General features: G+C 46.2%; 1 protein-coding gene across 1 annotated transcript; it reads left to right on the top strand.

Annotated features, from left to right (window-relative positions):
• Window positions 1-5,371: 5,371 nt before the first annotated feature.
• Window positions 5,372-55,029, top strand: RYBP (RING1 and YY1 binding protein). The gene is made up of 5 exons (XM_068154369.1): window positions 5,372-5,591; window positions 6,554-6,679; window positions 45,939-46,115; window positions 46,229-46,327; window positions 50,833-55,029. Exons 1-5 carry the CDS (start codon window positions 5,560-5,562, stop codon window positions 51,083-51,085), a joined length of 687 nt encoding a protein of 228 aa, XP_068010470.1. The 5' UTR covers window positions 5,372-5,559; the 3' UTR covers window positions 51,086-55,029.
• The last annotated feature ends 9,222 nt before the right edge of the window (window positions 55,030-64,251 follow it).

Raw genomic sequence — 64,251 nt, 5'->3', positions numbered from 1 at the left:
CCCAGTGTACTTTAAAGAGTCATCATATCCCCTCCCAGCTTTTGTTTCCCCAGGCTGAACAAGTTGAGTTTGTAGAAACCCCTCTCATAAAGTAGGTTTTTCATTCTTCTGACCATCTCAGAAACTATTCTCCATGCTCCAGCCTGACTGCATGTCTTTCTTCAGCTGGAGAATGGTAAATCCAACAAGATTCACCTGTGCACTGTACAGTGCCATTATATGCCTCCTTGTTTCTGGTCACTGGTACTTCTTCTGACAGCCCTGATTGACATTGGCCTTTTCAGGAACTAGGTCACATCAGCAGCACACAAACACCTGAGACAGGTCGTCTCCTTCCTGTGTGCCATACCAATAAGCTTCTGCTTTAAGTCAGGAAGTTTTATGAGCATCTAGCTGCCTAAGTCTGTATTGCATCCTATTTCCATTTTGCTCTCTCTCAAAGTTGTTCTCACGACATCTTGCTTCTCATCTTCAGGTTATAAGCACAATCCCTCCTTTTCCTAATGAGATCACTAAGGAAAATATCAAATAATGTTCACCACAAGGCAGCTTTTTGAGGAGCTGTACAAACAATCTTCCTCCAGCCTCACAGTTCTGCTTGCTTCATCCCTTGCCTACTTTGCCATGCCTGTGCTCCCAGCGCAACTGAAAATGTCCCACCTGACCATACATCCAAGTGTTTAGTGAGGTCTGGAAAACAGAACACGGTGTGCTAACTCTTCCTTATCACTTGTTTCTCTCCCACAATTGTCAGTAAAGTCTCTTAGCATCCCAGTATTAATCTTGTTAATTCAGTACCTTTTGCTGGAGCCTGCATAAATCTCTGTGGTGCACCAGGGCCATCCATCAGCCAGGCCTGTGTTTACACAATCCCTAGCCCAACACTTTCCCCCAAAAGCTTATGAATTCAGTCCCGGACACGCTTTCAAAGGTGCTGTCAAGTGTTAAGTGAGACTTCCTGACTCTTGCTGGCATCAGCACCTGAAGCCGATGGCAGTTAATGCTGTGCTTTGAAAGCAAGAGAGGATGCGGTCAGTTGGCCACTAGTGCCTCTGGCCAACACATGCTTTCTGGTTTGGTATTCTGTTTTATGGTGAATACTTCCAGGCTTCTGAGCAAAGGCTCCTGCTTCCTTTGCCAAGGATGCTCTGACGGTATGGCAAACATTGTTACTTTGTGTGAAATCCATCAGCTTTCACACAGCCCCTTTTTCTTCCACTCCTTGATATCTTCTCCTCATCCTGGATACCTGGAGAGGCCAAGCACTTTTAATCTTCTTTGGCAGGACACAGCAAAACGAATGCTGGCTCTTGAAGTGATCTAGTGTAGCTGGTTCACCATTTCTACCCTCAATTGCTCATTTCCTTTTCTGCCCACTTCTACTAAAAGGTGCTAATTGTGTGGTGATACGCAACTTCCCTGCCCCAGAGAGCCACACCATCACTTCTGCTCCTTTTAACTCTGTCTAAGCTAATAGAGAGACCTGTGTCCTGAGCCTGGTTCTAACTCCTGTGTAACAAGTTCCTTATTAAATCCACAGAAAAACTCATTCACTAGTGGTTAGACTTCAGGCTGCTCAGGGCAGCAATCACTTCTGAGAAGTTACGCACATGTGATGCAAAATGACAAAAATGTGCTGTTCCCGCAGTGACCAAGGGGGCTGAGAAGCTCAGGTTAATGTTTCTACTTGGCATTGAACCCCAGGCACGAATACTGACTTTGGTTGCATGTGTAGCATCCTAGTTTACTTCTAAAGCCATTTATATGACGGTCTGGGTGCAGGGAATTACCCCTGAGCTCATGACACCCCAGATTTTGGAGGTCTCACTGTGCTGAACAGGCTGCTAACAGGATTCTTAGATGCTTCTGCCTGTTAGCATCCCTGACCAGCTGCTTTGTGAAGGATACAGACTGTTGGTTTGGGATGTCAGCTCTTTTCAGGGCTGAAGCAAGGAAGCAGGAGCAGCTGTGATGCTGCTGGGGTGGGAGACCGTTTATGCAATGGGAATAAAGGGTGATAGGTATGGTACTGAGGGACATGGTTTAGTGGTGACTTGGCAGTGCTGGGTTAACAATTGGATTTGATGATCTAAAAGGTCTCTTCCAACCAAAACGGGCTGGGATGCAGAGAGGTAATAATGCTCCATCTGTCTTATCCCAACATTTCCGTACCTGACATGAAGGACATACTGACTCCCAGCCAAAGCTTTGCTATGAAAAGCCATTTGTGCTTGAGGTACCAGCATGGGATGTGACAGACAAGTTTGTCCTGAGAGGTTTGTGCCCTGCTGTCATGGCTGCTGCGTGTGTCCCAGTGCTGTGTCTGTTGTGCCCTGGAAGCACCTTCAACCAGTGTCTCTTCAGGAGGTTTTTGTTGTTAAAATTACACATGGTGCAGGAAGGGAAGCAGTGGAAAGAAGTGGGTTAATAGAATCTTCTTGCAGTTGGGAGTGCTCTCAAGCAAGCCGTTGCACACAGTTGGCACTGATGAGAAAGTGGCATCTTCTGGAGTCAAGGGTGGGAATGTCTTCTTCAGGTGAATTTACCACCAGCTGAATGGCACTGTGGGGTCTAAAATGGTTAGCTGGAATGAGATTGGTTTGAAAACCTGTGCCACAGATCCATGTGTGCACCTATAAATTCTCTCCAGACTGCGGGAGTTAATGAGGAGGAGTGCTCAACGGCTTGCCCAAGGCTGCCTGGTGAGCATGTGATAGCCTCGACTCCACTAAAAATCCCTAAATGCTCAGTGGGGTGCCTTGCTCATGCCACACTGGTGAATTTCAAGGCCAGCAGGATAACTTGCTGTGCTAATATCATGGTGTTGAAGAAACACCCCATCAAGGCCACTGTCATTTAGTTTGACTGTACTTTCAGCCCTGATCTCTGGCAATGGCTCCTGTCTGGAAGGGTCAGCAGGGAAGTGCTGCCTGCAGGATGCAGCATCCTAAAGGCTCGATTTGGATCCAGCTGTGAGCCCACCACCAGCCACAGCACTCCTCCAGGAACTGTCCATGAATGTAGAGACACCCAGCTGTGGCTTGAAGTGTGTTTAACAAATTGGGAATAATCAACCTCCTGTTGCTGATACAGGATTGAGTGATGTCACACTATATAGGGTTGCCAAGCTTTCAGCATGTGACTTTGGGAGCACTATTTGCTGCGGAAGGAAGGCTTCCAGGGGAATTGATAATAAAGGATGTAGTAGGTATTTGGAAAGAAAACAACTTTTGCTATGAAAATATCACATCAACCCTGAAACTTTTTGAGGAGAGAAACTGCATTCTAAAAATGAGCTGCAGCTTCTTCACAAGAATTCTGTGCCTGTGCTGGCTGTCGCTCTGCTTGACGCAGCGATGGGGAGCTAAGAGAACTAGCTGTGGCAGAAAACAGGAGTCAGACTGCTTAGATCTCCTCTAGAGCCAAAATGTCAGCACTTTCTGCCTTTCTGTGCTTCTTCTCAGGTTCTCTGCTGACCTCATCTCCAGACGCTGTGTTCTTGTTGTCCCAATAAGCATCATTTCCATGAAGTTCTGGTAGCGATTGCACACCAGGACTCTGCACTTACCAGACCCCGTGAGCACTGCTGAGTTACTGTTCCCACACAGATTCCCAAAGCAAACGTTACTGCTGTAATCTAAAAGAGCAAAAATGTTTGGAAAACAGCAGATGCAACGGGAAAATGACACTTCCTACATGTGATAATTCTGCAACCTTAACTCTGCCCTTGGAGTATGTCTGCTTCTCGCTGTATTGTTCAGGAACTTGCGCGGTGTAGAAAAAAAAGTCGTTGGAAGTCTTCCTGTGTGCAAATCACAGCTAGAGCAGCTGTCAAAGGTGCCACCAAGGGTTAAATCACCTGTGGCGGGCCGAGGGGGCTGGGTAGGGTAAGTGGATTACCTTAAATACAAGGAGGTGACTGACAGCATGATTTGGCTGTTAAGATGGGCTTTGGTGAAGGGGGAAAAAAACATCTCTGTGGCTTGTGTGCACAGATCATTAAAGTTTTAAAGTGCAGGACATGGTTATGTTTCCCTTCTGCCATAAGCCACTGACACTGGTTTGTTTCGTAGGTAACGTTTTTCTTTATTTTTAACTTGTGTTCAGCTATAGGTTAACTGTGTTCAGACTGTCCCTATCCTCAGCTTGTAGCCCTTGTCGTCATGCAAGGCACAGCCCTGTGCAGCCCACAGGCATCCCTCCTGCCTGTGCTGTTTGCTTGCCTGGGCATGAAGTTTTCTCTTCAGTTGGCTTGGCTTAGTCGCCAGAGAGAAATTGGGAAAGCTCAGTGAAAAAATGTGTGCCCTGCCAGGCTTGCACTTGCGCAGCTAGGAGAGGTAGAACCAACTCTTGTCTTTACTCATGGCTCATTATCCCTGGCCTTCCCCACCTGTTCACTGCCCCATCTCCTGCTGCTGCTGAGGAATCAGCCCTGCACAAGAAGCAGCTCAGCAAAGAGGGCAAGGGCTTCCCCTCCGAACGCTGCCCTCCAGCTCACCAGTGTGTCCACAGGCCGAAGGGGGAGGGAGGAAACGCGAGGCAGGACTGCACCTTTTGGGGAAATGTCACTTCTTGCCACCTTGAGAGTTTTGCAGAACCGCTGCTTATGCTTTTTGGTGGAGTGGATAGATCACTGAGGGGTTGACCAGGGACGTTTCCGGAAGGCTAGGGCAGTGCTGTCAAAATGCCTTTGGCACTGTACGGCCTGACCCGAAGTGGAACGGAAAATCATAAAAGAGGCAGCCGCGGGATTCGTGAGGGCACAAAGAGCCTGTCCCGAGGAAAGGGCACGGAACAGCAGTTTGCTCCCGGTTGCTGCCCAGCCCTACGGGGTAACTTCCACCGCAGCCGCCCGCGGGGCGAGGCACGCTTCGAGCGCCCTACCCCTCACGGAACGGGCCTACGAAGCCCCGTCCCCCGCCGCTGGTACCTGCTGCCCCTCCCGCCGCCCGGACATCGCTCCCGTCCCGCGGGCAGGATGGGGCCGCCTGGCCGCCCTCTCCTCTCACGGGCTCCCGCCCGCAGCAGGCCACGGCCTTAGCCCCCCACTGCCCCGGGGGGACAAACAGGCGACGAGACCTCCGAGGGGGAAGGGACGGGAAAGGAAGGGGCCGAGAGCAGCCAGCCCTCCCACCGCGGCAGGGTGCCGATGCGAGGGACAGCGCCCGCAGCGCTGAGCGGAGGGAAGGAGAGAGAGTGTGAGGCGACCCCGCAGGGGCTCCCGGCCGGGGGCGGGGGTGGGACCCGACGGGGAGGCGGTGCGGCGCGGGGGGCGCTCCCCGCCAGGGCTGGCGGCGGGGCCGCCCCCATTGGCCGCGGCGCGGCAGCGAGCTCCGCCCGCCGGAGCGGCGCGGCGCGGGGAGGGAGAGGAGGGAGGAGGAGGGAGAGGGAGGGCGCCGGGCTGCGCTGCGCTGCTAGTCTGGAGCGGAGCCTGGCAGCGGCAGGAGCGGCGGCGCGGGGGTGAGGAGCAGCCGGAGCCCGCTGGACGGAGGCAGCCCCGTCCCCCTCCCCTCCCCCTCGCCTCTTTCTTTGTGCGCAGGGCAGGGGCGGCCCCGATCCATGGTCATGGGCGACAAGAAGAGCCCGACCAGGTGAGCGAGGGGCGCGGGGGGCGCCGGGGGCGGGCGGGGAGAGGCACCTAAGATGGAGGGAGCGCGGCGGGGGCCACCCCTGCCCCGCCAGCGGTGGCTGGCCCGGCTCGGCGCTGGCGCGGCGGGAGGGAGGGGATGGCGGTGGGTAGGCCCCTGGCTGGTAGTTGCGTGCGTGTGCTCCGCCGCGGGGGAAGGAGGGGGGGGACGCGGCGGCGAGGGGCTCCTAAGATGGAGGGAGCGGGCGGGGAGGGGGGCGGTGTGCCCGCGCCGCCCCGCCAGGTAACGCGGGGGGCCGGGGCGGAGGGGGGGACGGACGACTGCGGGCGGGGAAGGGCGGGAGGGAGGCTCCTAAGATGGAGGGAGCGTGGAAGGGCAGCAGCAGCGGCAGGAGGAGGAGTGCCGGTGTCTCCGTGCCTGCCGCCGGTGCCAGGGCTGGTATGGTGTGAGCGCAGCCATGGCGGCTCCGCTCGCTCGCACTCCCGCTCCGCGCACTCGCTGCTCCCAGACAAAGGGAGGTTTAACAAGGTGGAGGAGGGAACGCGCCTCCCAGCCTTCAAACTCTCCCACCCACCCTCCCACCCTCCTTCTGCGGGGGGGGGAAGAGCGGCCCCCGACGCGGTGCGGGGGGCACCGGGGGAGGTGCCCGGCTCGGCTCGGCTGGGTTCGGCCCGGCCCGGCCCGGCTGGGCCCTCCCGCGGCTCGGGGACTGGGCCGGGGGCGGAGCGCGGCTCCGCTCCGCACCTCTGCGAGCGCCGGCCCCGGTAGGTGTTTGTCGGCTGTTCCTGGGCGCGGGGCGGGGGGAGGAGAGCAGGCTCTGGGTTTCGGGGCTCTGTAACATGGTTTCTCATGTGTGTGTTTTCTTTCTCTCCTCCTTCTCTCCCTCCTCCTCCCGCCGCCTCTCTCCTCCTCCCCAAACACACACGTACACACACGCGCTTCCCCTCTCCCTCCCCCTCCCCAAGGCCGAAAAGGCAAGCCAAACCTGCAGCCGACGAAGGCTTTTGGGATTGTAGTGTGTGCACCTTCAGGAACAGCGCCGAAGCCTTCAAATGCAGCATCTGCGATGTCAGGAAAGGCACCTCCACAAGGTAGGTCCGCACCTTTCTGCACGGGTTTTGCTCCGCGCTGGGCTGTTCCGACTTGTTGATTTATTTCCTTTTTTTTTTTCCCTGCTGTTGCTTGGATATCGGCTGGTTGCATGCCCCCTTCCCTCCGGTGCAGTCCCTTCTGTCCCCGTTCAAAAGCTTGTGGATTTTAAAAATTCTCTTTCAAGCGTTTAATTGGAGCTGGAAGACATGTTTCATGGATGTGGCAGCGACCTGGATCTTTTTGTTGTTCTGTGCTTTTTTTGTTGCTGATGTACAGAAGACCTCTTGGAGGTCCACAGCAAGCCAGAAACGTTCTGTCTGTGGTTTGGGGCAGATGTCTTTTCTGTGGTTTGGGTGGAGGTTTACCTGTGTTTTCTATGGGAGTGTAGAAATGATTTAGGATTAGGGAACCAGGAAGGAAACGTCTGAAACTAAAGACGCTATGAGAACAACAACTGCCTTCCTGTGATGTTGATCTCTTGGTGTCTGTTGTCATCCAAAAGGAATCGGCTTTGTGCTCAGTGTGGGAATGGTGCAGATTTCTGAAAGCTTTAGATGTCAGGTCTCTCTGACTGCCTTGCTCTGAATAACTGGGAGTCTTTGTGAGGTGATGAAACTGACAGAGTAGTTAATTTAATCTCAAAAAAGCCCCCCAAAACTTGCACTGTTTCGGTTAATGGGTTCAGAAAATTTTGCCTAGAAATACCACTCGGTGCTAAATGAAGCATGTGGTGCTCTTTTTCTGATGTGCTCTACCGTGCTGACTTCTGGTTTTGTTTATATTGTACCTTCCAAATTTGAGTTCCCATTGCTCTGTTCTGCCAAGGAAGTAGTTCGTAAGGTTCCCGTTGTGGAAGGCATTTTCATTTGAGTGAAGCTGTGTATTGAGATGCTCTCATCAGCAGGCTGTTTGCATGACTTGGCTGTCTTGACTTGATTGACAAAGGAGGTGAGAGAGCATTTGGTTGGTTATTGTTCACAGTGTGCTGTAGACAATGTGAAGTGCCTACATCTTTAATGGGAAGCATGCTTTTGGGCTGTTTAAACTCTCTATGAATTACAGCATCAGAGTGTTGTAGTGCTTCACTGTGTGAGTTTTGCCATGCATGTCAGTTCCAAGTATCTCCAGGCTTCTCATAAAATATGCAGAGGTGTTGAACTTCAACCAATTTTAAGCAGCATAGTTACAGCAGTGAATAAGGTTGAGCTTTCAGGACAGTAGCTGATTCTTCACTTATCCTGTTCAGTCTCGTTTTGTCATGCAACTAAACCTTCACAGCCCTCTCGATTTCTGTGTGTTTCTGTTTTCCTTGGCTTCCTTGTTGGCTCAGGTGAAAGATGCTGATCCTGCAGGCGCCTGGTCTCTAACTGTGCTGCTAGAGTGTGTAGCCTTGCAGTCACCACAAGTTCTCGCAGCATCACGTCGAGCCATGTGCATGGGTGTTTGTAGGAGGAGAGCCTTAATGAGATGTGGGAACCCATATGGGTTGTATCTTGTGTCAGACTCGATCATTCTCATTTGGCCACCATGCTGATGTTCATTTTGAGAGCAGCAGCTTTCCCTCACATGCTCTTACTTGGGTGTCTTTTTGTTGTGTGGGCTTTGTTTTTTTTAAATGACAATTTTCAAACTGTTGGTTGAGGTAGTAGGATGTTTTGCCTTTTAGAAGGGCTGTTAAGGAGGACAGCAGTGGATGATTTTGGGTTAAGAGCTGTAGCCTTACTTGCAGATGTGATGCTCAGGTCTAGAACATTTTAATTCCCTTTAGCTTTTAATGAATCCTTATGAATGGCTTCTAATTTTAATTCACTTAATTCATCAGCTTTCTATTCAGTTTTGCTGCTTTTTTAAATTGCTTTTGTTTGTGGAATTTGAGAAAGTATTTAAAACATTCAATGGACCATCATGTCGTCTTGCATATTTATATCATGCACGAATAAATAGCACTGAAAGCTGGAGCGCTTGAATGTTGTGAGGGAGCCTCCTGTGTTGAGAAGACCTGGGAGGTCAGAGTTCTTTGTTGTGGTATTGCTTTGAGTGTTACAGTATGTGACGTACCGGTTGATGCTGGGGAAATTCTTGTGAACTTGTTTAGAAGAAATGACTGATGTGAGGATGCTTAGTGAGCTAGGACTGATGATTTATCACTTGAAATGGAAGGTATCTGATGAGCTTGACTTTTAAGCTGCTATTTGATGAGTTGATGACACTTCTCCACGTTTAGAACTGCCCTACTTCATTAAGGCTTGCTTCAGTCCCACTTACCAGAAATTTTATCAGACTCACTTTTTACAGACCTAAACAAAGTTCTGCAAGAGACATCACAGATAGATATGGTGAGGCAACTGCTTTTCATCAAATTACTGTGTGCAATTACAGCATGCCCAGGGTTTTTTTTTTTGGGTAAGATCTGGTATGACCTACTTTCTCCCCCCCCTCCAGCGTGAAGCTGGTTATTTGCTGTAGAATTTGTTTGGCTGATAAATATTCTCTGATTTGAGAACGAGTTAGGACATTGGCTAATTCTCACTGTTTTTTCAGACTCGATATAATCAGTTGGTGTGTGGGAGGGGTGGCTGGCAGCAGTTGGAAGTTTTACTTTCTCAGATCCAACTATCACCCTTTCCCTAAGATCTCATAAAAGGAGCTTCAAACACAGTGAGTTTTAGAACTGACCTGCCAAGACAAAATCGCTGTAGATGCTAAACAGTTAACTTGCCCCTGAATCCTTTTTCGAGGGGCTGTTTATAAATATTTCAGTTGCACTTTTAAATAAAAATGAGGTCAAATCCATCTCCAGAGAATCAGGAGTTGTCGTGCCAAGATTACATTAAACCTGTAGTATTGTCTTGAATACTGGATGTGTTACACTATGTTACTAACTCCCTTTCCTCAACCTTTCTTGCTATTTTATGGTTAAACCTCATTACACTCTATTTAGCCAAGTACCTTGAGTCTTTCCTACCATTTTCCTTCTGTGAGGATCATGGCAAAGATAAAAGCTGTGCTCAACACACCGTTCAGGTGGGCAGCATGGTGATTTAGCTGGTTAGCTTGGGAGTGAGCAGTGGTGATGTGTTTGCTGGAGTGTACAACACCTTTTGTCTTTCCTAGAGGTTTTTGTGCCTATTTTATGGTGCAGGGAACTCAGTCGCCACTTCCCCTTGCTTCCTGTGGCTCTCCTGGTGATTTGCTTTCCTCACCAGCTCCTGCACACAGGAGAAGGGTTTGAATTAAAACTTCTGCTGGGAAGTTTTCTCCACAGACACATTCCCTTCCAATAACTATTACTTCTTCAAATGTGGAAGGAAAGTTTACTTTGGATTTCCTAGGAATTTGAGGGCAGATTTTGGCCTTCTATTTCCCATTATGGGGAGCTGTGTGTTCCTGTTGGAAGGTAAGCAGTGGCTCCCTGGCTCCGTTTGTTTTTCTTAATTGTTTTCTTGCTTCTCTGATAGTTTACATGTGTTGTGTTACTGTACACCTCTTGTAGCTGCCTCTCTCAGGCATGGCCATGCAGAGTGTTTCTGCACAGGACTTCTTTCAGATATCATTGTGGAGGAGAATATTTCCCTCTCTGATTTCACAGAGGTGGTTAATATTTTCCTGTAGCTTTCCTTCTGGATAAATGGGCAAGTGGTGTAATGTGCTGGAGCTTCTCAGATGTTAATTTTTCTCTAACTTTAGGATAAGTGCTTTCCTTGCCTGAACTTCACATCCTCTAGCATGAATGTGCCTTGATTACAGAGAAGTGCACTAAAAAAAAGTTAGGGGAAGATGCAAGAGCAACAGCTGGATGTCTGGCATGTAAATTAACAGAACAGTGGGACTTCTGAGTACAGAATGAACAACTTGTAGTGTCTATGTCCTCTGCAAGGCATGCACTTGAGAAGCATTGCTGTCGTATCTGTTGCTTATAGCTGTGTGGCTTGGAGTTTGCATCAAGTGGTTTGAGCAGAGGTTTCATTGTGGAGCTCCAGTTGAGCTTGTCGGTAGTGCTTCGCTCTTCTGCTATCCTTATTTCTGAGGGGAGGCAGAGCTGAAACTATTCATCAGAATTTTAAACTTATTTTTTTCTTGTGTGGAACAAGTGTCTCAGGTATTTACCTTCGGTCCCCTTCAGTTCTCCAGAAAATTCCTTTGCACATTTGCAGGATCTGTGTTGGCACCTTGAAGGACGTGAGCTACTGTCTGTGTCACTACTGAAAAGTATTTTCTTGTTCTGCATCCAAGCTGGGCTGACCAGAATAGACACCAGATAGTCCTGCTATTTCTGGAATGAGGAATCAGGCTCATGATCCTGACCTCCATACAACTAATATATGCCCTGCTTATTTGCCTTCTATTTGCCTGACTGTTCTTCTTAAAATGCTTTCTTCGGTGTGTAGCTGTGCTGTAGGTTGGAAGCAAAGTGGTTAATTTAGTTCTTTTCAGTTACATAACTTACACTTGGATTGAGGTGGGCTTTATTTAGCATCACACCTGCCCTTTAAGTGGGTTATTTTCTGTAAAAATGGAGTACATGACTCCATTGTCTTGAAAAAACTGTTGTGGAAGAGATGTGGGTGCCTTTACTTTGGACTATACTAATTGTCCATTTGGATCTATGGTTAAACCATCCCTGTATTTCCTGCTGATCACTGAAGTTAAATGGCAGTTGCATCAGGTGGAGGGAGGCATGGTCTGTACCAGCCTGGAGTTGTGGCAGTGCTCCAGGAGGCCATTGAGGTCCTGGAGATGTGCCTCCTCAGGGACTGTTTTGCTGCTAAGGGATGGGAACAGTGTAATTCTGCCTAGCTGGGTTTGAGTGTGGGAATGCACAGTACCCATTTGCAAAATGTTTGCCCATGTGCAAGGAGTTCTTGAGATCTCTCTGGTCTCCTACCTCATTTACCAGCATTGGTCAAAAGTTACTTTCAGAATTGGTGGATGAGTACTTTTGCTGCCTCTGGCAAACCCACCAGGGCGGGTGAGCTAAGGACAGGAGGAGCCTTTTGCAAACCCAGTACTTTACAAGCAGACAGTGCTGATGGTTCGCAGCAAGCCTGAAATTCCAGGGCTCTGGTTTGAAGATACACTAAGTTTGACTTCATGACTTGTGTTGCTGTACCCCAGGTGCCTCAGCCATGTGGCCTGGGGTATTGATCCATTCTAAACTGATTACAGATTTGTGCTACACTTCTTAAAACTAGCGTAGAGATAGTGTGTGAGACTTCATCTGAGCAGATGAAGCTGTTCAGCTTCAGATTAGCTATTATCTGTCATCCTGGTGCAGGCATGACCCTGGCATAAGATCTGTGTCTTGTACTTGGGCTGTTTGAAAGAAAGAAGAGTGGTGTCCTGATTTGCTCTTTGCTGGTGTTTGGCTCTGGCACTAATGATCTCATTACCATCACCGCAGGATTTCTCTTGAGTCTCAGCACCTCTGGGAAATCATTCGCAGCAGGGAGGATCCTCAGTATCGATGTGCAGCACCAAGGCAATACCCCTTTGCTAGGATTACAAATTTGGGTACCTGAAGTGCTGGAGGTGACATAGCAGGTAGTGTGGTGGCTGCTGTGACTCACTTTGTGCCACCTTTTGTTTCTGAAGGTCCTGTTAAGGAATAGTATCTGTACCTGTCGTGGTGCTTTTTCTTTAGGGGGATAAAAAGACCTCTTTGCAAAAACAAATGCAAAAGTTTTAACGTGGATGAGGTGTGTTACAGTTTTTGCAAGGAGATTACCCATTTGAGTTTAATAATCGTGGGTGGCAGGGTTTAATACCAATCTCTGATTTCTGTTGGAGATTGTATGAAGATCTAATAGATAGCTGAACACGCTCAGTGCTGCAGTTTATCACTGATAACATGCAGTGTGGATATTACTCATTTTCCCCTTCCTCCATAGGCTGCTTTTTTGGGAGATGGAAATCTAAATCAAAGTGTGTATGTGCGTGTAGGAGGAGAGGGCATGCAATGTTCTTCTAGTGCTGTAAACAGACGTTGAGTCCACTGGGATGCTGGCCCCTTGCTCTCGGCAGGTCCTCTCCGGGAACTGGTAGGCAGAGGAATGCAGAGCAACTTTCTCTGCGTGCCTTTCTTGATTGCCCTGATTGTTCCATGTTCCCATCCGCTGGCTGCGGAGGGGCTGCTGCTTTTGCACGACTGCAGGACTGACTGATGTGTGTGTTTGCACCCTGCTTGTCTAGTGGGTGGAATCTTGCATGAACTGAAAATCAGAAAATGTGCACTGTTGCTTGGGGTACTGGTTGAGAGGAGGGAAGTGATGGATGCGAAGCGTGGTTCTCTGGGGCTAACTCTGGCTCCTGTGAGATCTTGGCTGACTGTCCTGTGTTGCATGTGAGTGTTCCCTAGCAGCTTGTAGTGCTGCAGGGCTCGCTCTGTTTTGGCTGAACTCTTAGGTCCCTGAAAGCAATGCCTGAGACTCAAGATCCATGAGGGGTGAAAGGAGTCAAGAAATGTGCTGGGGGCTGGGTGAATTGTTTTGGCTGGCTACATCCAGCTTTTGTGCTGTAGCTTGGACACCCCTGCTGTAACTCCATGCCAATTCACTGCTTGATGGTGAATCAGGTGTCAGTTGTGTTCTGGCTGCTGTGAGACCTGCTCTGTTTCAGCTTTGCTGTGCTGTACCGGGGTGCTGCTACTTTCCTTCCTGCTCATATTCAAGCGAACAGACAGGTCCTTCCAGGGTGAGAAAAACAGAAGTGTGGGGCACTTCTGGGGAGTCCTGCTGGTGTGCAGGAATATGGAAGTGAGGTGAGGGATGCTGCTGGCAGAGTGCTCCTGCTTGTCTCTTATTCTGTGCATCTCTTTGTGTCTGCCTATTTTTTCTTGTGAGGAAACCCGGTGACCTGTTTTGTGGGATTTTGGGTGGTTCTGTAGGTTAGTGGGCTCCAGTCCCACAATGTAGGTCACTCACAAGGTGTGCTGGAGTTCTGTAACGCATAGCTCTGGCCCGAAATAAGATTTGTACAAGCTCTCTCTGTGGCTGTGCCTTGCACCTGTGCTTTATGTCTCTGCACTGGCCTCCTCCTTCACAAGATGAAAAGGGAAATGTGGGCATTTCCAGAGGGAGGGCCTTACAGGAGGCTTTGTGAGTGTCTCAAGTGTGCATATTTCAGACAGGTGAGGGGCAAAATCATTGTGAGCTGCTGCTTGCTGTTTAAGAACACGTCAGAAAAATCAGACCACCAACACTGAGAAAGCCATCCCTGCTACCCTAAGCAGATGTCTAGGGTTACATGACAGGACAGAATGGTGTGGAAATACCCTCATTACTTGATGGAAGTTACTTCTACAGCTCACACATGCTAAATACATTGATTGTCTCTTTGTGCAGACAGATTTCCTTCACATCAGCCAGAGCTCCTTTCACACTTTTTTGGTATGTCTGGAGGTAGGACCAAATCCTTGACATGGCTCTTCCCATAAGCCAGCAATTAATTAGGAGCCTGTTCTCTGTAACAGAGTGCTAATTGGTACATCAACAAATCCACTCCCTGTTTAACATGGGAAAGGCTGTAATTCTGACTGGCTTGAATATAGATTAGAGGGAGAGCATCACTTCTTGCTGGTGTGGGGGATTTTTATTGGACTCTCAGGTATCTGTATCTTCAAAGTCTGGTGAATCTCAACTGCTTCCTAGAAGAAGCAAAATGAGCTGGCTAAAGATGGGCATTACTTTGATTGTCTTGTATTACTGAAGTGCTGCCTGTGTTTCTCAAAGTTAAAAGCATCCCCACAACCTATCTTCTGTTAAGTAGGACTGGAAATGCATGAGAAAAAAGGGTTACAGTGATCTAAAGTGTGGATTGTGAAACCGGGAGAACTGACTCTGAACCATGTGTGGTCTTATTTGAGGTGCTGACCTGGGATTGTGGAGTAACCCCCTATGCTGCAAGGATCAAAGGACTAAAACATTTTTATCATGTTCTTTACTGCAGAAGCCTTGTAGTAGTCAAATTGATTTTAACCTTCTGACTGATAAACATTTTGAAGCATGCATTTTATGGCAATCTGCTGAGAGCTGAAGTGTTCCATATTTAATGGACACACGGCGTCTGCTTCATGTCAGTTGCTACGTGGAGGTGCAAACTTCCAGAAACTGTGTTTACAGCTTACATGGGAATATGGACATGGCCACATGGGCAGTGGTTAGAGCACCCTTGGCAAGCTTGCCAGTGACACAGGGCTGTGTGGTGGGGTTGAGACGCTGGAGGGAGGGGATGTCATCCAGAGGCACCTGGGCAGGCTTGAGCAGTCAACCCGTGTGAGCCTCATAAAGTTCAGCGAGGCCAAGTGCAAGGTCCTGCACAGGGGTTGGAGCAATCCTAAGCACAAATACAGGCTGGACAGAGAATGGATTGAGAGCTGCTCTTCAGAGAATGGCTTGGGGCTGTTGGTTGGTAAGAAGCTCAGCATGGTCCCACAGCATGCCCTTGCAGCCCGGAAGACCAGCTGTATCCTGGGCTGCATCAAAAGCAGTGTGGTCAGCTGGTTGAGGGAGGTGATCCTGTGCCTCTACTCTGCTTACATGAGACCCTACCTGAAGTACTGTGTCCAGCTCTGGGGATCCCCAGCGTATGAAGGACATGGACCTGGTGCATCAAGTCCAGAAGAAGGCCACAAAGATGATCAGAGGGCTGGAACACCTCTGCTGTGCAGACAGGATCAGAGGATTGGGATTGTCCAGCTTGGAGGAAAAAATTTTCTGTTAAGCCCTTGTGGAAGCCTTCCAGTAGCCAAAGAGGTCCTACAGGAAAGCTGGAGAGGGACTTTTTGCAAGGGCATGTAGTGACAGGACAAGGAGTAATGGCTTTAAGCTGGAAAAGTGTAAATTTAAATTAGGAGAAAGTTCTTCACTGTGAGGGTAGTGAGGCACTGAAACAGGTTGCCCAGAGAAGCTGTGGATGCCTTCTCCCTGGAAGCGTTCAAGGACAGGCTGGGTGAGGCTTTGAGCAGTCTGGTCTGGTGGAAGACATCCCTGCCCAAACCATTCTAGGAGTCTGTCTTCAGAAGTTCCAGAAACATTTTAGTATGAGAATTTACCAGATTGGTTGTCTTTACATAAAATGGAAGCACAACAAGTCACTCTTGGTTTCTGTTCGGGTCTAAACAAGGAATAAATGTTTAGACTTGTTTTCTCAAGCAGATTGTTGTTTGGGATTTCCAAAGTTATGATGGATTGCTTGTAACATGTAGAGGTGCTAAGTGAGACAAATTCCAAGCCTGAGATAAAGCTGCCTTCTTTGGATTTATATTACTGAGTAGACAGATGTGAGACTGATCATAATCTGAAATCTTTTTCCTGAGCTAAATTATTTTTGTGCATATAGAACTAGGTCTGGATAGTTCATGTGCAGTAATTTCCTATGGTCAAATCAAGGAGGTGGACAGAAGGTGTAGAAGTACTGGAATTTGTTAGCTTCAGTGATTGCAGAATGATTTGGGTTGTAAAAGTGATGCTGGGAAGTTGGTCAGAACTCTTGCCTGATCAGTGTTGAGCGTGGGCTCCCCCCCCGTGTCCTGGTCCCAGACATGGCAGTGTTTTGAAGTTACAGGGGCAGTCCTTCACTGAATAGGAGTACTCCCTTTTAGACTTTTTATTATCCAAGTGCTAAAGAAATGCATGGGAGGACTTGTGTTTTCTTTCACTCCTATCTGCAGGTGTCACTGGGGATGGTATGATGATGTTAGTGTGATTTGAGCCCACATGAAAGCCACTGGAATATTCACCCCTTAGCAAACCAGCAAGTTAAATGTCCTTGAGTTGCCACTTTTTAATCTAACACTCTGTTTTAATTTAATCAAGAAATTAATCTGTGGTAGGTGTTTCATTCCTTTGTTAAGAAAAAAAAAACCCACAAAAAAAGACTAAAAGCCATCTAGATTAGCAGAAGGACATAAATCTTACTTGTCCTTGTTGGACAAAGCATGCATCTCTGTCCGGGGTGTTGGAAATGTGTGTTTCTGCTGAAACATTTGGCTCTAATTATATGTCTTGGAGCTCTTATTCTGAAAGTGCTTTCACTGTCTTTTCAGAAGTGGTACTGAGCACTTTCTCTTCAGCGCTGAGATTTCAATAAGAGAGGCAATACATTGATGGACGATGGCCCTGTGATGGAGTCAATCAGCCAGTGCAGTCATTTGTCTCCTGGGGATACAGGGTAGAGCACATCATTAGCAGCAGAATGGGAGGCTTTTTTTCCTCTGTAATGCTAATAGGGTGAGGAAGCTCTGGCGGGTGCCTGTTTGCTGCTGATGCTCGGTTTATTACAGGTGGCTTCTGGAGTAACAAACCCATTTTCATTTGTTATCTGTAACAGCCATGGGTGTGGATCCATTTAACAAAAATATTTAATAAACTGTAGGAAATGTTTCCAGTTCGGCATAGCATTAGCAACTCCTAGACATGTATGATGTAAAGCTGCTTGCCATAAAAATAGTGAATTACTTTGGGGGTGTCGTGCCTGTTTCACTGGTTTTCCACACACAAAGCTTGACTTTGTGTAGGAAGGACTGGCAGCTGCCCGATGGCAGCGTGGGATTCGAAGGACCTTGTGTCTTAATGGCAGGAGAAGTGTTGGAAGTGAAGCTGGTGGGCTGCAGAAGTGACTCTAATAGCGTCTGACGGTGCTGGGCTTTGTCAAAGCAAAAGGCAAAGCACATGGCAGTGACAGCAGGTGGCTTGTCCAAGGGAACGTCTGGGTGCTGTGGCAGCAGCAGTGAGTTAGCTTAAAGGTAGCTTGGTATATTTCAGGTGGTGGGCGTCATCCGGGTCGGATTTATAGTTTCACAATGGAATTGTAAATGTCGGCAGAAAAGAGGGTTCTGGAGAGCTGGTGCTTGTTGCTGGGTACCCACCAGTGCTGTGAGCAGGGGGATGGCACCCACGGCACTGCTGCATGTGGGGACATTTTCCCGCTCCCTGTTGACTCGCTGTGAATGTGGACAGTAGAGCAGAGTAACTCACATGCATAGGTTTGCCTGTCTGCAGAGGAAATGTAGTAAGAAGTCCCTACCACATATAGCTTAGGGGAGGTTAAGTTAATTTTTGGAAGGTGCTTTGAAATCCTGGAGTGTCTCCTGAAAACTGCAGGTGAAGTCAGACTTGGAAAGTGATGCTTGGCTTCCTTTCTCTAAACTATATACTTTAAAAATAATGCTGCAAGTGCCATGAGAATGAAAAAAAAGAAAAGGTTGTTCTTAAAGAATTTCCAGCATACTTGGAATTTCCAGTTTGCCATGCTTTAGGAAGCATGTTTGTGCTTTTTGATGAGCATCAAGATGGCATAATTGACGTTCGGGAATTTGTTGTTGCTCTGAGAGTTGTCTGTAAGCCATCCAAAGCTCTGGAAACAATTCAGTTGGCATTTCAGCTGTACCAATCAGAAAGTGGAACTATAGCAGAAGAGGATTTAGCTCATGCTCACTGTCACAAGTGTGTCACAGATTAATGTTGCACATCTTTTTCGAGCTGTAGATGAAGAAGGAGGGGAGATTACATACGCCGACTTGTACAGATTTGCTGAACTGCACCCACGCTTTGCAGAAGACCATTTGCTGATCAGCTGGGAGCTGAGAGTGACTTGGAGACTTCATCTCTTTCTGCTCCTAATGGTATCTGTGCTGACTTCAGCCCTGTCAATGCTGAAGATAAAAGCAAGCCTCTGTGGAAGAACCTGAGTTAACACTACAACTGTTACAATCTTCTCCTGGTGAGAGGGTTGTCCTGTCTGTTGGGGTTTTCCTAAGTCACTCCCACCTCCACAGTGAACACCAGTTTTGTGTGTGAAAGCATTTCTACCTTAAGAGCAAGGGCAGCAAGAAAGCTGGTGATGATACAACTGCTGGAATGGAGTGGAGGGTAGGCTTCACACTTTGTTTCAGCATCACGTACAGCGATGTCTTCACTCCTAGAGCACCAGAGCAATGCCAACAGCTGTGTGCTGTGTAGGTACAAAAGGCATGGGTTTCTTGCACAATGTGGGTTGGCAGGGTAGGGAACACGCTTACCCATGGTGTGGGAACACAATACTTTGGCAGCAATTAAGACACATTAATTAGAAATAGTTATTAGCGGATGTGACTCAAGTTAGTTGTAAGTTGCTTAACTTCTGAGGTCAGGAAGATCTGATGCGTCTGAGATGTACGTTATTAGTGTCCATGGGACTGTGGAGCTCTTTGGGTTGTTGCAAATGTGTGTTTCTGCTGAAACATTTGGCTCTCATTATGGACAGTCTGTAATACCAGAGCTCAAACTGTCACATTTTGCTGTTCTTTAAATGGCAGTGACAGTTTTGCAGCATCTTTACAAGCTGGGACCACTCATTTGCATTCAGAAGTTAAGACCTCTGAGGGGTTCGTTGAGGCTTCTTGGCTGCATTGGCTGGGAACATAAAAGTGTGTGCTGGGAACTGCTTGCTTTAGCAGGGAGATTGGATTAGATGAGCTCCAGAGGTCACTTCCACCCCTGCCATTCTGTGACTTTCCACTGCTGTGCTGGGAGTCACTGTTGTTTAACCTGCATTCAAAGAAGTGATGGTGAAACTATAAACAAAAGCTTCCTTGTCTTTTTGAAGAGGATGGGGTTTTTTTCTTCTTTTTTCTAATTACAAGCTAACTAATTTGACCTGGACAGGCTGGAGAGTTGGGTGAGGAGAAAGTGAATTAAATCTGACAAGGACAAGTGTAGAGTCTTGCATCTGGGAAGGAACAGCCTCATGTACCAATATAGGTTGGGAGCTGACCTGTTGGAGAGCAGCTCTGGGGAAAAAGATGTGGAGGACAGAAGGGTTCCCTTGACCCAGCAATGTGCCCTTGTGGCCAAAAAGGCCAGTGGCCTTCTGGGGTGCGTTACAAGGGCTGTGGTGAGTAGGTCAAGAGAGGTTCTCCTCCCCCTCTACTCTGCCCTGGTGAGGCACATCTAGATATATTGTGTCCAGTTCTGGACCCCTCAGTTCAAGAAGAACCTCGGGGAACTGCTTAAAAGAGTCCAGCCACAAAGATGAAGGCAGTGGAACATCTCTCTTTTGAGGAAAGGGTGAGGGAGCTGGGGCTTTTGAGCTTGGAGAAGAGGAGCCTGAGGGGTGACCTCATTCATGTTTATAAAGATGTGAAGGGCAGTGGCAGGAGGTTGGAGCCAGGCTCTGCTCAGTGATGTCCAGTGATGAGACAAGGGACAGTGGGTGCAATCTGGAGCAGAGGAGGTTCCACATGAACATAAGGAAAAGCTTTTTCACTAGGGAGTGACAAGCTGCCCAGAGAGGTTGTGGAGTCCCCTCCTCCGGAGATATTCAAGATCTGCCTGGATGTGTTCCTGTGTGACCTATTCTGGATGGTCTTGCTCTGGCAGTAGGGTTGGACTGGGTGATCTTTTGAGGTCTCTTCTAACCCCTAACATTCTGTGATTCTGTATAATTGATACAGAAATCAACAAAGGACAAGGCAGTGGAACATTGTGCCCATCTGCCACCTATCTAACCTGCACAAGCATGATCACACCTTCATGTTCAGCAGATGCATTTTTGAAGATGTAAGGTGAGAGGACAGCCTCCCCACTTGTGCTTGGAAGAGGCACTGCCTCTGCCAACAGCCAGGCATGTCAGGCAAGTCATGGAAAATGGCCCATAAAAAGCACTCATCACAATTCTGTGCCAGTTCTCAGGGGTTTTCCTAATGTGCAAGGAGAATGAAGGATAACAACTAGCAGTCGTTTGGTTTGATTTCCATCTTTTTTTCCCTTCTCAACTGTTTGGTTTGGGTTTTTTTTTGCATGGTAAGTCAGACTGACTTTCCTACTGGCACTCTGGATTCAAAGCCCTGACACAGTACAGCTGTATACTACACTGACTTGTTTTTCCAAGGCTGTCACAAGCATGAGTGGTGGTTTTTTACGTGAAGGCGTAGAGCATAAGGAACAGGTTTACTTAGTCACAGCTGTGGGAATATGAGTTTAATAGCAGTTGGTCACTTCATTTCTGACTGTGCTAGCATTTGCAATTCCATCTGGGTTCGACAGGTTGTTTGATGCTCGTGGAGAATGTGACCTTTTGCTCTTTGCATTGATTTTTCTGAATCGTGTCCAGAGGCTGCAGAAGTCAGTGCAGCACTTCATTGCCAGCTGCAGGGGCTGGAGCTGGGCTCGGAGACCCCTGCACCAAGAAGAAAGGGAGTAAGCTGATATGGAACTTAACATGGTTATCTCTTGTGATCTTGCTTTGTTCCAAGGCTATATTTTTCCAGGGTGATGTTTTTAATAGATAAAAAGGAATTGAGAAATGAGTTGTATTGTATAAAGCCCTAAATGGGACTCAGGGGAAGAGCTTGGTCTGTGTCCATGTAAGCAGAGGATTCCTCAGACCACTCAGAGCTCTTGGTTGTCTTGGAGCCTTTACAGTTTGAACAGGGGCTGAGGCTGCCAGAAGTTGGAATCTAGGCTTTTTGGGTGTGTTTTGGGGGTATGTGGGGATTTGTTTGTGGTTGGTTTTGTGCTTTGGTTTGGCTTTGTTGTTGTGTCTGTTTCAGGATGTTTTGTTAAAGTCTCATAGATGGTGACCAAACTTTTTTAAACAAAGAAATGAAATACACAAAGTCCAATATCCCACATCTTACAAGGCTCTAGTTCTGAGTGAGCCTCATCCTTGTATAGCCAGCTGTGTAAATTTCTTGGGTTGGATGTTAGTGTACAAATACACCTACATGCTCACTTGGATCCAAAAGAACCTTTTCCTCTTGCGTGGAGTTGTATCCATGTCTTTGCTTACAGAACTGGAAGATTCTTATTAGGTGAGACAAGTTGGTTCTCAGTGGTTTGCTGCTTTTCCTCCCTGCTCTAGTTCAGAGTTTTAGTATTAGCAACTTTTGAAGTAAGGTTCCTCTTGGAAGAATTTCTGACTTGAGGCAGGAAAAGTTTTCTTACCAGTCTTGAGCTGCTGGGACTATTGTGTTTTTGAAATGCTATTCATTGCTTCACAAAACTGTTACATCTTGAATCATGCATAGCCTGAAGAATGTCCTGGGGGTAGGGAGATAGAAATAATTGTTTAATTGGGCTGCTCTGCTGTGCAGCTGGTAGCAGTTTGAATATATGGAAAGGACTGATGTTATTTAGTGTTTTACTGTAACAATTCTCCAAGTCCTAAGCTGAGCATTTATCTTAGTAAAATTTCATGTGGTGTTAAGCAAGACAGGCAGATGTGTTTTGACTCAAGCTTTCAGCTTGTAAATAGAAAAGATTCAGATCTCTCAACTTTTAAAAATGTAGTAATTATGGTAACTGAAGTCCTGTGAGAGAGTCTTCCAAGGGAAGCAATTTCCTACTGGAAGGAGAGAACAATAGTTAATAACTATTTGTAAACTTCATTAGATTTATGGGAAACTGTGTCTTCAGTGGTTGTTAGCAGAGATAGCAAAAATCCAAGCAATGTATCAGCATTGTTTTAATTAAAAATATATTTGTAGTCTCCTGAAAATGCACTTTTGACATGCAGGCTTGAAATGGATGTGGCACTTGGCTTTTATACTCCGGGAAAATACGCTCTTGTGCTCAAAGCATGCAGCAAAAGCAGCCCCATGAAAATCAATTAGAATAATAGAGTAGAGGCATTGCAAAATATCATTACAATAGTTAAGTAATTATCCCACTGCATGACTTAGCAAGAGGATAAATAATGCATGTGGAAGAGTGTTGGTGCTTGCAAGGAGGATTCGTGCTGCAGAGCGGATGCGAAGGGTGAAGGCTGAGCATGTGTTTGAGGAGAGGGCCTGCTGGGTGCAGTAACTGATGATTGAAAGCTTTCAGTGCCTGCAGTAATGAAGATGCAAGTGGGACCCAATTTTGTGCTTTTCTTACAAGATGGCCTTTGGGAAGCAATCTTCCTTTCCTATGTTGGCACAGCTTGACTCCAGCTGCTTCTTGGAGCTGTCCAGCTGGTTGTGGGTGGGTGGCTGCTCAGCTCTGGGGTGCAAGCGTAGCCATCCTTTGGTGGATTGCCTTTTGGATTTGGGGAGGAGTTTTGTCACAGTCGGAGAATCACAGAATGGTAAGGGTTGGAAGGGAGCTCTAGAGATTGAGTCCAAACTGCCTGCCAGAGCAAGATCACCCAGGGCAGGCTGCACAGGGACACATCCAGGCAGGTTTTGAAAGTCTCCAGAGGAGACTCCACAACCTCTCTGGGCAGCCTGTTCCAGTGCTCCCTCACCTTAAAGAAGTGACTCCTTGTGCTGAGGTGGAACCTCCTGTGTTCCTGTTGTTCCATAAACACAGGAGTCCCGTGTTGCTGCCTTCCCAGGGCAGCTTGTAAGGTGTGGAAGAAACCCAAGATGGTGCTACCTCACCTGTTCCACTGCTCTTAACATCGTCTGTGTGTGACTACTCTAGGTCTGGGCAGCTCCTTGTCTGTTGTTTGTCGGGCTGAGGGAGCTGCTTTGTGCATTAATCACACAATGCAAAGCTTGGAGTCCTTCCAGCAGCGTGTCCCAGCCCCTGACCCAGCTGTGAGTCTGGGCAGCAGGAATATTGGCTGGGGTTTGGGTTTTTTTCAGTGGACAGATGAGAGCTTTCATTTTTATTTTTTTTATTTATGTTTTTTGCCTTCCTTTCAGCTCAAGCTGAATACTCCAAATCTGTCAGTTGCTGCCAAGAGGATTGTACTTTGGGATTAGTGAGCTACTGGAAGCAGTTTGAATCATTGCAGTTAAAAGCACGCTGCACAGCAGTGTAATTAATAGTTACATAACATCATCAATAAGCTTAGGAAAGTAGAATGTAACTCGGGAAGAAATTCAGCCCAGTGCAATCCCTGCATCACCTGAGGACCACTGTGCGTTTAAAGGGTGGTGTGTACTCCTTTCTGGGGTGGTTACTGTCAGGGCAGGCTTGCTGCTGTTGTTGGTTTCATCACGGCACATGTGGAAGCACCTTTTTGAGCCTTTCCCCAGCCTTTCTTCTTCTTGGATGCCTTTCTCCCTGGGACCTGGTCAGATTAAGATCCCTGCTCACCTTAGGCTTGTTGGAGCTATTCTTGGCTCCTGTGATTGCCGAAATCCCTAATTGCTGTGTAATTATGGATGCTATGTGAAACAACTCTTCAGCTCCTGAGAATCATTTGAGTTTTCACTGTTGAATTTTTGAATAGATATTTGAGGGGAGTTCTGCAATACCTTCCTGTTAACACAGGACTAGTAAATGTCTGGCAGCTCTTTACCACTTACGCTTTTAGGGAAGCTGAAATGCTTACTGAGATTTCCAAAGCAGCTTCTCTTCTGTGACAAGCTCTGACCTGTCTGCTAAAGCTGTGTATTTCAGCAAGGCAGCAGGAGAGACTGTACCTGAGCCCTTCTGTCCTGTGAGTTTTGAACTGGAGGTGTAATCTTCCCAGTTGTTTCTATGAACTTCTGTGAGTATCTTAAGTACACAGAGAGGCTGATCAAAATTCTGAGGTGTTGCTGTAATTCTGGATGAGTCTGATTAAAAAACAAAGTCATTATTATTCTCTTGGCTGACTGGATGCTTTAATTGTCTTAAACCCTTAACTCCCAACACCTAAAAAGACTTTTTTTCTCTCTTAGTTGATGTGCAGATGTGTCACTTGGAGACATGGTTTAGTGGTGGACTACACAGTGCTAGGTTTGTGGTTGAACTCTTATGATCTTAAAAGGACTTTTCCAACCTAAATGGTTTAATGAAAAAAGGGAGAATTAATGCTGGTAAAGAATTTAGTATTTGCTTTGCTCAAAAGGTACCATATCAAACATTGGTGATTAATTAGAAGATGATTTTTCTGTCTAAAAAGAGCAGCTTTATATTCAAATGTGATAGCTAGGCAAGTGTAAGGCTGCCTGCCCTCCTGTTTTCTATCTACATTGCTTCCCCAAGTGTCAGTTTGCTTGATATTTGCTGCCATTGACCTTGGATAATTAAGAAGAAACTCTGCTGTTCTGAGGAGATAAATGCAGCTCAGTTGATGTTTGGAACGTGGCTGATTAGCTCAGTTGTAAAAGTGTAATTTTATGTCTGTGGCTCCTGGCAGGATGAATGCTGCCTTTGCAGAACTTGATGTCCCTCTTTTCTGCTCCATGATACCCATCTGAAGTTGGTGAATATCTCCCAGGACTTCAAAGATCTGAAATTTGCAATGGACCTCTTCAATTTTCAGTGAAAATTAATGTAATAGGGGCTTCTTTTATTTGCTGGATCACTCTCTCACTTTCAGCTTATTTCCAGCGCAAATGCAAGGCTGCAGTTGTGCACAGGGTGGAGGTTTGCTATTTCTAGCCAGTGTGATGGTCAGAGGAGGAGTTGGTGCATGTGAACTTCCCTCTTCAAGAACAGGGTTGGTGTCAGTGTTGGCTGTTGAGGGCTGCAGTGCACTTGGGATACCACTCTGTGCTGGGGGCTGAGTGAAGACAAGAGAAACACCAGAGGAGAGGCTGAATCAGAAAAGCAACAAAAAAGTAAGAAGTGAAGCAAATTTCTTTTCAAGCCAGTGACAGTTATTTGTCAAAAACCAAAGGTAGGGGGCTGGTGGCATTAGGGGCTGCTTGCCAAATCCCTTGCTCTTTTACTCTTTTTCTGTGCTGCCACTTGGGCTTCACTTCTGATTTCTGTGTTACTTGGACCATTGTGACTTATGCTCGTGTGAGGGCTCTTCAGGTTTTTAAACATCTCCATGATGATCACCAAGTTGCATGGTATTTTGGTGGGCTTTTATTCTTGGGTTAGTACTGCTCTAGTAATGGAGCTGCACAGACTACTCTAGGCTGAAGATGGCCAAAAAGTTAAAGGGTGTTTCTTGGTGTGGTTTTAAAACATTACTATTATTTAACCCAATCATTTTAGGACTAGAAGCTGTTCAAATCAAAGCACAGCTTTACAAGTGTATCTGCACCCATGCTGGGTTTTGTTTTAAAGCTGGTGTCAAGCTTTTTACATTCTGGAGAGATATTACTGAGGTGGCAAATTGGGTGTTTTGCCAGGTTGTCCTTTGTTAACACACAATGGGGCACTGTTCCTGGTGGGATCTTTGGGTGCTGAGGCAGTATCAATAATTATCAGGCAGCTTTGGGATGGCATGCTGCTTTTACAGGCTCTTTTGCTTTTGAAGCCAAATCTGCAGCATTGAAAATCTTCAGGACTTTGTAATCTTTCCCTCTACAAGGGTATTATTTATTTGGGAAATTGCATAATACTTGTTATGCAAGCAGCCTCTTTTCAGCCACTGTGTAAAGTGCATTACAGAGAGAAGTGTAATTGTTTTATCTATCTTTTTAACTTTTTTTAAACTCAGGCAGCAAGTGGCACAAAATAAATCCCACAACTGAGATGTTTTAATGAAGAGAGGTTTTAATGAAGGCTTTTTTTCTGGTACCACAGAGGTAAGGCCAGAACTGAAAGCAGCTCCAGCAAATGTTCACACCTGCTTCCACGAAGAAATTCAATTCCCACCATGCATCTGATGCTGAGAAATGGTGATTGAGTGGACAGGCTGTGCTGTGGATAAAATCAGCATAGGTCTATTAAATTGAAATACATTTTCCCTGGAATATTTCTAGTAAACAACATCTTGCAGGAAATCTCTCCATACCTTACTTTCCAACGTCTCGTGTGAGGATTTACTGCTTGCGCCAAGTCCTAGGTCCTTTCCCACATGTCTGTGCCTGTCCTCAAATAACTCATTTGGTAGGCTTCTCTCCTTTTCATCTGCAGGCTGGTGCGTGGTCTTGTTTTTGAGATTCCCTGAGAATCTGGGTTTAAAAAAGCAGGAGTTGATACAGTGGAGCCTTGCTGGGGTTGTAGGAGGACGCTGGAGCCCTCGTCCTCTTCTCACCTTCTGTGCACGCAGCAGGACTGGTGAGGCTCGATCGCTACTGTGTTAAAATACAGTGTGGCTGCTTCCCAGCTTTGGGAGCGTTGCAGGTTTCACATTCAGATTTTAGCTGCGTGCCTTGGATATATCTGTTCAGTGGAGAAAGGGCTGTTTCATGGAACTCAGGAGAGTTACTCACTTGAACAAAAGAGACTTAAAATGAAGCTGTTAATTGTCACAGCCAGTGACTTTTTCCTGTGCATTGCTGCCAACTGAGAGTCTTTTAAACTTGCATCCGAGGTATGAGATGACTTGTGGCCTCTTATCTGCGCCTCCCCGAGTAAGGGAAGCAGTCATTCAATTATGCTCTGTAATTAGTGTACTTCAATGGGCAGGCAGGTGTTAGTTATTCATGGGCTATTTCACTGGCTCTTACTTTTCCCGGAGTGTTTGCCTGCAGCTCTTCTGCCATGGATTCAGGTCCCGGGTATTGGGGATGATCCTGACCCACCCTTACTCCTTGTAACAGGTGGGCTGCTCTTGCAAGGTGCGAAAAGGAGTTTAGATGAGCATGAAAACCAGTCCAGCTGATGTAAAAATGTCTTACCCAGGCTGAAAGAATTTGAGAGGTGCTGTGACTCCAATGGTGTATGAATATTTAGGGTAACTTGCCCAGTTTTACATGGTAGCCCTGAAAGCAGGCTTGCAAGTCTGAGGATCAGGTTTAGACTGGTGATGGTTTAGACTAAACTTTATATGCTCCTTTAGAAATTGTTGAACTTAAAGCCATCGCAGCCCCAGCACTGCTGTTGCTGCTGCTTTCTGTAAAGTGCATTTATAGGTGTTGCAGCACCCAAAAGGTTTACTCATCACTGAGTGCTTGTAACCCAGGCAAGTTGTTTGTGCTTCTGTGGAGGGTGTGCCCTTACAGGGTAGAAATAGTTTAACTGCACAGAAAACTTTGCTTCACTCCTCTGTAAAATTCTGAAAGGAACCTTGAGACTCCTTTTTCTTCTGTGAGTGGACCAGGAGGGAAAAAAATGACCCAAAGTTCTTGCTGATTGAAAAGCAAAAAGAAAGGAAATGTGAAACAGGATTTTGTTGCTGGAACCTGTCCTGTGAAAGTGGTAGATGGTTGTGTCTGTGAAGCTGCTGTGGTGGTTTTACTTGGTTTTGAGGCAGTGAGGAAATAATTTATGAAAGGTTTGGGTCCTGGTTTTCCAATGGGTACCGTGTGTGGGCATGCTTCATCTGCTGCTTATTAACAGGCCAGCTTCATTAGAGCTGATGATTCAGGGTTCTTTTGATAAGCTTATTTTCAGGCATTTTCTGTCACTACGCGTCAGTCTCTGAAATGGTAGCCTTTAGATTTAAATGAGAAACACCTTCTCTTGGGGGCTTCTTTTATCAACTGATGTGAATCTGTTTTGGTGGAATTCCTGTTCTGGCTGCTCCTGTAAAGACCTTTACTCAAGAAGAACAAAGGGGGCTGTTGTGATGGAAAAGCACTGTTAAGGCTGAAAGGTGTAACCACCCTGTGAATGGACGAGTGGCTGTAGAACAATTCCTGATTATTAAGAGGGCTGTAGACACCTTAGTGCAAGCACAACTTCCCAAAGGCAGTAGTAGATCAAGGCTTGAGCTGTCAAAATTGTGGCTTTCCTTGGAAATCCCTGGAGAAGAGCCCTATCATGGATGTCAAAATGAGCATACTCATGTTCAGTATCCAGGTTTCCTGCTACAGATGTCTGCTTAAAAGGTTCATGTTGTTACTCGTCCTTCAGCCTCCAATCCTGCAGAACTTGGTCCTTCATGTGCCTAACATAGAAGTCATTCACTTGAAGATAGTGGAATTGATATCACTGAGGTTAAACTTCAGTGTAGGATGAAACATCACTGAAGCATAATTGTCTGTAAGCAGAGCACTCTGTCAGTTCCCAAGCACTTGGTGACCATGCTAGGCATCTCCAAGAGAAGTGTTCAGCCTCCAGGGAAGGAGCAGAGAGACTTTTAAGTTGTGTGAGTAGCATTTAAGCTACATCGAGCTTAGATTGTGTAACTCAGTGGCTTTTTTCTCTTCACCTTTATACCTTCTTTAAGCTTAATATGACACTGTTATACAAGTGGGATTTTTTTCAAGCAAGCTCTGTGGTGATTTGCTGCCTTTCTTTCACAAAACACTTCAAGCTTCTTCCAAGTTCAGAAGGACACAGCTACCTGTGTTTCAAAGAGCAGCATGGAGTGGCTGTCTGGGTCGAAGACTGCTTCTTGGTTTTGGATAAAGCCACTCGCCCTGCACTGCCCTGGCTGCCCCTGGGAGAGGAAAGAAGCTGAATAAACAGGGAAACTGTGAAATAAACAGAAACAAAACCAAACCTAGCCCTTGCCTCGGGGCGTGGGCTTGAGTTAGTGAAGCAGCTGTTTCAAAATTAGACTTTCTTTTGTTAAAAGGAGGCACATAAAAGCTTTTCTGCTTTTGTTTTTGTGCCATCATGATAATTTCCATGCATTTCTCTGTTACTTGATTGCTTTCAGTTTCTTCTGAGGAAACTTACTTGAAAAATGAGCAGTTGTGTAATTGCAGCATTGAGATGGTTGCTTCAAGCTTTCCTGCCTTGCTTACCATCAAGCTGTCTGGCAGAAGCAACTTGTCAGGTAGTGAACTCAAACCTACATGTTTTTCTGAGTTGCCACTCAGTCTTCAAAGATGTTAAATTGATTTTTGGGGTTCCAGGTCAAGCTGCAAATAGTTGGGGGGGGGGGGGGCTTCAGTTTTGTGACCTTCCTTACTGGTGTTCACAGTGAGCACCAGAGCTGCTGCTGTACTGATGTCAACCTGTCTGGCTTTTCGTGTGTGTTGAGAGCTGGTGATGGGGATAAGTGGGTTTGAAGAGCTGGTGGCAGGAGCAGGCAGAGCTGTCTCTCATGTGGGTAGCATGGACAGATGGGGAAGTCTTGTGTTGGTTTAGGATCCTGGCACTTGCTGCTGCAACTGACCTCAGAGATTACGAAAAGAGAAAACGATGAGCAAGTATTTTCTGGGTTTTGTTTGGGGTTTTTTTGTAGCTAATTTGTATGTGTGGAACTGCTCACAAAGCTATGGGAACTCCTAAAGCTTTGGCTCTCTTCACCCCCCAGCCTTGGTGCAGAGCAAGGGTACAAGCCACTTCGGAAGTGGTTGCTCAACCCAGTCCACACTGTTTTCCGCAGTGCCTTTGAGTAAAAACAAGGTTCTGTTTTTAGCTTGCTTTAACTTGGAAATTCTGGAGATAAGCAATTAGCTGCACAAATCCAGGAAGAAATTAAGAGGAGGAAGCAACAGAACATAGTAGAATCTCACTGAGTCATTTCTGTAAATCTCTAGAAGCAAGTATTTTCTCTCATCTGATCACCAGTGTGGTGTAGTCCTGGGGCTCAGACGAGCCTTTGTTTTCTTCTGCTGTCCTCATCCTCAAGCAAGCAACTCACTGTCAATTTCCCCATAGTTAAATGGAAATAAACCTAACCAAGGGCTGTCTGGATAAATACACCTGAGACTGAGGTGTCTGGATATTGTGATGCTGAGAGCTGGATGGTATGCTTAATTCAAACCCAAACCCAACAGAACAGGGCTGCTTAGGAATGCTTTTCCAGACTTCCCTTTAGTTGCTTTGTGCTTGCAGTTATAATTAATATGTATTTATTAGCATAAAAATGGGTTTGTAATATGTTACCTAAAAATCTCAGTATTTAGGGTTACAGTTTTGGTCTTTGTCTTTCTCTGTTGAGATCATTCACAAAAGCTCTGTAAGCTGACATCAGGTATAAAATAGCAGGTCTTGGTGTGTGTGGGCAGCATCTGTTGCCTGAGGAGGTTGTAGAGTGTGTGCCATGTGCTGTTCTTTAGCTTTCTGTTGTGTTTTGTCACAGAGGAAGTGAAACTTCAGCTGTTTTGCATATATCTTTTCTTCTGTTTCCAAGTAAGATCTCCCTTGGCTTCTGCATTTCATTCATATACAACCTAGTTTCACTTTCATTACACTTTTTAGTTAGGCATGATGTTAAATTTGCATTTATTTGCTGTTTGCATGTTGTGTGGTATCTCCTTTTATATATTCATCTTGTAGGAATTTACAGTGGGTTTTACAGGGCTGATGTATTGCCTTGTGCTTGGAAATACCACACTGTATCTTTTCTGTAGAAAAATGCCCAAGCCACATTTCTTCCTGCCCCTGCCTAAATGCCAGGCATAAGTACAGTTTAATAGCACCCTCTTAAACTGATGGGTGACAACTGGCTTGGTCACGACTCAGATTGAATCAGAGGGCTGGAACACCTCTCCTGTGGGGACAGGCTGAGAGAGTTGGGGCTGTTCAGCCTGGAGAAGAGAAGGCTCCAGGAAGACCTTTTAGAGTGGCTTTCCAGGGGGGCTACAGGAGAGCTGGGGAGGGACTTTTTACGAGGGCTAGAAGTGATAGGACAAGAGGGAATGGATTGAAGCTTGAGGAGGGCAGATTTAAACTGGGTATTAGGAGGAAATTCTTTACAGTGAGGGTAGTGAGACACCAGAACAGGTTGCCTAGGTAGGTTGTGGATGCCCCTTCCCTAGAGGTGTTCAAGGCCAGGCTGGATGAGGCCCTGAGCAACCTGGGCTAGTAGAAGATGTCCCTGCCCATGGTGGGGGGGTTGGAACTAGGTGATCTTCAGGGTCCCTTCCAACCCAAACCATTCCGTGAATCTGTAATATGGACTCAAAACTGAATTTTCATTGTTGTTTTACAGTTGACAGAAGGTGGGTTACAGGGGGGGAAAAAAGGTTACAAAAGTCTGGAATCTTGAAATGTAGCTCTTGAGTCATTGCAAGGCAGCAGCAAAGTGAGGACAGGTGTTCTGTACAGGGAAGCCCTGTGCTGACCCTCCAGCCTTTGGTTAAAGGATCCTGATGCATGCTGTTGCTCTTACCTTACCCATTTGCCTCTCAGAAGGCAGGCAGTGGCAAACATCCAGACCCTCACTTCTGTACCTCTTTCTCCAGCAGTGCTGGGAAGTGTGGTAGCTGGAGGTTTTGGGAGCCGCCGGCCGTTGCTATGCTGACGCCGTTGGGTCCCGCTCGGTCCCGAGACTCTCCAGATGACATAGTGCATTAGGCTGACAAAGCCACACGTGTTGCGGGTCAGGCAGGCTGCCAAGTGCTCAGCCAGCGGGGAGGAAAGGCATTAGGAATCCCAATAATCCACACATCAGTCTCCGTGTGCTGCCTGGTCAGTGGAGACCGAGCGAGTGAGCTGCGGAGAGATTGTGGGTATTAAGTGGGATGGGTAATGAAAGGCTGTGCTGGCGCTGATGTGAGACTCTTTAAATGGAAAATGACTTTAAATGATGGTGCCAGGGCAGTTGGAGTGATTTGCAGCTGGCACAGGTTCACAGCAGAGCGTTTGGGGAGTCTAACCACTTCTTTAGGATGGAGCACCAGAATTGTTTTGAAGAATTAAGGAGGGGGAGGAAACCCCAACAAAGAACTACCAGCTGAATTTACTTGATGCTTCTCCTTGGGGCTTGTAGCAGCGTGGTGGCCATGCAGGATTTTGGTTCTGTGTGTTCATGTATATCTGTGTGTAGAAATAAATGAAAGCCATGTGAGTGTGTGTAAAGCTGCGAAATAGCAATCATCAGGACAGCACCAGTGGTAGGACACTCAAAAATACAACAAAATGAAGAGTTTTAGGTTCAAGATCACCTTATCCCAGAACTGTATAGAAAAAAGACAGTTTTGTCTGTACAAGTCATTAGCATTGGTACCTGCAGGTCAGCAGTTGGCTTGCAGAGGACTTGGAAATGTTTCTGTTGTTTTAATTATTACTGGCTTTTTGTTTTGTAGGGGGGGTGCTCTCTACTAATTTTGGTTATAAGGGCAGTTGAGCTTCCTTGCCCTACAACAGGCACACAGAGATAGCTCACACTGGAACTTTTAAGTAGGGAACCAACACTTTAGTATGTTTCTTCTAGGGCTTCCTAGTTGGGGGAGGAAGAGCTTCCAAACTGATTATTGTAATAATTGTTTCCTGACACATTTTGAAAGCATCTGGGTCAGTTCCACATGCCCAGGAGTGATAATTCTGAAAGCAAAAGGCTCAGTGTGCTCAGGCTGCCTTGTTCCCACAGTGCTTGAGCAGCAGCTCTCTGTGGCAGTCCAGTGCCTGACTTCTCTGGTTATCCTGGACAGCAGTTTACCTGTGCAAGATTGTCATATGTTGTGCCACCTGGATGGAGCTGGACACCCCAAACTGTCACTGCTTTGTCTGTGGCCAGTTCTCTTGATTGTGTTCGGAGGACACAATGTGGGGGAAGCTCCTCTCAGGACCTGATGGCCTGTTGAAAATGCACCTCTGCCTGCCTCATCATCCTTCAGAATGTCTTTTATTTCCTCTTGTGTTTAGAAAAGCAAATGGATCTATTAAGCCATTGGTAGTGACCGTTTCACCACAGGATGTGCTGGGACAGAGGTACAAAGGAGTGGGTGCGTTACCCCTTACTGGTACCACTGGGTACCAGCTCCCTGTGCTGCTGCCTGCTGCTGTTGGCAGAGCTGGGGAGCCGGCAGGGCACTGTCCACTCCACACGGCAGCAGCTCTGATGTGTCTTCTCAGTTTGGTAGCTGCTGCAGATTGGAACTGTGCTGGTGATGCTGCATTCCTGGTTGTTCAAGGACTCTTGAAATGTCTCTTTTATATGAGAGGAAATCCTGTCATTGCTGGTGTGTTGTTCTTTTGTTTTGGGTGTTGTTGTTTTTGTTTTGTTTTGTTTGTTTGTTGTTTTTCTAATGAAAAGGGTTTGCTTGCTGGGAAACCTCAGTTTCTCTCATGTAGATGAAGCCTGCAGTGCCTGCTGTGCCTGGATTAAAATTCCTGCTTTGCTCAGGTGGCTTTTTCCCCCCCTTTTCTTTCCCTTATGACATCCCTAGAGATTTGGAGCCAATTGAGACTATTCAGCATCTGTTGTAGAAATGGTAGCTTTTTCTTCTGTGTGAACTTGGTTGGTAAAGGATAGAAAAGTCTTTTTATTTCCTGAGTGCAACGTGTTCCAGTGCTGTGCAAGCACAGTGAAAAGTTACTTTGCCACCACCAGCCCACCCCTGCATTGCCAGGGAGCTCTGCAAGTCATTCAGAGTTTCTTAGTTGCTCCTAAGCAAAGCTTTCCTGCTTCTTTCCACAGGTTAGGTCATTGGGGTTATCTGCAGTACACACATTAAGTACTATGCTTAAACAACTGGAAATGCCTTTGTGTAGCTCTTGCTAGTGACCATCTGTAATGGGCTAATGCAAGGGCCAACCTGCCTGGTTAGGAGCTCACAGGTCCATAAACTGTTTAGTCCTGTGAGTACTGATCTTAGGACAGCATTTGAAAGGGCAACAGTGACTGCAACAAAAAAAACCAACCCAAACTCTTGGTCTGCCCCAGAGCTGATCCTAAAACTTAGAGTCTTAAGTTTTAAAATTTCAGTCTCCAAGCTAATAGAAATTCACCTTGTTTCAAAGTTAAAATTTACCTTCCTTTCACTAATAAAAGGATGTTGCAATTGTGTGGTCAAAGCACAAATTCTGGAGCTGTGGTATTGGTGTGCAGCTTCAAACCCCAAAGATACCTTGTTTAACTCTAGCTGTACAACAAGGTTATGCTGGAGCCTCAGTATTTAAATGTTGGTGTTTTGTAGACATAAATGGTATTTTCTCTTAAAACAAAAATTGAGAGGCCTCTTAGGGAGTGGCCCTGGGTATGCAGTGCCACATTATTAGGCATTGTATGTTGATACCTACTCACAGTTGGAGATGCTTGAGCGTGTTAGGAAACGCTCCTACAGCTCATCATCCTACAAGGTAACAACAGAGGTTTTCGCCTGTGCTTATCCAGCAGCTCACTTTTAAGAGGCATGATTTGGGAAATGAATTTTATTTTAGTTTCAGTACAAATTTTTGGGGAGGAGACCAGCTTCAGAATTCAGCTGATGTCTCATACTTGGCACGGAGGTCATATTACCAGCATCTCTTCTTTTGCTAGCTTCTTTTCCAAGTTTGGTCTCTCTCCTGCTGTGATTTTGAATCAGGAAACTTTAGTGTCCCAGAACCTGGGGACAGATGCTCCCAGATGGAAGGTATCAAGCTGGATTAAAGGATGGTGCATGAGTGACAATTTCCATTTCTCCTCAGGATTTCACTGTCTGGAACAGAAATATATAGATATATTAATAGCAGTATTAAAATGCATCACTCCAGCTCTGGTATTCCTAGTTTTCAACTGCAGCCAGAGTTGCTAAAATTATTCTCTTCCTCAGATTTTCATTATTTTAATCCATAATACAACAGCCATGAATAGCTGCTTGAAGGAATCCACGTGTTAAATTTTCATCAGGCTTGTTTAAACCCTCATGCTGCCAACTGCACCTTGTTACTCACCAGGAAGTTTTGAGCTTGTTCGCTTTCCTCAGGATTATACATAGCTTAATAAACAGTCCAATAGGAAGAACTATTTAAGTAATTGGTTTTGTTGTAAATCAGAGTGTTTTACTATGCACATCTTGGTTGCTGCCAGCTTTATGAACTGTTTTCAGATCTTTTTGCTAGTGAGAGCAGCTTATTTTTGTCAAGCAAGTAAAATGGCCTTAGTTTTATCATCGCTCTGGTGGTAGCAGGCAAGTAAATTTTGTGCTGAGATCAGTGAATTTTCCATAACAATTTTGTAAGGCCTCATAAATCACGGCACATGGGTTGTTTTGCAGGAAGGACTGTCAGTAGATTGAAACACCAAAAGCAGCACAACAGATTTTACCATTTCAGTGTGTAGCCTGCCAAAATATTGATTTGAATTTCCAGTGATGGACTAAGCTGAAGCTCTGAGTAGGTCAGTAGCATGATGAGTGGCAGTTGCACTAAATGTCTAGGAGGAAGTTTGTTCAGCGCTTGTAACATGTGACTAAAATGATTGGTGACCAAAGAAATTCACATGCCTGAGAAAAATGATTTGGTAATCTCAAGGCCATCTTCTCAAGTTTGGACTTGGTGTGACCTTTATGGTTGCCTCTCATTTTGCAAACACTTGGTTGTGGATTTTGTGTATATTAGCACAATTTTTCTACTGCTGTAGAACTTCTTCCCTATAAATGCAATAAATGAATAGGAGGCAGTGCTCTTTTTTGAATGCTTAGCTGTGGACCTAATCTCAAAGGCATGAGATTCAACACATCTAAGTGCCGGGCTCTGCACATTGGCCACAGCAACCCCATGCAGTGCTACAGGCTGGGGTCAGAGTGGTTGGAGAGCAGCCAGGCAGAAAGGGACCTGGGGATACTGGTTGACAGTGAACTGAACATGAGCCAGCAGTGTGCCCAAGTGGCCAAGAAGGCCAATGGCATCCTGGCTTGCATCAGAAATAGTGTGGCCAGCAGGAGCCCCTGTACTCAGCACTGGTTAGGCCACACCTTGAGTCCTGTGTCCAGTTCTGGGGCCCTCAGTTTAGGAAAAATGTTGAGTTGCTGGAATGTGTCCAGAGAAGGGCAACAAAGCTGGTGAAGGGTTTGGAGCACAGCCCTATGAGAAGAGGCTGAGGGAGCTGGGGTTGCTTAGCCTGGAGAAGAGGAGGCTCAGAGGAGACTTTCTTGCTCTCTACAACTACCTGAAAGGTGGTTGTAGCCAGGTGGGGGTTGGTCTCTTCTCCCAGGCAACCAGCACCAGAACAAGAGGACACAGTCTCAAGCTGCACCAGGGGAAGTTTAGGCTGGATGTTAGGAAGAAGTTCTATACTGAAAGAGGGATTGGCCATTGGAATGTGCTGCCCAGGGAGGTGGTGGAGTCACCATCACTGGAGGAGTTTAAGAAGAGCCTGGATGAGGCACTTAGTGCCATAGCTTAGTTGATTAGATGGTGTTGGACTTGATGATCTCGTAGGTCTTTTCCAACCTGGTGTATTCTGTGTTCTAACTACTAGTCATGGTAAGCAAATGCTTAGGCAGAGGGTAAGAATTATTGAATTCTTGTTCAGCTGGAATTTAGGGTGATGTTGCAATTGGGGCTTGATGCTGTTTTAATTTATTACACATTGCAATTTCTTTTTTTTTCAGCAGGAGAGATGTATTGTGCTCTTTTTTCCTTCATTTCTGCCTATTTTTTAAATGGGCCATTAAAAAAAATCTTAGTAAAAAATAGTTTTTTTTTCTTGTAAAACAGTGGAGCAAGACAGCATCTGAAAAACTAATTCAGGCTATGTGCTCTTTTGTCTTCGATTTTATATATGGTCATAAATCAGAAGTAGCTTTTGCAAACATAAAGAAGTTGTGATCCTTTGGACAGTTCTGCTTCCCCATCAAACAAGGCAAAACATGTTTGAAGTATGGCAAATTTGGTGAGTTTGCCAGTTCTTCAGTCATTTTGCATTGGCTTAGAAGTGTGAACTTTATGGACTTCCTCCTATTCTGGTCCTTAAGAGGTGTTCTTAATTGTGGAAGTCATTCTGGGAGGTGGTGGTGCCCAGTGACAGGACAAGAGGTGTGGGCACAAACTTGACCCTAGGAAGTGTTTAAAAGGAGGCTGGGTGAGGCACTCGGTGCCATGGTTTAGTTGATCAGATGGTGTTGGGTGATAGGTTGATCTCAAAGGTCTTTTCCAACCTGGTTGAGTCTCTATTCTATAAAATGAGGAACTTCTTCACTTTGAGTGTGGCAGAGCACTAGAGCAGGTGGCTCAGAGAGATGGTGCAGTCTCCTTCTCTGGAGTTATTCAAAACCCTCCTGGACACCATCCTGTGTAGCCTTCTGTAGGGGAACCTGCTCTGGCAGGTTGGTTGGACCAGATGATCTCCAGAGGTCCCTTCCAACCACTGTCATTCTGTGAGATGACCACAGATGAAATCCTTACTCAGAGTACCCAGCTCTTCAGTGCTGCCTTGCTGGTGTGTGTGTGCAGATCTGGTTACAGACAGATCTACATCTAGATGTATGTGGGGAGTCATGCAGGTTGGCTCCACAGCTTCACGAGGGCTGCAGCCTCTGCCTGTAGAGTCAGGGACAGAGCTGAGACTGTCAGGGAGCAGTCATTTCTCATCAGAGCAGGCTTCTTCCAGGGGTTTGAACTAGGCAGAGAAAGCAACTGCAGGGTGAGCATCTGCTGGGCGGCCTCAGGGCTTTCGCTGGCGCTCGTTAGCTTCTGCAGATTAGATAGGAAATTATCTCCTGTAGCAGCTTAGGTGCTACAGATGAGAAGGTGGGTGAGACTGCCAGCACTGCACGGGCTTCCAGACAAGCTCTTACTATGAAAGGAGAAACAGAGCAGTATTCCTTCCAAAACTTCAGCATGACTTCTGTTCTGCCTCCTGCAGACACACAGTAGGTTAAATTTTACGGTATTAGCACTTAAGTAAACCTCAGGCTCTCTTCCAATAACTAATACTCATCTTTGTTATTCACCATCACTGCTATTTCCATCCACACTCTGGTGTTAAAGAAGCATGAAGAATAACTTCCATTTAACTCTTCCTTTTGCTATCTTGTGATTTCTGATTGAAGAGCAGCAAAAGGAAAGAGTTGTTGCCCTTGCAGGGAGACCTTGTAGGGATGGCTCTTTGTTCTCTAGAGTGTACAGGAGGTTTTGTTTGCTGCTGTCTTGCACTACCATCTGTGGAGGCATGTCAGAATGAACCTGTAGTCCAAAACACATCTCCTTCTGAATTTTGTAGGGTTGTGTGCTAGAGAAGGACAAAGATCCAGGGCAGTAAGATGAGCAAAACCTGTGAGACTGGGTGGAAAAGACACAGATTTGTGACTAAGCTCATGTTCAGTACTTTGTTACCAGGCAGCCCAATGTGTGATTTATCAGTTTCTGTTGAGGGGAAAAGAAAAACACAAACCAGAAGTTCTGTGCAAGGTCTGTATACTTGAAAAAATTCAGTGGTGCTTCTCCATTGCAGCTGTTCCAACAAATTCCCAAACACCTTCATTCTCTGGTGGCTTGGGGCTTCTTTCTTACTGGTGGCCCAGTAGGTCAAGTCCACCTCTGCAAGGAGCACCATGTAAGATGTTTCTTGCTTAGTTTGATAGAATGTGAATGGTCCTGATGTGCTTTTACATGTGCATTTGTGGTAGTGCCAGCAAGCAGTATGTGGAGTTTCCATTTCCATTCTGTGTTGGAATGAGCCTGGTTGAGGATGCCCCTGCTTACTGCACAGAGGGTTGGACTAGATGACTTTGGGAAGTCCCTTCCAACCCAGACCATTGTATGAGTCTATGAATGTTTGGAGGAATTTTGTGACTGCTCAGCTTTGGGATGGCAAACTTCTGATCAAACTGCTTCCAGAAACCTCTTTTGGCCCTGACTTCAGACTATTTTGTAATGGCATTATACAAAAGAGCTATAAAAGTACTGAAAAACCTACTACCCTATGCTGTTGAGGAGCCACAGTTTCAGAAATCAATTCTGGGACACATAGTACTGGGTTTGTGATTTTTAACATATTTTCACTAAGACTCTGGGTATAAAGCTCTTTGTATATGCTTTGATTTGTAAATAGGCCTAAATAATTAAAAACAAGCAATGCTGGGGCTCCTGTAACAAGTAAGAATTCAGGATTCTTTTTACAACCACCACTGAAAGAGCTTCAGCTCCCCCAGAGTGGCACAAAGGCAAACAGTAGTGCCAGTCATGTTGTGTAAATGGAGGTGACAGCTTGCACTTCCCTTAATAACTTTCCTGCTCTTAATTTGATTAAAAAAAAAAACCAACAGAGGAGAGAGGGGGTTGAAAAAAAGCAGGTTTTCACCCTAAATAGCAGGCAGCTGGCAGCTTTGTGAGACCACTAAATAGTGGGTACTGCAAGTGAGTTTGAACTTCTTCAACATAAGTACTGGGCTGGGGAGGGTCTTCAGACTGAGAAATTAACTGAGGTCTGTAAGCTTCCGGTGGACAAACATGAAGTTTAAAGCACCCTTCTCCTGCAATCTGAACAGCTCAAGGTTTGTTGTCATAGCCAGAAATAGCTATCCCAAAGCTGACTCTCCTTTATCTCTGTACTGCATATTCTTGGCCCTTCCAAGGAGATCAAAGACAGTGGGGCTGGATGGTCAAGGAGGACGTTGTACCATTTGTGGGAGGCTTTCTGAAGTGACCATGCACTTTAAATGGATTTAGTTTCTTTTGTGGTGAACAGTTGTTTTGTTTGTGTTGAAGCTCTTATTTTCTCTCATGCTTTTCCCCAAATGTTCAGCCTTAGTGCTTGGAGCCTTTTAAGCATGTTGCTGTGCACTTCTCTCTAAGGTTAGTAGCAAGTGCTGTTTTCTTTAGCTGGAAGATAACCCTGTCCTGCTGGCAATGCTGTGAAAAGCCAACACCTGCAGCCCACAAGTGGGTGTTCCTTAGATTTAACTTCTGTATTTTTAAACATCTGTCTTCTAAATCAAAGCACAGCTTTAGCACATCAGCGTGAAAGGAAAGCTCTGTTCCTTCAGCAGAATGTGCCTCAGTCACGTATTGCTTGCCATTTGCCCTCCAGGTTTTACTGTTTTTATCGTTGCCTTGTGGCCTTGGACTACAGGGAGAACTTCTCAGATGAATGTATACAACTTCCATACTGCTTTGCAGTTGTACACTAAGGACCATTCATCCATTCATCCTTTTGCTTGTTGCTAAAAAGGACCATGTGCTCATAACAAATGAGCTGGGAAATCTGCATGCGAGAGTAAGCGCTTGGCCCATCGTATTTATGGCTCAGTTTCTCCAAAGCTTTGCTCTTCTCTGGATATAACATTCTTTTAAGGAGATGTTGATTTTTAATATGTTCATGGGTTAATTCCTAAACTTGCTTTAGAGTATCCCTCAGAAGTCTGCTTATTTCGTTATTGTTCTGGCACTAGCTGCTTTATAAACATGTAAATACTTTTAGTCTCGGGGGTTTTTGTTTTACTTTGAGCAAAGGCACATCGATGTGTGGCTAGGATTATTAAAATAATCTGGTACTCCACGCTGCATGGAGTATGAAACACATTTTCTCAAAGAAACAGCGAGCCACGCCGAGATCTGCTGGTATCACTGCTTCCATCAGAGCCAGAACAGCATGAAATTACCCAAATCCTCGCTACTTCACGTTACATGAGGCTTTTGACTCTGAAATCCCACTCCATGCCACTTTCATTCTTCTGATAACATAGCTGTAGGAAAGTAAGAGCAATTGTAATTAGATCCACGTTGCTGGGGATTGCCGGAGTCCCTCAAGGTCTCGGTGTGTTGCTGCGGGTGTAACACCAGCCACGTGCCTTCCCAGTGTCTGCAGGAGGCAGGTGGCTTGCCTTTTCTTCAGGCAGTGGAACCAGAGAAAGCCCAGAGAGATACAGAAATGAGGGTCACATTAGAAAATACAGTGCTACTTATCCTCTTATATCCCTGTTGAAATCCAGGTCTGAGTAACAGTCGAGTGTTGGATGTCAGGTGATTTGTGCTGCTCTGCTTCAAAGCTTGGTTGCAGGGGTTAGGAGTGGAGCAGCAGAATTGCTGAGTGTCAGTGCTCTGGATTTGGTCCTAGGACACGCATTGAGATCCAGAAGTGATCCATGGCAAGATGCTTACCAGAAGCTCTTGCATCTATTCCACTTCTCAGGAGCCAAAGATCCCGTTTATTTAGAATGGAATAAACCAAGCCAGGTTGGAAGAGACCTTCAAGATCATTGTGTCCAACTCATCAACCAATCCAACCCACCCAAACAACTAACCCATGGCACCAAGCACCCCATCAAGTCTCCTCCTGAACACCTCCAATGATGGTGACTCCACCACCGCCCCGGGCAGCCCATTCCAATGGGCAATCACTCTCTGTATAGAACTTCTTCCTAACATCTGACCTAAACCTCCCCTGGTACAGCCTGAGACTGTGTCCTGGTACTGGCTGCCTGGGAGAAGAGACCAACATCTGCCTGTCTACAACCTCCCTTCAGGTAGTTGTAGAGAGTGATAAGGTCACCCCTGAGCCTCCTCTTCTCCAGGCTAAGCAACCCCAGCTCCCTCAGCCTCTCCTCACAGGGCTGTGTTCCAAGCCCCTCACCAACTTTGTTGCCCTTCTCTGGACTTGTTCCAGCAAGTCAGCCTCCTTCCTAAACTGAGGGGCCCAGAACTGGACACAGGACTTGAGGTGTGGCCTAACCAGTGCAGTGTACAGGGGCAGAATGACCTCCCTGCTCCTGTTGGCCACACTGTTGCTGATGCAGGCCAGGATGCCATTGGCCCTCTTGGCTGCCTGGGCACACTGCAGGCTGATGTTCAGCCTACCATTGACCAGTACCCCTTGGTCCCTCTCTGCCTGGCTGCCCTCCAGCCACTCTAACCCCAGCCTGTAGCTCTGCATGGGGTTGTTGTGGCCAATGTACAGCACCTGGCACTTGGATGTGTTCAATCTCATGCCGTTGGACCCTGCCTGTCTGTCCAGCCTGTTGAGGTCCCTCTGCAGAGCCTCTCTACCCTCCAGCAGATCAACTCCTGCCCACAGATGGTGTCAGCAGCAAATTTACTGCTGATCGACTCAATGCCCTCATCCAGATCATCAATAAAGATGTTAAAGAGCACAGGGCCCAGCACTGATCCCTGGGGCACACCACTAGTGACTGGCTGCCAGCTGGCTGTGGCACCATTCACCACCACTCTCTGGGCTCGGCCCTCCAGCCAGTTCCTAACCCATCGCAGTGTGCTCCCATCCAAGCCATGGGCTGACAGCTTGGCCAGGAGTTTGCTATGGGGGATGGTGTCAAAGGCCTTGCTGGGGTCCAGCTCCACAGCCTGCCCCACATCCCTTATGAGGATAGAATATTTGCCGGCACATTATTTCTGTGCAGGGCTGTTACTAAAGGTGGTAAGGAGTATGTGTGTGCATCATTTATGATAGCTAATGGTAAAAGCCTGGGTGCAAAATGCACACTCAGAATAGGCAAATACCTTTCAGCTCTTTGATGCATCAGTCTGTCCATCCTGCAGAGGTCATGAATTATTGTGCAAATATCTGCTCCTGTGATGTCAGCTACAGTTTAATGTGAAACAATTCATTTTACTTGACATAACTTTGAAAGCATCTGGAGGTGTTCAAAAAAAGGATTGGATGTGACCCTTGAAACCATGGTTTAGTTGTTGTGGGGTGTTAGGTATTAGGTAATAGGTTGGACTTGGTGATCTTTTCCAACCTGGTTGATTCTATGATTGATTCTATGATGATTAAGTTAGTTTCATTGCTCTCAGTTTAGAGAGAAGACAATCCTCCTTATGTTGGGGAAAAAAGAGAGTAACGTTCATTTGTTTGTCACATCAGTGTTGAAACTTGATGGTTGCATCTTCACTCAGGCTGCCACTTAAATTAGGGGGAAGTTGTCCAAAGCATAACTTACCTTAATGTTCATGTAGAAGGCAACATACCCATTTCAGATACTTGCATTGAAATTGTTTTCTTGTAATCATAGAATCATTAAGTTTGGAGCAAGTTTTGGATATTGTGGTTACTTTACTCACTAGTGGTCACTATGGTTTTGGTTTGCTGTGGTTAAAAATGCACTGCTCTGCTTGCTTTGCTTGGCTTTTTAGTAAAGGGCTTGTAACCATTGTGTCCTGGCTGTAGTGGCAGTGTGGGGCTTACTTGAAGGAATTTATTGCTGCTGTTGTTACTACCATTAGTATACCAGTTGCTTAATTTACCTGGTTTTTAACGCTCCTGAGCTTGCTGGCCAAAGAGGAATTGGAAGGCTGTTGGGTTATTTGCATTATTTAAATCTATTCTATTAGGAGAGCAGATCTTAAATGTGCTTGGTGTTGACCAAAGTCTTAGCAGCTCTCTGCTCCCTTCCTCAGTGGGGTAGGAGAAATCCCATCAGCAGGGCTGACCTCTCTGCTTCCCACAGGTCCCTGCCTGCCCACGCTGCTGCCAATTCTGCTTTTAGTTTTGGGTTTGCCCTTACCAGTGATGTGTCAGGAGGAATATATAAATGTGGGTTTGGAGAAGTTGTGCTGGTTCTGTCAGTGGCTGGCCAGAAAATGATAAAACTTAATAAATGTAGTGTGCTGTCACAAGCACAGATAAGCAGCGGAAGAGCATGGGGCGAAGTGTCTCTGCAGGAGCGCTGTGAGGCTGGGCTTTTGTTGGATTCCAGCCTTCTCCTGGGAGGTGCGGCGTGGCTTATTTACATACTTTTTGATTTTGGTTGAAGCTTCCATTTTAAAAGTTGTGTCTTCATTCAAGCAGTGCAGCACTCCTCCAACAGGAACAGCAGCTCAGTAGCTGTGGAGGTTGGGCAGAAGGCTTGGAAATAACACCACAGGCAGGCACAGCAGAGTCGTGCAAAGCAGCAAAACTTGAAGGTGTTCTCAGGGTCTCAATTTGGAATTTCCCATGAATGGCTCAGGTTTCTGACTTGGCTGGTTGTGTAAACAGCAAATAACTGTAAGCCTGGGCAGAAGTGACAGCTTCATGCAGTGAGGTTAATCGAGTCTAATCATGTAGGGAGATGGTATCAGCCCTCTCTTTGAGGTTTTCTTGACACTTTATCTCTTCCCCCCACTCTTTTTTCTTTTCTGTCTTTTTTTTTTTCCTTTTTTTTTTTGAGTAGACAGCGGGTTGCTTGACACAAGCTACTGTTGCCAGCTTTTAGTGTGGCTGCATCAATCTAAAAATCTTTTCCATGTAACCAACCCCCTTTTTCTTACATGTTTATGCTCAGTCATGGATACAGAAATGGCTGTATGTGGGACTTTTAATGCAAGGATGCTAGAGATCTTCCCTGTTTTGTGGAACAGGTAACTGCAAAATGTTTCAGCATCTTACTTATTTATGACCTGCTCTTTAGCCTTCTTTGTTCATGCAGAATTGCATGCAAATTGTAGCTTAAAACGGGGTTAAGAGTTTCTATGGGTGAAAACTCTGAATGCCAGCAGCTTTGGGATGAGTCAGGGGCCTAACTGCAACCTGTTGAATAGACTTTATAATTAGCTGTGGTAGTGAAATTAAATCTTTGGGTATATCTGGCTTTATAGTAAGAGCACTTTGGTACCATTATGCGTGCTGAGAGAGGCTTACTAGGTCCTTGGATTTTCCTGTGACAGGGGGCAGAACTTCTCTGGGTGTTCTGTTGTCTGTGTGCAGATGATACATGTGATCAATCTCGGTGTGTGTGTGTTTGTTTGTTTGTTTTAAACATGTGAACTGCTAAGTAGCATCTTAAAGTCTCTAGATGTTTGTAGTAAAAATTAGATGCAGGTGCACAGCTCTGATGCACAACCCCTTAGGTTGCTGTTCTCCAGTTGTAGACTCAGTGATACTTGTGTGCCTCTTTCATTGATAGTCTGCTGTCGTCTGATCTATATAGAAAATGTGAATCATATTTATGACCAATATAATGCTATGGACAGGCTTGAGCAACTGTTGCAGTTAGTATTCAGTTCATAATGGACGACTAATGGAGCTGATGACCTGGTTTTCTTCCCCCTCCCCACTCTGAGCTGTGTGGACACAGGAAGCATAGATCTTCCTGGCATGTTGAAGGAGTTGAATCGATCATGAACAGTCAGAGTATAAACTGCTCTGATATGCCAGGCCAGGAGGGAGAAATTTCAGGTTGTTAAGATGAAAGGACATTGGAGTTTGCACAAGGAATGCAGGAGAGATGAAGGGACCGATTTCTGTGGGATGTGAGGACCCATAGTTAAGATATTGGTTACATTTGAAGCTGCCTTTTTTTTTTGTGTGTGTGTGTAAATCATAATTTGAAATGGAAATAGTCTTTGAAAGCCAGTTTGCTTGTGTATTTTGTCTGAGCACTGCTGGGCACTGAGACAATTGTGTGAGGATGGTGTGTCGGAGGCTGGCACAGCATTCCCCCATGGCAGCGTGAATGCCCACTTGTCTTCTGTGCTCCTGCCAGCAAGCTTCAGTCCCAGCCCCTGGGACAAAGTCATCTCAGTTACCTTCTCTTGTTCTTTGTTATTTGTGTGAGATTTGCTGCTTCAGGGAATCAGAAGCTTGTTTGAAAAATTAAATTGAAAGCTAGGAAGGAGGCTGATGTTTATCAGGAAACTTACTTTTACCACACTCTCTATTCTTTCTCTTAAAATGTAGCCACTTTGCCAGGCATGTCTGGCAACTTCTTGAGAACTGCTTTTTTCTCTCTTGTCCCCCCAAAACTGGTTGTGATTTCATGACATTGGTGGAAGAAAGGGAGCATTATACTTAGGAATGTTGGACGAAGCTAAAAAAAATTGATGAAACAGCAATTCGGAGTATGACTTCAAAAATTTCTGTCTTGCTTCGTAGCAGCAGTAGTACTGCACGTTAAATAAGGCCATCTATTTGAGTCTTTAGAAGTGGAGCAGTCTTCCCTGGTTGCCCAAATAAATCTTCATACTGCTTTTGGTGAAGTCTTTTTCACTGCATAAGATTGACTCTAGATCTCTCTTCTTATTGTCATTACAGAAAGCCTAGAATAAACTCTCAGTTGGTGGCACAACAAGTTGCCCAGCAATATGCAACCCCACCACCACCTAAGAAGGAGAAGAAGGAGAAAGTGGAAAAACAAGACAAAGAAAAACCTGACAAAGAGAAGGAAATTAGTCCAAGTGTCACAAAGAAGAACACTAACAAGAAGACTAAGTAAGTTTGAAGGCTGTGCTGTTTCACGCGGGGTGATTTCGGTAGCGCTGTGCACTGATGAATCGGGCAGGTAAATAACATCACGCTCTGCCTCTTCCCTCCCATTCTTGCAGACCAAAGTCAGATATTGTGAAAGATCCTCCTAGCGAAGCAAACAGCATACAGTCTGGGAATACTACAACAAAGAACAACGACTCAAATCACACTTCAAGGTAACTTTATACTAAAGTTAAACTCTGGGTGTCTGAGAGCTGTGTTAAATAGCAGCCACCTCTCTTTGATGGACAGAGGTCAAGCAGTGCCTGACCCACAGGGTCTGCCAGTGTTATTATGGCAAGACCATCCCTAGCTGTGAGCTTTCTTTGTGTGCAAGCCCTCAGACTCTGCTGGTGAGAACAGACTCAGGTATTGCAAATAATTATTGCATTGTCCACTCGGTTTTCCTTCCTCTGCTGAAATAATCATTGATTGGGCAGTAATGCTTTTGGCTGTGAAATGCAGTGGGGGGAAAAACATTAACCAGCAATTGCAGTGGCCTTTATCAAATCCTTATCATCACCTGATAGCAGTAACAAAGGTTACTTTTTCACTTCCTTATCTGTAATTCAGCCACTGTAATTGCCAAGATCATTTTCCATGTATAGGAGAATTAAAAGGCTGCATGACCAGATTTGCTAGAGTCAACACAAAGCATGAATGGTTGGTTTCATGCTCATCTGAGTTTCAAACGAGTCGCTATTGAAGAGAGGTTTATTCCTACTCATAGAATGTTAGGGGTTGGAAGGGACCTCTGGAGATTGAGTCCAAACCTCCTGCCAAAGCAGCATCACCTGGGGCAGGTCACAGAGGAATGCATCCAGACAGGTCTTGAAAGTCTCCAGAGAACCTCTCTATAGAGAACTCCACAACCTCTCTGGGCAGCACCCTTCCTGTCAAAAAGTTTTCCCTCATGTTGAGGATGAACTTCCTGGGTTCCAGTCTGTATCCACTGCCCCTTGTCCCATCACAGGACATCACTGAAAAGAGACTGGCACCCTCTTGACACCCACCCTTCAGATATGTATAAATATCAATTAGATCCCCTCTGTCTGCTCTTTTCCAGACTAAAAGGCCCAGGTCTGTCAGTCTTTCCTCACAAGACAGATGTTCCAGTCCCTTCTTCATTCTTGTAGCCTCTGTTGGACACTCTGTAGTATACTCTATATATAAATACAATAAAAACATAATGTATATTGTGCAGCTAGGAGCCTGGCTGATCTGTAGGAGCAGGACAACTTTCTGAAAGCTGTGTTAGAAGCAAAACGTCCATGTGCACGATCCTGATGTTGTCTCATGTTGATGCTCATGTCTTATGGTGATGCTCCATGTCTGTTTTCATGAAGCAGCCTCTTGTGCTGTACTTCTTAAATCCCAATTTTAGCATCAAAGAACAGGGGTTTATATTAATGGACAAAGAGATTTCAACTGGGCACTTTGCTTCTATGGGCTCTAAGAATTGCGTCTCTTTAAACTGTGCTGTAATAAGTGTTTGATAGTAAATCCACATGAACTGAAGCAGTATTAGCCACAAACAGTTGTAAAGCACATGGGTTTGCACTGCTAGTAGTGGGAACAGCTTTTAAATCTTCCTCAGTCCTCAAAGATCAAAGTGTCCATTCCTGATTTGATTAGAGAAATAGAGTTTCATTGCAATGGTATTTTTCTCTTGTCCTGTTCTTTTTGAAATGGTACTTATTTTGAGACTTAGGATGCAGGAGACTTGATGTATTTGACTAATGACATAATGTTAAATTGACAGATTAGATCAAATAATTTTTTTTTACTCCTTGAAGGAGTCACTCTGTCTACTGCAGAGTCTTTTAGTCCCTGGTTTGTGGCAAGCTCTTGTCATTCCTAATTAATCCTTAATAAAATCAGGTCTAGCTGGTTATTTTTAATGGATACATCATCTTCAGTTCCTAAACTGGATCTTTTCCTGCACTTCATTGCCATCAGGAGTACTGTCAAGATTGTTAGTCACAAATTATATGTTAAGACTTTTTTCATAGCCAGATTTCATAATTGGTTTGGGGTTTTGTGAGTAGTTTTTGGTAAATTTTCTTTTAAGGATCTCTGGATTTTTAAGAAATCCTGTTTGAACTTCTTGGATTCCATGCCTGACTAAATATCTTGGTTTATTCCATGCCTTCCAGGTTGACTGTTTTGAAGCAAGTTTCTTATTTGGCCATAAACCTTATAAACATGAACCATGAGGGTGTTTAATTTTGCAAAATAATGTGAATGGGCCAGTCCCTTTGCCTTCTATAGGAAACAAATTGTATGCATGTGCTGAAGAGATTGTCTGGAGGTTTGCATCTGTGCTTCATCTGCTCTTTGCACAGGGGAGATTCCTAAAACCTCCTGCAGAAATGGTTGGAGGGCTCACTGTTAAAACTGACACTAATAATATGTTTGTAAGCCGGACTGTGGAGGGATCTTGTATCTCAGCCCTGCTTGCCCCCAGTCCTTCCATATTACTTAGTCATGACATTTATAGGTGCATGGGGAGTTCACTTGAAGCTCTTGGTGCATGCCTTATCTCAGAGGCTGTTAGTGGAAGCCTTTCAAGGCAGAACTTAATGAAGGCTAGGTCATATCAACTCCTTTTTTTCTTTCTGGCTGACTATCAGTGCTGACTTCTGATAAGCAATAGTGGGAGTGCATTTTCAACCCTGTAGAAAGGTGGAGACTGTAAAGTCTGTTCCAGTCAGTATTTGCACCAGCATTTTTTGGCAGTTTCTGAGTACAAGAGAAAACAAAATGACCCAGGCAAATTACAGGAAGAGCTGGGTTTCCTAGAGGAACTTGGGGCTTAGAGAGGAAAACGCGTCCACGTACTACGCTTCCGGGAACACTTGCTGCTGCGCTTGCCGCCAGTGCGCTGGGGGCAGCCCGTGGCTGCCCAGGCACTTATCTGAAAGCCAACGGAAACCCCAAAACTTGCTGAGCTGGCTGCCCTTTTTTGTTACCTATGAGCAAGGTGACATCATTTCATCTAGCCTGTGGTTACATGTTGAATTTGCCGGCTCCTGTAAGCGTGTATCTACAGCACGTATGTGTGGGCGCCTGTCTCACTGATGCGGGAATTTATCGAGCGCAGCTCTGGGTTTGAAAAGGCTGCTCACCAAAGCAAGGGGCTGTTGTAAGTAGGAGGTTTTACTGGCATCATCCCAGTGCAGCAGTATTTTAATTGTGTTTTCTATCTATTTTTCTAGTGGTACTTGTTAAAAATTGAGTCAAATCTCCTAGGGGGGGGATATGAAAATACTATTTTTGGTTCAGTAACTTTGTTTTTGGTGAGAAGTTTGCAGCAATACAGCTGCTCTGTTTTGGAAGCTGTGCATTCATCCTTAATACTTCTTCCTTGGATACCACTTGGGTAACTAGTACTTAAGGACTTTACCCTTGTTAACTTAGCACTGCAAGCCATTGAGCAAGCATGGCAAATACAGTCAGCTTAATTTCCTCTCTTTTTGTTTGACTGCACCAGCCTAGTGCACTGTGGACGAGGGGGAGGAAAGCCAGACTGGTTTAAAAGCTGGAGCTTGTTCCCAAAGTAAACTTCCCCCCATCCCTTGGAATAAGGCAGTTCTCAGCAAGCTACTTCTCACTGATGTGTAAAGACACTCCTTTTTAATTTCCCTATTGGGAATATTCCACTGCTAAAGCCTGACTCTCAATTAGGAGCAAAAGCTGTAAATTGCAGCAGTAGCAGCAGCTGACTTGGAATTTGCTGGTAGCTGGAGGAGGGTCCAAGGTTTGTTGTATCAGAGCATTGGACCAGCCCCTGAAGTGTGCATGAATGTCAGCTTCCTAGAGTCTAGACCCTTATTAGCTACATTACTAATTGAATGATAGCACGGCATGCAAATTACAGAGATAATCCTGAGCTATAAATACCAGGGTGCTCTTTCCTGGTGGTTCTGAGTTTCTAATTTATTTTTTTTCCTTCCTTTTCTTTTCCTCCCCCTAACCACAAGCACTAGCAGCAAGAAATACCGTTGCACATTCTGGGTTTTATTTACAATAGCGCCTGTTCCAGAGGGAACATTTTGAGTGTTTTTATACATAGGCTGATTGGGCATCTGATTTGTATAAGCTCAAAGCAGTTGAAAGAGAAGCCAAGTTGTCCTAGTGCCTGTGTTGTTTGCAGCTGCGGAGTTCCACTATGGGAATGAAAGAGCCGTGGTCAAACGCTTTCATGTGGTTTTGTATTGCAGAGTCACAGCCTTGTCTCATAACATCAGGGCACATGATGCGATGGGGAGTTGAGATAAGAGAACTCTTTCATCTGCCCCTTGGGGAGAAGATCCTTCAGCCTGTCTGGCTCCTGTCCGCTTGGCTCTGCTGTGGTGTCCTCCTTTCTGGCAGAGCTGGAGCAGGGATAAGTCCACAGCAGAGCACCCTTTGCAGGGCTCTGTGAGACAGGTTTTTCCTCTGGGGCTGAATGTGCTGCTGCAGCCCTGGCAGCCCAGGCTGTCGTAGGGAGCAGAAGGTCAAACCTTTGTCCTCCACTGTGCAGCACTTACTGCTGCCTCACTTCTCCTCCCAGTTGCTGCCATCTGTGCAGGCGAGCGGAGGGCCAGTCACACCGTGTCGTCGAGTGCTTTTCTAATAAACTTTTCCTTTCTTGCCTTATTTTTATCCCTTTTATAAATATTTTCTCCTTTTATTTTAGACCCAGACTGAAAAATGTGGACAGAAGTACCGCACAGCAGCTGGCAGTCACAGTGGGAAATGTCACAGTAATTATCACAGACTTTAAAGAAAAGACTCGCTCCTCTTCTACGTCGTCTTCTACAGTGACCTCCAGTGCAGGATCAGAACAACAGAATCAGAGCAGCTCGGGCTCTGAGAGCACAGACAAGGGCTCGTCCCGCTCCTCCACGCCAAAGGGGGACATGTCGGCAGTCAACGACGAATCTTTCTGAAAATTGCACATGGAGTTGTGGAAACTATGAATCAGGGTATGAAATTCAAACACTCCACCTGCCCATGCTGTTCAAATCCTGGAGAGCCTCTTCCGAGCTTGAACACACAGACACAGACACACACACACGCACGCACACACACAGAAACACACACACACTCTCTTTTGGGACATCGACCTCTTACTGATGCAACCAGGATAATTTCTGCTTGCCGTGGGCATCTGGCCACCAAGGAATTTCTCACCCTAACGATTACTCTTGACACTTTTATGTATTCCATTGTTTTATATGATTTTCCTAACAATCATTTATAATTGGATGTGCTCCTGAATCTACTTTTTTATAATATCTGCTGTGCACAATTTTCCATGAACATTACAACTTTTTGTTTTGGGGGGAGGGAGAGGGTGGGGAGGGAAGGGGGCTTTATTTATTGCATTCACAAACTCCATCCTCTTTCAACATATCCTTTTTAAGTTCAGTTCTTCTTCCAGTTATACTGTGTACTATCAGTTTTGATATAAATTATATATAAATATATATATAAATAAATATATATAAAGGGTTATTTGAAACCAATACATGGAAACGCTGGTGCTTGAAACACTGTGAAGTGAAAAAAAAAACAAAAAACAAAAATAATTAATAATTGAACAGTTCAAGATCTGGGACAGTCCCCTTCTGTGAAAGTACTGAAACTGAAATGGAACTGGTCTTAGGTGAAAAGAGTTCCTGAAGGTTTGAACCTGGATGGGACCCGTTCTCTCTGTTGTTCCTTCCCCTTTTCTTCCCTAAGCGATGGCTAAAACATACTGGACACACTGTTTTGATTTTGATAGCTTGGGATCTGAAATGAGAAAAGATTGCTCCAGGTAGCTTGTGTTTCCACAAGGGTAGCTCAGATTGGTGATGTGGGAGTTCGTGCCCGGCTGGAGCATCAGCAGTCACAACCGGACTGGTGTTGGCATGCCGCGGGCGCGCGAGTGTCGCTATATCGTGCGTAGCCAACCCCCCAGATGTCTGGTGATCTTAAATTTAATGAATTTCACCTGCCTGCAGCAGTGCCCGAGGTAATTTTGGAACTGGAGTGGTTTGCTTTGGGTTGGAGGGCAGCAGGGAGTGATCATGGGTTGAGGGAGCAAGCTGGTGCTCCTTCCTGCTGGCGGCACGTGGGTCAGTCGTCATCAGCCCCCTTCTGCCTGTACCCTGCGTGCTGTTGGGGTGACTCTTCTTGAAGAGCATCCGTGTTCCAAGAGTGGTTTCTGAATGATGGCATCTCATCCAGTGCTGATATTGGGATGGCAGTATTTGGATGCTTCTGGGTCTCCTGCTGTGGGAGCAAAAGTAGGGAAAAGCTTCCATGCTGGCAAAGCGAGTGACACGTGTGGCTCGTGCTCATGACCAGCATCTCCTTCATTCTTGTTCTAAAGCTATTCAGACTGTGATTTCTTTTCCTGGCCTGTTAGTGTTGCTTTACAGTTTACCTTCCATGCATTATCCTGCTAAAACACTAGGCTGAAGAGGTGAAACAAACTGGGGGGTTTTAAACAGCGAAACAAACCCCCAAACCTCTCTGGCTTTTCATCTTTTTCTTTCGTGGCCCCAAGGGTGCTTTGCAGTAATTTCAGGCACAGTGACTGTGGCTTCATTTGACATCAAATGCATAACTTCTGAGTGCGAGGAAAGAGGGCCACATTCAGACAACTTCGTGCCAGCTTCTTATATTGTGAATGATTTGCTTCGTGAGAGTAATTTCTCTTTGTGGAGGCAACTGATTGAAGATTTCTTTTAAAAATATAAAATCTGTGTGGTTTTGAGTAGCAGACGTAGGTTCCTTTCACACTGGTGACAGAAATGTGTGAGAAAGGGATCAATTACAGCCCCTCCTCGAAGGTACGTCCAGCACCGGTGCCTTTGCAGCAGTGGTTTTACTCCGGATACGTTAAGGTGGGCACCCCGACTTAATTCTGCTTCTATTCACAGTATAGGCTGTCTTTATAAGCATTTTTAAAAGTATTTATTAAAGAACCAAAGGAAACCAGATGCTTCCTATGAGCATCCAGACAATTTATTATACATAGTTTTAAATACTATGAATTTCTCAATCTACATTTTAACATTAGTGGGATATTGCAAAGACATTCCTTTTTCCAGTTTTTACTATTCCTTTAAGGGTCTCAGGGAGGGTAAACTGGTCAGCCATATTTATTTATTTTACTGAAATGTATTGGAATAATTTTTTAAGAGAGATTTTTTTGAAGATGCCCCTTGAACTTGTATATTTTGCACTGCTTTATAAATGATCCATTATCGATTAGGCTTGCGTGCATCTCGGCCGCGATCCGGCCGAGGGCGCGAGCGAGGGGCCAAGTCCCTCCGGCTTCAAGCGGGGGGCTGATTCTGGTGCTTCAAGTCAAACCCCGCGCTCGCCGCCTTCGCTGGATCTGGGAATTTGTGCAAAAGAAAAAAAGAGAAAGCATTGTGTGTACCAGGAAATTGCTTCTTTTTCAAGTGAAAATGGACCTGTAGATCAGTTTAAGGAAAAGCTTTAACGCCGCAACCAGCTACTCATGGCTACTGGTAACGTTGGTAACATCTGTCTCTTTGGGCGTGCCTCCTCCATATAAAGTAGCTTGCTATAAATAAGTGGGGAAAAAAAATTTCTTTGGAACAAGTGACCTGTAATTCTGCATTCAGTAGGAGTTGCTAGCAAAGCATTGGACCTCCCCAGCCTCATCCCTAGCTGTTGTGTTGTGCATTTGAAGGGTAGCGTTTGCTTTTACGCTTAATTTCTGACGTTGGCGTCCCCGCAGCACACACCCACGGGTGGGATTGCCCGTGCCCGTGGTTGGGATTGCCCGTGCCCATGGGTTGTCCCACTGTTGGGGTGGGGGGAGTGCATTTAAGAACCAAACCAACCAAAGCACTAGTTTAGGGGAAGGACCAGATTTGTGGTGTTCAGTGGCACAGAAAGCAGGTAAGTAAAGCACAGTGTTAACGTTTGGGAAGTTTCAACTCTTTACCACAGACACACACACACAGACACCAACCCAGCTTGCCTGACTTGCTCAGTTTGAGGTAGTTTGCAAAGGAAAATGACAGCGTTTTACACCGCCAGGCTATTTAATTTGATTGGAACACTTTGCTTGTTTCAAATCGGGACAGACAGAAAATTGGGCAGCAGCTTCCGTGAGTTTTATTTCCACACTGAGATGTTTTCACCTGCCTTACCAAGATCATTCTCAGTCTACTTTTTTAAGCTCTACCATAAACTTAAATTATTGAAAATTTATTAATTGCTGACTATATAATAACCTTTGCTTGTATGTAACCGAATGGTTTTAAGAGCCAACATTTAGAGTATGACAATGGAGCTGAACAGTTTTTAATGCGCAAGCAGTTCTGTTCTTGTGTATGACTTGTAACCTTAATTTACTGTGTAAAGATGGTTACATTATTTCCTTAGCTTTGTTTGTTGGAGACAAATATAGAATGCTTGTTTAAGTATGTCAAAACATAATCTTATCTTGTGGATTTTTATGTTAATGTATTATACGAGCTCTATTTTTCATTTGCCCAGAAAGACAGCTTGTATAACGCTTCGGAAAGTTCCTCCGCTCTGTAAAGTCCTTTAGAGCTGACAGTCCTGTTTAGGTTTGTTTTTAATCTTCATGCTAAAGTGTCAATGGTGGTTTTTTGTGAACTGGTCAGAAATTCACAGGTCTTAAATGTTTTTTGGGAAAATTTATATTGGACACTGCTCTTTGTCTAGCAAATAAAGAAAAAAAATGAGAAAAAAAAAAAAAAGATGTTAATATATTCCTGTTACTGGCATGTGCACGACTGTTATTAGAAGCCACTTTATCATTTTCCTGCTTTAAATAGAAATGTCTATTTATGAATTCTGCTTGTAGTTTTTTCACAAATAAAATAGTAAAATTTAATTCCATCTGAAAGCTCTCTTTTTTGGGAGATGCCAGGATTCAGAACAAGCGGAGAGTCCCCGCTGCTGGACCTGTTTGGCAGCCTTGCACGTCTTGCCCCCGCTCGAGCACCCCCACTTCTGCAAACACGGGTAGAAAACCTCAGCCAAGCCACCCCATCCAGTTTGTTCCGTGGGGCTAAGGACATAGGGAAAGTTTGTGGTGCATGTGTCTGCAGAACTTGGGGGCTGGTGCTTGGAAATAATCATTTCCCCCCTGCTTTCTGTGGCAGCAGCAACAGCGAGGCTTGGTGCAGAGGATGCTGGTGGGAGCCCTTGGGAGTTCCCTCAGCTGCCTTGTGCTGACAAATTCCCATGAGTAAAATTATCAAAACTTAATTCAGAGCCTAATTGCATTTTTGTAGCGTAAAACTAAGGGTATTTTGCAAGCAATGTTTTGGTCCTCTGCCTAGGAAATGAGGTGATGAGAATTACTCTGTTCTTTGTGGTTCCTATTTCCTCCCCGACCCAAGATGGGAGCTGTGTGATGTAACTGGTCAAATATGAAGCTGAAATCTGACAGCCAAGGCAAAGGTAAAATAGAAAGAGGGGGAAAAATAAATAATCTTACTCTAGAGCTTTTTCTCAGGAATGTGAGGACAGTGCCTAACCTAAAAGCCATTTGAGTATTTTTGTGCTGGGGGAAGTGTGTGTTACAACCAGAGGTTGCTTGGAAAAGGCACTATGCAAACAGACTCTGAAATGCTTTTAACCTCAGCTGGAAATGATCCACAACCCTTTGTGCCAAGAATAAGAAGAAACAGGAAAGGTAATGGTTGTTCTACAGACCTGAAAAGCACTTGCTTGGCATGCTGGATGAGTGAGTGGAGGAATGATTCTTGCCTCTGAGTGTCTAGTCCCTGGCCTCAACTGTCAACGAGGTGGAGGTGCTGGATCGGCTGCCTGGGCAAAGCAGCAAGAGCAGCAGGGAGCAAAGGAGATAGGCTTCATCTTCATCGGGATCCACCAGGTGGACGTTTAAATGGACCAGCAACTGATTTCCATGGCAGCACTGGTACCTGCTGAAGTTGCCCACTCACCACTTCACTGGGATTGTTGGTCAGTCTCCTGGGCATCCCTTGCCTTGGAGCCACGTGAAGTGAGAGCCATGTTCATTGTTGGAGCTGTGGAACTGATCCTGCTGTGGGGGAAGAACCATGAAGGCTACAGGGACAAGGGCAGCCAAGGTGTGTACTGGACTACATGTTGTGTTGAGAGGTTTGTGTTTGATCTTGTAGAAAACCAGCAAGATCTGGAAGGGAGAGAGAAAAGTGGCTGCAGTTTGCACCTAGATTCCTTGATGGCCTTTGTAGCTGTAGTAAGGACAGGGACACAGTGAGTCTTTCTTCCTATCTTTCTCTCAGCTGTTTCTTTCTGGAGTATTTCTGTGCATGAGTTTTGCTTGTCTCTTGCTGTCAGTAGGTGCAGTGAGGCTTGTTTGCTGCTTTCCAGCTTACCATGACCGGTCACTTGGTCTGGAGCCCTTTTCCACACAGGGCAGAGGCCGATACTGATCCCAGCTGAGCCCATCTAGTGGGAAGGCATCGGAAACTTCTGCAGGGTCTGCTCTTTGCTGATTTAGGTGTCTCAGCAAAGCAAAAGCTGCATGCAGAAATGACCAGTAACATCAAAGGGCTGGAGCACTGTAAGTCACATCAGCACAATTCTCACTTGCAAAACTTCCCTGTGGCATCTCATGGAAGACTCTAAATGAAGAGCACTCTCTACTTAACTGATCTTCAGCTACTATTAATACTGAAACTAGAAAAGAGTCGTTCTGCAGCCAGGTCTTGTAGTGCAAATCTCTCAAGTACTTGCCTTAAGTCCCCTGTTGCTGCTTGAACAGGGATGGCTCCTTGCAGAGCAGTAAATGATCTGGCAGCCCTGGCTGTTCAGGAAACATGGAATGCAGGAGCCAGTAATGCTTCCTAGATGAGGAATCGCGAAACAAATACTTCTTTGTTCTCCTCTGTCTCCATACCAAGAAAAACAAGGAGAGAAAAGAGAAATTGCTCTCCACCATGACTATTTATAATTTCCAGGATCCTGAAGATTTCATGACTTTCTAACAGTTCTAATTTTTTTCCACCTCCCCCCCCCCCCAGCATTAGGAGTTCTCAAAATTGTTCTGATGTACTTGAGAGGCTGTTCCAGCACACACATCACCTATGGTCACTTTAAGCTAGAAGAGGGGAGATTTAGACTGGATATAAGGAAGAAATTCTTTACAGTGAGGGTGGTGAGACAGGTTGCCCAGGGAAGTTGCGGATGCCCCCTCCCTGGAGGTGTCGAAAGCCAGGTTGGATGAGGCCTTGAACAACCTGGTCTAGTGGAAAGTGTTGATGTCCATGGCAGGGGGGTTGATCTTAAAAGTCCCTTCCAACCCAAACCCTACTATGTTTCTGTGATTCTCCTGCAAAATCATTCTGAAGAGGACCACTAGGAAGTTCCAGTGTGAGAATCCCCATTGCTCTGCCTGTGCTGCTTTGGGAATCACCCCCCAGCCTCCCACCAGCAGGTGAGGCAGAGGTGTTCAAAGCCTGTTAACACCAACAGCACTCGCGTAAACACCATGACATTCCCAGTGTAATGCACACTTGATCACAGCACATCAAAAGCTTTTAAGAAGTATTAATTAGCCACAGCTACTGGAGCTGGCCAGAGCTGGAGATCTGAAGTGTTTAAGCTGCTCTAAGTTGCTCTGAAGTCTTGGAGGGGGGGTGGGAGGAACAAGTCTGGGAGCTGAATTTGTGTATGAAATATCCCTGTGAGCAGGAGGAAGCTGGCACACTGCAGAAACAGCACGTGGTTGCCCAGGTAAGAAGAATGGGAATGAATAAAGCTGGAGTTTGTTCCTCCCCTAGCTGTGCTGTCAAGGCTGTATGATTCATGATGCCTGGGAGGTTCGGCGTGGAGTTGGCAGGAGGAGGTTTTCATGTTTGTGTGTATATTTCAGGAGGGATTAAAGCTCAGAGCCATGTAGAGAAGCAGGAGAACCACTGAGATTTTAATTCTGTCTTCACCCAGAGATGAATACCCATCAAATACAGAGTCTTGCACTTGTGTAATCTTCAGTGCATATTAGGTTTTACATAGGTGTAGAGATACTGTGGGTGACATGCTGCAGATGGGGTCATGACTTATCAAAAGTTGTCTCTAATAGAGGTTTAGTCTCCTGTTGACTCTCTCGAGGAATCAGCACCATGAGCCAAGTATAAACAGGGCCAACACTCCCTCACACCCTCTTTAGGTGGTTATTACTGTCCTACTCTGCAAGTTGACTTTGGCAGCAGCCAGGCTGTTTGTGCATATGTTTTGCTTCCCAATTGGGTTTATAAAAATAAGATGAAGAAAGGGCATGGAAATTGTAGTTTTCTGTTAAACATATTTCCTGCTAGTCTAGGGAAGACAAAACTATGGGATGGCAGAAGAAATCTAGTTAGGGCTCAAGGCTGATGCTGCTCCCTGGGAGAGTCAATTTATCTATCCAATTTTTTTCTCAGATCTGAAGAGATGTCTGTCAGCTGCAAGCTTCCCAGTGTTGGTTGGAAGAGGCTTGAGGAGCCTGGACGGAGAAGCTGCTCCACAGCAGGGGGAATCCCAGGAGTAAAGGACTTTTTCAGCTAAGCCTGTTGTGACAGGGATTCAGAAGAAATATAAAGAAGACACTTTTTTATAAAGAGGATGGTGAGACACTGGCGCAGGCTGCCGAGTGAAGTGGTAGAAGCCCCATCTCTGGAAGCATTCCAGGTCAGATTGGATGAAGCTCTGTGCAGGATTGGACTAGATAACTTTTCAAGGTCTTTTCTAACCCAAATCATTCTATAATTACATGGCTTGCATCTTTCAACATTTCTCACATGCACATGTGCCCCATTCTTCATCACCTGCACTCTCCAAATCTCTCCGCACAACCCTTGTGAGAGGTCGAGGCTCTGGAAGAGAGCTAGGGCTGCACCCAGACATTAGCAAACCTGAGAGCGGAGCCTGGAAAAGCCTGGCAGCATCCCTGCAAGCCCAGGATTTGTGCTTGCTACCAGGAGCTGGAGGGGATGGAAATCTATTTAGCTGCTCCTATTGTTCTCCTTATTCAACCCAAGTTCTATTGCTGTGAAGTTAAAGCAGGAAAATGTGGACTGGAGTTGCGGAAACGCTCCCTGGAAAAGGAATCTGCTGATTCCTGCGGGGTTGAATTGTTGCGGCAGCGGCAGGCATGATGGGTGTGTGACAGCCTCTGACAGTCATCTAATTGGGAGTCACTGCAGCACAATGGCACGGGGAGGATGAGTGATGGGAAACTTCCCTGCCTGCAAACGCTCCCACTTGTGATGACACTCGGAGGGGGAGAAATCCTGGGAGAGGCTGCCAGGGGAGTCGGATTTGGGGAATCGTGTGCAGGCTGCTGGCTCTGACTCAGCCCGGGCTGCTGGCTGCACTGCCTGCCTCCACATTCTGCTCCCAGGGGGGTCTGCCATCCCCACTGCTCCCAGGAGGGCCTGCAATCCCCTTGGCCTTTGCAGCATGGGCAGGGCTTCTTCTGAAGCAGCTGGAGAGAAAGGTCCAGCTTCAGTGTTGCTCCAGCAATAACGGAGCAGGCTTGGGGAGATGGCCTCACTGGCTACTCCTTGCCAACAGATTTGCCAACCTTACCACTTGCTTTCTGCATCATTTTGTCACACTGAGCAGGACCAGTTATGCTTCTGGGCCTTTCTGAGCCCATCTATCCTCTTGCAAGTCCTATTAGAGTTGCCAATTATCCCTTCCTTCTGAGCAGAGCTGTAAATCCCACAGATTCATGTGCCAAAAGGTTTCATCAATCAAAAGATGGAGTTAAAGGCGACGAGTTACAACAGCTGGGAGGTGACTCTGATTCCTCTGCCTGTGGAGTGGCTGGGGGTTGTGCAGGATGTAGTACTTGATGTGCTCCATGCAAAGCAGGAGGGTCAGGACCGCTGGGCAGTGTTGCACAGATGGAGATGAGAGCAGTGATGAGCTGACACATGCTCTTGTAGAGGTGATGATTCCCCTGAGCTGAGTGTAGTGGGCTCACTGTGCTCTGCCTGTCAGCCAGACAGCTGTAACCAGCAGAGAAAGGCTTTTTATCTGAAGGAGGACTGCGGGTCAGTGGCTCTTTCCTACCCCAAATCCATACACCAGTGGAGGAGCAGGAGCTGGAAGGAACAGGACCTCTGGCCTCCTGGCTAAAAGTGGGAGAAGCTAGGCCACCATCACTCCTCATTTTGGTGAGGAGGCTCTATTGGTTCACTTGAGCTATCCTCACTGATGTGTTGACTGTTGCATTTCACACATGGGTAGGAGGCATCTCTGTGCAAGAAAGGGCTCTGCCCCTTGCTCTGCTGGACAGCAGGAAATGTTTTCCCAGCAGCAGATTAACAACCTAGTTGTACTGAATTAATGACTTTTCTGGTGCTCAACAGGTTCTCCTGCAAGTTAGGTTTGCCAAAAGGATGTTGATGTTCCTGAAAGTCGGGACAGTGGAGTGAACCTCAGATCACTGGATTTAAGTGAGGAATGCTCTGGGTGATTTTCTCATCTTTAGCTAGCACTAACAACAGTATTCAACATCTGGACTAGGGTAAATGGTGAGGATTTTTTAACTTAACTCCTCTATTTGGGAAGAATGTGTTTACTGAAGGAGTGCTGAAGCACTGGCACAGGCTGCCCAGAGAAGTGGTGGAGTCACCATCCTTGGAGGCGTTCAAAAAACGAGTAGATGTGGCGCTCTGGTACGTGGTCTAGTGGTCATGGAGGTATTGTGTAGAAGGTTGGACCTGATACTGTTAGAGGTCTTTTCCAGCCTCAATGATTCTGTGATCTGGATGATTTCCAAGTCACTGGCAAAGATGTTCTTGTACAAGCAGAGAGTTGGGAGCTTGGAGCTCATGACACTGCTGTGAAATCTCCTCCGAAGGAGAAGGGGAGGCTACCTCTGCACTCTAGCCATCCCTGGGCTGTCATAAACGTTTAGACCTTGAGATGCTCCTGCTGAGACATTCACAGGCTGCATTGTGTGATTTTGGCCAGTGCAAGCAACACCACCTGGGAGTCCAGGGAGGAGGGGGAGTCAGGGCTCAGCCTGCCCAGCTCTCTGTGTGTGTAACTGTGCTGTTCAATGGATTAGAGAAAATAATAAAATAAACAGTGGTGCTCTTACCTCAGGCTATCCATTAGGAGTGTGATTTAGTGCAGGGAGGGCTATAAAGGCAGTCGATAAATCTTCCATGCAGCCCAAATAAAATCTCTTGTGGGAGGAGAAAGGGCCCTGGATAATGGGGGAAGGAGGGAACAGCCCTTGCCCCCTTGTCTAATTAGGCTGTCCAGGAGAAGTAGATATAAAATAATAAATCTGCAAAGCCCAAATCTTCACAACCTTAGGAAGGACTTCATCCCCTTAAATTATGAGGCTAAGACCTCATTCAACAATACTTTGAAGGAGATCAGCTGGCTAAGGGCTCGGGCTCTGGCTCTGTGTGATTACAGCACCTTCTGAAAGAGCTTGCTCCTATTCCCCTTGAATGATGCTATTTTTAGTCTCCTTAAATTCTAGAAGGTATTTCCAAGTGGGAAGCAGAGCAGAGAATATCAGATCTTAACTCTGCTGCATGTAATGATTTCTGTGAAAAGGAGGGAGAAACATTTGAAATGGCTTCTATTTTGGTTTTGACACCACCAGTGTGGTAGCTGAGCAGCTGGTGGTGCCTGCAGCCCCCAGCATCCTGTGGGTGATGGGACATGGGGGGCAGAGGGGGTGTGTGTCATGCTGGCTCTTTCTCTCATGGGGTTCACAGGTTCTGCATGGAGCCACAAGTAGCTGGGGATGTCTCTGAGGGGCTGCAGAGAAAAGGTGATGATGACAGGAGGAAAGTGAGGAATCTCTGGTTGACCCCCAGCACAGGAGACCTCTCTTGTCTAACCCTTCCTGGGGCCCCACTTGCCTTTGCAGTATGGTGGGGAGTGCTTTGATCCTTTTCCCATATGGGAGACAGAAGCAGAGAAGGACTTAATTAGATGCAATTTCCTCACCAGCCATAGCCAGAGCTGCTGAGGCAGCTGGTGTAAGGTTGAATAGGAGATCTATGGCCCACCATGGCCAAAAAGTGTAGGTGTCATGGAAGATGCCTTAGTCTTTGTGTCCTGTCCTGCTGAACTGCAAAATGCTCAAAGCCTTCCAGCATAATGCCCCCCAAAAGGCTGCAGAGCTGAGGGCTGGACATAGCTGACCCCTGGATCTCTGTTGCAGCTACAGGATGGAAGGAGTGGTTTGGGCAGAGGGTGAGATGGGATGGACCCCAGCTGGAAAATGCAGCCTAGGATTAAATGTCATGCAAGGGGGCAAATAGGGACCAGGACCTATGAGTCTCAGTTCTGGTTTGTGAACCTGGCCATGTGGGTTTGGATGCTCAATGGGACTTTTATCTCATGCTTGGTCCCTTCTGCAGCCTCAGCTTTTACTTCTGTCTGTGCCCATGCTCTCCAAAGCTGCTAAGCATGGTTCTGTGCTGGGCAGAAGCATCCTGCATCACTTGAACACGAAATATAAATCAGAGATCAAGTGAGTTATGGTGCTGTGCTGCTGCTCAGGCAATAGGGAGTCTTTAAATCAATCAGCCTCCAAATAAATAAATAAAGTGCACCAGACATGCTGGAGTGCACAGCTGATTCCTATCAGAGGCAGTCATTCCAGTCAGATGCTCTGCAGCTTCTCTGCTTCTCAGTCTGTGTTACCTGGGCTGCGGAAGTCACATGAGACAGAAAGCAAAATTTTCTTCAAGCTTTCATTATTGGTGCCAAAAAGCCCCATTTCATTTGGCTGCCACATGCACAGTGCATCTGTCTCAATCCATCTGGATGTCAAGGGCTGAAGGAAAAAGGCTTTGGGGAAGCAGGTCTGCGGAGTGCAGCCACCTCAGTGGTGTTGACCATGCAGATGGGGTCAGGAGCTGAAGTGGATTCAGCTCCTTGGGGAGGATTGAAGGGTCCTGGCCAGCTTTGCATGTTTGACCTGCATGAACATCCCCGCGGCAGTGTGGATACCTGGGTGAGCCAAAGCCGAAGGAGTTCCTCATCCCTTGGAGACCCTGGGGACATCAGCCTGGGAAGCAGCACTGCTGCCTGTGAGAGCCTGGCTGGAAGAGCCCTAAAGGCTCCTGCACTTAAAAGACTTGACTAGCTTTCCTTTCAGCTTGAGAGAGAAACGTTTGAAGTGTTTGATCTTTCTGGGCTGCCGTCTCCCGCCCGCAGGCAGCAGGCTCCGGAGTGCAGCAGCTCAGGTGTCTGTCGGGCATCGTTCTGCTCCAAGGAACCTTGACTGGGGCATCCCTGGCACTAAGGGTGTCCTCTGTGCAGGAGAGCCCCAGGGCAGGGAGGCGGTCAGGTGCTCTGGATTACCTTTCCAGCTGCTTCCCAGCCCTGGGGATAGCTCCAACAGTAGCAATGAATTTGGGCAGCGGAGGCTGGGCTGGGGGTCAGTCAAAAGCTGTGGAGGGGACCAGTGTGACACAAAATGTGCTACCTATGGAGATCACTGGCTGTGTGACAGGTCGTGCTGCTCCAGCAGACTGGTGCTGGGGGTTTAGTCCCTTTCCCAGGGCAGCTTTTGTCACTCACACCAGTTCCTAAGGCTGGGAGTGCCCATTTCACTGGTGCTTTGCTTTGCAGCTGCAACGCTCTGCCCTTGTGCATGTCCATGGCTGCTGGTGCTTTATAAAGGTAAGTGAGCCCTCACAGATATGAGGCTTCTGGCATGGCAGAGCTCTCCTCTGCATGAGGAGAGCAGCTGGGGTCAGAGTGGCTGGAGAGCAGCCAGGCAGAGAGGGACCTGGGGGTGCTGGTTGATGGTAGGCTGAACATGAGCCTGCAGTGTGCCCAGGCAGCCAAGAGGGCCAATGGCATCCTGGCCTGCATCAGGAACAGTGTGGCCAGCAGGAGCAGGGAGGTCATTCTGCCCCTGTATACTGCACTGGTTAGGCCACACCTCGAGTACTGTGTCCAGTTCTGGGCCCCTCAGTTTAGGAAGGAGGTTGACTTGCTGGAACGAGTCCAGAGAAGAGCAACAAAGTTGGTGAGGGGTTTGGAACACAGCCCTATGAGGAAAGACTGAGGGAGCTGGGGTTGCTTAGCCTGGAGAGGAGGAGACTCAGTGGTGACCTTATTGCTCTCTACA

This window comes from Melanerpes formicivorus, unplaced genomic scaffold (genome assembly GCF_026170545.1).
Source record: "Melanerpes formicivorus ecotype bairdi unplaced genomic scaffold, bMelFor1.0.p_v2 SCAF_28, whole genome shotgun sequence".
In the NCBI taxonomy this organism is placed as follows: domain Eukaryota; kingdom Metazoa; phylum Chordata; class Aves; order Piciformes; family Picidae; genus Melanerpes; species Melanerpes formicivorus.
This window is presented reverse-complemented; position numbering and strand designations above follow the sequence as displayed.

Coding starts and splice junctions, on each gene's coding strand:
- RYBP (XM_068154369.1), top strand. CDS start 5,560: ATGGTCATGGGCGACAAGAAGAGCCCGACCAG. Junction 46,116..46,228: donor AACACTAACAAGAAGACTAA/GTAAGTTTGAAG, acceptor CCATTCTTGCAG/ACCAAAGTCAGATATTGTGA. Junction 46,328..50,832: donor GACTCAAATCACACTTCAAG/GTAACTTTATAC, acceptor CTTTTATTTTAG/ACCCAGACTGAAAAATGTGG.